Source organism: Nicotiana attenuata, unplaced genomic scaffold (genome assembly GCF_001879085.1).
Source record: "Nicotiana attenuata strain UT unplaced genomic scaffold, NIATTr2, whole genome shotgun sequence".
In the NCBI taxonomy this organism is placed as follows: Eukaryota; Viridiplantae; Streptophyta; class Magnoliopsida; order Solanales; family Solanaceae; genus Nicotiana; species Nicotiana attenuata.
Window position 1 is genome coordinate 22,656 of NW_017671345.1, and position 72,089 is coordinate 94,744.

Below are 72,089 nucleotides of genomic sequence, written 5' to 3' on the forward strand. Positions count from 1 at the left end.
GCCCATACAGGTAATCGCGCCCTCGTCCGTTGCATCATCCGAGCCGGTTACTACTGGCCCACTATGAAAAAAGAGGCAGCAGAGTACGTTCGCAGGTGCGAACAGTGCCAAAAGTATGCCCCCATGATACATCAACCGGGGGAGCCTCTCCACTCAGTAACCTCACCTTGGCCCTTCATCAAGTGGGGAATGGACATAATCGGCCCCCTACCAGCGGGACGAGGAAAGGTACGATTTTTGTTAGTTTTAACTGACTATTTCTCCAAGTGGGTGGAAGCAGGTGCGTACGCCCAGATACGCGAACAGGAAGTCATCACCTTCATATGGAAAAACGTCATATGCCATTTCGGCATCCCCAAGGAAATCAGCTGCGACAATGGCACCCAATTCATTGGCAAAAAGATAACCGAGTTCTTCTAGAAATGGCACATCAAGCGAATACTCTCCACGCCATATCACCCTGCCGCCAACGGCCAAGCAGAGTCTTCCAACAAAATGATACTGAACATACTGAAAAAGAAACTCGAAAAAGCCAAAGGGCTGTGGCCCGAACTACTACCGGAAGTGCTGTGGGCACATCAGACCACCCCCAAATCCAGCACGGGGGAAACACCATACTCACTGATCTACGGCACCGACGCGGTTATACCCGTCGAAATCGGAGAACCGAGCCTAAGGTATTCACATACCAGCGGAGCAGATAACGACATGAATAGACTTCAAGACCTCGACGAGGCCGAAGAACGAAGGGACGTGGCCCGCATAAGAATGGCGGCCCAAAAACAACAGGTCGAAAGGTATTACAACAAAAAAGCCAAAATAAGACCACTCAAAGTGGGCGATTACGTCCTCAAATCCAAAACGTTGGCATCAAAAGACCCGAGCGAAGGAAAACTGGGCGCCAATTGGGACGGACCATATAAAATCACAGCAGCAGCAAGCAAAGGAGCATTCCAGTTGGAAACAATGGAAGGCAAAACACTCCAAAACAACTGGAACGTGGCCCACCTCAAGTACTTCCATTTCTAAAAGGCATCTCCCGAGTCGTACTCTTTTTCCCTTACCCGAGTTTTGTCCCAATTGGGTTTTCTCGGGGAGGTTTTTAACGAGGCGGCAGAGGGGACACCCGGGGTATCTGAGGACAAGTTTATCATATTACCCACTCGACATGATCTCCAGGCCGATATAATAAAGGGACTAGCCTAGTTGAATCTCCATTGTGTAAACGGCTAAGGCCACCATCTCCATTATGTAAACGGCTAAGGCTTCCATCTACATTGCATAAACGGCTAAGGCCATCATCTCCATTATGTAAACGGCTAAGGCCACCATCTCCATTGTGTAAACGGCTAAGGCCACCATCTCCATTGTGTAAACGGCTAAGGCCACCACCTCCATTGTGTAAACGGCTAGGGTCATCGCCATTAAACGTCGACCCTGATCGACGACGACAGATAGCACTTCAACGACAGTTGAAGTTACATCCTATTTGGCTAAGGCCATCGCCATTAAACGTCGACCCTGATCGACGACGACAGATAGCACTTCAACGACAGTTGAAGTTACATCCTATTTGGCTAAGGCCATCGCCGTTAAACGTCGACCCTGCTCGACGATGACGGATAGCACTTCAACGACAGTTGAAGTTACATCCTATTTGGCTAAGGCCATCGCCATTAAACGTCGACCCTGCTCGACGACGACGGATAGCACTTCAACGACAGTTCAAGTTACATCCTATTTGGCTAAGGCCATCGCCATTAAACGTCTACCTTGCTTGACGACAACGGATAGCACTTCAACGACAGTTGAAGTTACATCCTATTGGCTAAGGCCATCGCCATTAAACGTCGACCCTGCTCGACGACGACGGATAGCACTTCAACGACAGATGAAGTTACATCCTATCGGCTAAGGCCACCACCAATAAACGCCGACCCCGCTTAACGACGACGGATGACACTTCGACGACAGTCAAAGTAACACCCCCTTGGCGAAAGCCATCGCCATTAAGCGTCAGTCAAGCTCGATTACGACGAACAACATTCAAACAACGGTTAAGATTTCGTCTTGTTTATTCACTAAGATCGGGTTTCGACTTATCTACGACGGCGGTTAACCCCAGGGGACCACCCCCGGGATCGCATGTACCACTTCGGCGTTACCCAGAGAGGCGACGAATCTTCTACAAACAGACAGATACCAGCTTTGCGAAGGTGAAGTTCCGAAAAACAAAGAATCACACAAAAAGAATTAACAGCAACAGTATGATTCATACATTGTGACAAAAAGTATATACATTCGGTCCCGCAAAGGGCCCCCATTACATTCTACAAAAAAGCAAAACATATACAAATTCTAAGGAGCCTCGCCATCATGCCCATCGCCCCCCGTTTGTTCGCCATCTCGGCCGTCACCACCGAGGCGGTAAGCTTCATTGAACCAGGAGTCGGAATCCAGCCGATTAATGTCCTCTGAAGCATAGCCCTCCCGGTCAGGGGAGTCGGAACTATATCCGCAGACTGCCTGAGCGGCACGAGCCTCACGCCACTGCTCCTGAACCTCCTCCTCAGTGGCACGACCCGCTACGAGAAGTTTCTTGTATACGTCCAGTCGGGCCTCCGCATAAACCCGCATCTCATGTGCATCGCGACGCGCATCCTCGTCAGACAAGAGCGGGGAAATAGAAGGTCGATCCACGTCTCCAGGCCTTGGTAGGACAGTACGCCTAAGAGCGTCGACCTCTGCCACCTTGTCTTCGAGTTCGACAGTCAAGGCCGCCACCCTACGGTGCAAATCGGCAACCTCTGCCGCCACCCCACGACTAAGCTCCAACTCCCCTTCCCTCGATTTGAGGAGTGATTCCAGCTCACTATTACGAGCCACAGCCTTTACCAACTCCTCATCAGTCTTCTCCAACTCGGCCACCCTGCGCTTCAATTGCACCTCCTTCTGTTCAAGACCTTCCCGGAACACTCGAAATTTGGGGTCCTGTTGGAAAAGGTCCACCGCCGCCTGATGCTTGGAGCGACACCTCTTATACTTCTTCACCATTTTATTAAAAATGGTCGCTTTCTTCTGCTCGCGATGCCTCCTCTCCGCCTCCAAAACAAGGGTCTAAGGAGAAAACATGAGTTAGTACCCATCAAAGTCAACCTCACGACACGCGGAAGAACAGAAGTTTACATGTAAAGTCATGCCGGCGACCCTTCGAGATAGCTCCGCATCACTGACAGCCCTTAGCATTTCACACTCGGGGGTGGCACATAACAAAGCCATCTCCAATGCCGCCTGCTCGCTGTGTTGCAATAAGTTATAAGCCCCCAAAATCACGATTCGGCGATCGGACCCGTCCGCCGTCATCTCCACATGCGTGAGGCCTTCCGCCAGCCCGTCCATATCTTCTTGGGCGATCTCAGGGTCCGATCCCTCAGCATCCCCGCCAACGGCAGATGTCGAGCCAACCTCAACAGCACGAACTGAGCTGGCATCGGCAGCCGCGCTCGCCTGATGAGCCGGCCTCCTCGAACGAATAACGTCAGCCATGAAGACGGGTCTAGGCGTTTGACGAGGCACGTTACTCCTCTCATCCTCGGTCGCTACCGCCTTGCCCATTTCAAGCCTCCGCCTTTTTCTCTCCTCGGGCTCCCTGCCCTCGGAAGGCTCATCCGCAGGCTGCGGAGATGGTGTCGAAGGTGTCGCCTCATTCGTAGTCGCCTCTACAGGCATAACCCCTTGTAAAGGAACTACGGGAACACCCTCCCTGACAGATGCGCAAAGTATCTCCCGAGCAGCCGGGCCAATATCCGATCGAGCGGGGATAGATACCGTCGCCTTCTTCTTGAGAACGCTTCGACCTGTCGACACAAATAGTTCAGTTGATGAAGTTTGTGGAATCAACCGACTAAAGCCAAAGAATTACCTGAAGGTCCTACGGGGCCGTAGCGTTGAAGGAATGCGGACCATGTGCGGGTTTCTTCCGCGTAAGGCAGCAAACCGGCTACCCATTGCATGATACCAGTGATGAACCGGGGTGCGTGAGCCATTGCTGCAAAATAAAAGGAAAAAGTCATAACGATGGTGCGACCAGAACCGCTAAGGTCACGTATGATGAAGAATTCGATGAATGGAAATGCTTACGTTTCGAATTCTACCTCTCTGGGAACCCGACAGGGTTAGACACCAGGTGCTCCATTTTAATAAAGAAGTACCTACGCTAATAACCGCGGTTGGGTCGGTCATCGGTCTTGATGACCAGCCCCTTCGAACCACGGCTCTTCAAATGCAGCATGGTACCCCTTAGATAACTGGCGCTGAACAACTGCAAAAGGTGGTGGACGGAGATCTCACACCTAGCCAGCTCTGCGTATGTAGACATTATCCTGCATACTTTTAAGGTGTACGGAGTGAGTTGGGATGGACACATGTTGTAAAAGCGGCAAAGCTCCTCCGCCAAAGGAAAGATGGGAAGACCATAACCAATTAAAAAAGGATATTCATAGAACGAGCAATATCCCGGTCTGTGGACGTTCGCATAATTCGTCCCCGCCGGGACCATCTCCACATGAGCAGGTATGCCGAACGATGTGCGAAGGTCATCTAAATCATCCTACGTTAACTCAGAGTTCTCCGAGGGCTGCGCGGGGGAATCCTTTTGAAAGTCTCTCCTAACAAGAAGTTGCTTCGGTAACACGTTGTCCACGGTAAGGGGGGGTGAGTTCCTCTTCTCCATCTCCCTCATCACCGCCAGATGGAGGCAGTACATCGGACGGCGTATTATCAAGAGCCTTCGGATTATTATCCCTTCGGGGCTTTGCCATAATTTCCGTTCAGGAAACGGTGTATGACACAACGGAAAGTGTGATTTCTGAGAAACGGTGGGGTTTTGAAGAAAGGAAGTGCCTTCTTAGAAGGTCAGAAAATGCTTGCAAATGATCGAAAGTCGGATCAAGTTAAACCCTTCCCCTATTTATAGGGTTGGGTGGCGTTGAAATCGAAGAGGCGGAATTCAAACGGGCGCGGGAAACCGAGCATCAGAACACCTTTTGTGCTTCCTCGGGAAGACGCGCAATGATGACGCCTGCGTGTGATGACGTCATTTTGAGAAAGAAATTGCGCGTCAGCATTTCAATAAACTCAAATGTTCACTCGTTCCCTCTTATTCATGCAGCCGTCTTCAAGCACGGTCAAATTCTCCCAAAATAAGGTTCGCGGTTCCATCCATCGAGGACGTACCTCGATGCGTCGCCGACGAACGGAGGGACTAGCTGTATAGGGTCAAATTCTGCCCATTACGTCTCCACGTTGGTAGGAACGACCAACGAATATACGCTAACCAAAGTGAGGGCACGACCTAAGAATGTCGGCGTGAAGTGTATCATCGGTTCCGTCGTCTATCTCTCAAAGGGACGCGACAAATCTCTATATTATTTTATTATTTTAAGGAGGGTCTCCTATTATATAAAGGAGGATCCCAATGTTGTAAAAGGGGGATTATGATTATTGAACAAGCTCTCTCTCTCTATCTGTCTCTCTCTCTATCTCTCTCTCTCTTGAATATCCAATCTATTGGAAGCTATAACAAAGATAATACACATATCTAGGTCTTATTATCTTCGATTACGATTGATCCTTAATTCATTTTGATTGTTCTCACTTATAAGGTATCTAGTATCTTTTGAGTCAAACAATACTGTGAGTGTAATTTAATTTATAAATAACTTAATTGTATAATTTTTTTACCATAAAACTTTAGCCGTGTACGAAAATTAATAACTGCAATTGCGAAACAAATGTAAAGAAAAATTTCTTTTTTAATAAAATTTGTGAGTACAACTCTGTGTATCCCCTGATTCTTGTTTCTTATTTGTTTCCTTGATGTTGTAAGAAATTTGAATCCTCACCAGCATAAATCATTGCTTCATTTCGTGCCTCTTCTTTCTCTTCACCAAAAAGTTAAATATCCATCCGCTTTTGGAAATGAATAAGGTCCATTTTAGGTGCTTTGTTTTTAGAAAAAAATATAAATGCATTATTTTTGGCGGGACTTTGGCAGAGGCGTGGCAGCAGTGGGGTCCGCTTTTTCGCTTGACTTGTCCGACGCCGGCAGCCGGCGGGATGTGCTGTGGGTCCGGGCTCATTTTTATGCGCCCATGTGGACACAAATTTTCTATCCGAAGCTATCAGCTTCGCTTCCGAGCCTAATTTTGAATATTATGGACCGTTGCGATAGACTGTGGAATAGTAAATTGACCCCGTAACTCCTTTTTCCTTCACTTTACTTCTCAAAGAAAAGTAGATTAGACACTTCAACCAATGACGAATTGACTATTGAGACCCACTAGGAAAAAAAGGTTTTTAGGAAGTCCCTCTTATTAAATCGCAGTTTCAATCCTCATACTCATATGATACTTTTTCATTTTTAATCCATTCTTAAGAAATAGATTTTTTTTTTTTAAATTCTTCGCTTTAGATTTTTTATTTTATCCTTAAGATAATATTCTTTATAGCAATAGGAATATGAACAATTATTTGAATAGTACTTTTGGTAGTTGCCAAAAATCTTATTTTTCTTCTTAAATTTTTCGCTTAATCAAATATCAGTATATAAAATAAAACAGATGGATTTTTTTTTTATATATATATATATATATATATATATACACAATCGTTTGTAAGCGAAATAAATATTACGGGCAATAATATTGCTGAACAATTATGCAATTATGTTACAATAATTCATATTGTATAAAAAACATAAATGTACTTTTTATGTATCAAGTAATCTTATATAAGTTCTGGTAGTAGTACTCTACAAGCGTGCATGTTTTTCCTGTAGGACTTTAAATTTTTATATTTTACGTAAAAGACAACTAATTTAGAATGAAGAAATACTTTCAAGAATTTAAAATTGTAACAAAGGTGTAGACTATGGACGAATGACTAAAAGCTATTTCTATCATAAACCAAACCTAGTAATAATAAGGACCTAGAGAGATATTACTATATATATATATATATATATATATATATATATATATACACTTAGCTAGAAGAGAACAAGAAAATTACTTTTAGCAAAAAAAAAAAAAAAACCAAGAAAATTACCGAATGCTGTTGACACCTCAGTAGAAGAAACTAAAGTTAATGCACGTTAAAGTAAATGTACAATGAAATATAAGTGTTTAGTTCATGTTTGCCTTGATTAGTTAAATAATATAAACAGTTTGATAAATTGTGAAGGAAAATTAATTTCTTGAAGAGAAAAAGGTCTTTGTATTGGTCAAAATCTGATCGCTGCAGTCGGTCTGATCAAGATTCCGTCCAAGCAACGAGATAGTGAAGGACGACATGGTTTGCTCCAAAACCCCGCTCATAATGCCCGCCGTGACGAAGAACAACACTCAGAGAACGACGAAACCGGACGTCGTACGAATTTGTATTGGCCCATAGTGAGAATTCCATAACTATATATAGGGGAGGAGTCTCTCAAGAGAAGTGGGGCTTTTTCTCTCTCTTATTTCTCCTCTGTAACTTTCTCAGAAAGAAAAATCTTCCCATGCAAGACAAAAGCAGTGATCTTCATCTATCAAATGAACGAAGAAATGGCAAACATCAATGAGATCAATCACCCCTATTCCATTTTATGCATTATTTTCCGATTCGTTTATAGATCTGGAGGTTATTAGTCTTGACTAAGATTTACCCCTTCATTTTTCTTTGATTGATTTGTTCAATAAGGTTACAATATCTTTTGAATCAAACAATTTGGCGCCGTCTATGGGGATTTCTTAGTGAAAACCTCCTAGTCTCCTCCAGATAGAAAATCGGAAACACGATCACCCGCCAAGAAGAACAGTAAGCGAATCTCACGCACCAGCCTAGATCATGGTGCTATATGCAAACAAAAGTCGCAACAAACATCATTCCCCGCATGCCGGGCAACCCATGAACCAGTCAAAACAAGCCTGGACCGCACTAAGTCAAGGCACAAAAAGGAAGAGGAGGAGAACCGAATACGGTTACCAAACTCGGAAAACACCATCATCGTCAACTATCAGAGCGTCAAGCAGAGCAAGCAACGCCACCGCTCCACCTTCGTTCGCCAACTCATCAAATCGGGATAAGGAGGATATCATCCTAACCCCCCTTCTGCTGACTGCCCAAACAAGAACGTAAGCGCAGCACGAGCGAGCAAGCAGGGAAACATCCCAACTAAAGAATAGGTAATTATTACAGAACCACCAAAGTATCGTCCACCAGACAAACCTGACGCCTCGGAAGTAATACCCTTCGAACGAAAGATGTCCCAAGAAAGCCTTCCTGAGTATTTAAACATCAGGCCAACCGGGAGGAACCCCCTTGAGGTCAAAGCATAATTCATCGTCCCACCCGCCAATGACATCTCAAAACCGGGGAACGAAAAGGTTAGACGGGAAAACTCCAATATGTGTATAAAACGAGTGCGAGCTAAATAGCAGCGTTTCCTTCCTTCCGGTATCACGCTCGCCGACGCAAGTGAAATTAAACCAACCCGGACTCGTCCCTAAAGTCCCTACGGGCTGAGTGAGTCACCAATCCACACGGCACCCCGAGATGACTAACGGCAAGGCCAAGCATGAAGCTGTGGTTGCGAGGCTGAAATTAGCCCTTTTAACGTGGCACTCGATGACTCGCCTCCATTGCGACTTTCAACTCGTAACGAATCTAGTCACTGGGACTTTCTAAGTAAAAGTAAAAAACAGGGACTACAGAAGTACCAGCATGAAATCCACAAACTGCAACCGGAATTCGACGAATGCCACCTCGATCGGATACCTAGGGCGCAGAATATCGCAGCGGATAGTCTCGCCAAGCTAGCGGCAGCCACCAAAATATCAAGGAAAGCGCGATCACCCTCCTCCATTCCTCGATGGACCAGGTCGAGGTACATTCTGTAAACCTAAACTTGGGACTGGCGCAACCGTACCGTATCACATTTGCAGAAGAAGCACACGAGGGACACTGTGGTGCCCATACGGGAAACCGTGTTCTTATCAGATGCCTCGCCCGCGCAGGATATTACCGGCCTACCATGAAAGAAGAAATCGCAGATTACGTCAAGAAATATGAACAATGTGAAAAATACGCCCCTATGATACACCAAACAGGAGCTCTCACATTCCGTCACTTCGTCATGGCCATTCTTAAAGCGAAGGATAGATATTGTCGGACCCCTCCCACCAGGGCGAGGTAAGGTACAACCCCTTTTGGTTTTTAACTGACTATCCTTTTAAGTGGGTGGAAGCAGGTGCATACACTCAAATACGTGAGCAACAAGTTATCGCGTTCATACGGAAAAACATAATTTGTCGCTTCGACATTCCCGAGGAGGTTAGTTGTGACAACGGACCTCAGTTCGTCGGAAAGACAACAACCGAGTTAAAAAAAGTTGCCCATCTCAAATACTCCCACTTCTGAAAAGAGGCGCCTCCAAAGTCGTACTTTTTTTCCCTCGTCCGGGTTTTGTCCCAAGAGAATTTTCTCGGTGAAGTTTTTAATGAGGCGGCAAGGGAGACGCCTCGAAGTCCGAAGTGTTGTTCATCACTCCGCCCATCGACACGATCTCCAGGCCGAGTAATGAAGGGACCAGGCATAGATAGCCAAATCTCCACTGTACGTATAAAGTCAGCACATGTTTCCTACAAGGATGTAATCAAAATCTCCGATGTATGAATGAAACTAGTATCCACGATACTCCAACAAATCTCCAATGTATGATTGAAACTAGTATCCACGATACTCCAACAAATCTCCAATGTATGAATGAAACTAACATCCACGATACTCCAACAAACAGAATAGAGCGCCACCCTCACGACGGGATACTACTTCAACGCCAGTTCGAAAGTAACATCCCAATGGCTAAGGCCATCGACAAAAAGAAAAAGTTCAACCTCGACCGAACGACGACGGGTTAACATTTCGACAAAAGATCAAAATGACACCCTTAAGGCCAAGGGCTTCCGCCAAAAAGAAGAGTTCGACCTCGATCGAACAACGACGGGTTAAAATTTCGATGAAAGATCGAAATGACACCCTTAAGGCCAAGAGCCTCCGCCAAAAATAAGAGTTCGACCTCGATCGAACAACGACGGTTTAACGTTTCGACGAAAGATTAAAATGACACCCTTAAGGCCAAGGGCCTCCGCCAAAAAGAAGAGTTCGACCTCGATCGAACAACGACGGGTTAATGTTTCGACGAAATATCGAAATGACACCCTTAAGGCCAAGGGCCTCCGCCAAAAATAAGAGTTCGACCTCGATCGAACAACAACGGGTTAACATTTCGACGAAAGATCGAAATGACAATTTTAAGGCCAAGGGTCTCCACCAAAAAAGAAGAGTTCGACCTCGATCGAACAACAACGGGTTAACATTTCGACGAAAGATCGAAATGACACCCTTAAGGCCAAGGGCCTCCGCCAAAAAAGAAGAGTTCGATCTCGATCGAACAACGAAGGGTTAACATTTCGACGAAAGATCGAAATAACACCCTTAAGGCGATCAAAAAACGAAGGGTTAACATTTCGACGAAAGATCGAAATGACACCCTTAAGGCCAAGGGCCTCCGCCAAAAAGAAGAGTTCGACCTCGATCGAACAACGACGGGTTAACATTTCGACGAAAGATCGAAATGGCACCCTTAAGGCCAAGGGCCTTCACCAAAAAGAAGAGTTCGACCTCGATCGAACAACGATGGGTTAACATTTTAACAAAAGATCGAAATGACACCCTTAAGGCCAGGGGCCTCCGCCAAAAAAGAAGAGTTCGACCTCGATCGAACACCGATGGGTTAACATTTTGACGAAAGATCGAAATGACACCCTTAAGGCCAAGGGCCCCCGCCAAAAAAGAAAAGTTCGACCTCGATCGAACAATGATGGGTTAATATTTCGATAGAAGATCGAAATGACACCCTTAAGGCCAAGGGCCTCCGCCAAAAAGAAGAGTTCGACCTAGATCGAACAACGACGGGTTAACATTTTGATAAGAATCTAAAATAATACCCCTAAGACCAAAAGCCATCGCCGAAGATAACCGGGACTCGCAGCGGGATGATACCTTGATATAAGCTCGAAAATAAAATCTCTACGGCTAAGGCCGCTATTAGAAAGAGAATCCGATACCATTCGGCCGTTGATAGTAACACCTCGATACAAGGTGAAAAATATCGTCCCGTCAACTAAAGCTGTCATCATGGATTCAAACCGAGCGACATTGAAATCCCCTAAGAAACGGGAGGTCGGCATGCAAAAATCTACTTTGCATCAAAATTACGAAAGGCAAAACGGGAAAAGGAGTACAGAAGGCGTGTAACAATAAAAAAAAATCCTCTCCATACAAAGCTACTACGCATACAACCACAAATTACCTACAACTAAAATCAACGGAGTCCAAAAAAAAAACAACAAACAACAATAAAAAAAGGAGGAAGAGAAACAAAGATAGCAATTCTTTCACTCGGCACCTTCTCCAGGGGATCCTCCCTCATCACCCGCACCCTCATCAGCTTTCGGCGTTGCAGAATCGTATCCACAGTTTACACGAGCCTCTCGCGCCTTCGCCCGTGCTCCTTTATATGAGGCCTCAGTAACTTTGCCCGCCTCCCACAAACTCTTGTAGATGTCCTGTTGGGCTTCGGCATGAACCCAAAGCTCATGCAAATGACGAGGAGCAGCGGTGGAGGAAGATTCGACTTGAGCCAACAGTTGATCCTTTTCGGCCTCAAGAGCAGCGACTCAGTCCGCTAGGGTCGATGCCTCTTGGTCAATCTCGCTAATGCGCTCCTCAAGCCTTGCCTCCCTCAACGTAGTCGTCGCCCTCTCCGATTCCTGCTCAGATTGGAGGACGCGGATGGTGTTCTCTAAAGCCGCAGCCCTCGCCAAAGCCGATGACCAAGCACTCTCAATACTTTCCAAACCGGCAACTTTTCTTTCCAACTCTTTCAACTTTCCCATCCACTCCACGCTCATCGCCTCGACCCTGATGAGGTTCTGATCCATCTCTGATTGCATAGACCTCAACTTCTCCTGAAGATGTTCGCACTCTGCAGCAACCCCATTAGCCAGCTCAAGCTCTTCATCCTTGGCACGGAGTTGCTCCTCCAGTACACTACTCCTGCGGATAGCCTTCATCAGTTGCTGGTCCCTCTTCTCCAACTCCTCGCCATGGGATTGAGCATCAAGGTTCGTCCTTAGCCGCTCGTGCATCTCACGGCACTTATCGCGATAGCGTCGATATTTTCCCAGCATCGTCAGAAAAATCTTGGCCCGAGTATCAGCTCTGCGAGCACTCTCAATCTCCACCATGTACGTCTAAAAAAAAGAGAGAGAGAGGGGTTAAGGCCAGGCCAGCAAGAAAAACGAAAGGGACATAAAAGGAAAGTGAAACGTACCCTCAAGACCATAGTGGCCACTTCGTGCATCAAATCAATATCGGGAACGTTCCGGAGAGCCTAACTCTCGGCAGCGGAGCACAAGAGGTCAAACTGCGGCACCAGGTCCTCCGTATTTCCCAAAAGATTGATGTCCGACAGAATCTCTAGAATACGGGATGCCCCTCCCTCCTGAACCACCGAACGGGTAAAACCCTCTTTAAATACCCTAACATCATCAGGATCAAGATCAGACTCAAATTCATAGTCGTCGACCACGACACCCTTTCCCCTTCCTGCAGCGGAAGAAGAAGCACGACCAGGTACCGAGGACGAAGGCCCGTCCGAAGTAGTAGCAACTGCCTCAGAAATCTGACCCCCCGCCACGGCCGGTGGCATATTAATCACAACGGTAGGAACTTTCGTCGATGGGTCGGACACAATAGTTGGCACCGTCTCTGTAGGCGGAACGACATCGACTCTCGCCTCAGATCCCGTCAAGGGATGGTCTTCTTCTAAGTATATCACAGCTGAAGGAGTTGTTTCAAACTCCACTCGCCGCCTTTTCGATGATTCCTCCCTTTCCCCGACACGGGAAGATTCCCTCACTAGGGAGGTGACAAGGGCTGACCTCTCCGGTCGAGGGTTGACATCCGCGTGTGCGGCCGTAGCCATAGATTCGACTGAAGCGACCCTCGATGAAGGGCAGGCAGTAGACGCCGAAGCAGGACGAGCGGACGAATTAGGTTGACGAAAAGGTAATGGAGGAGCCCTTGCTCTCTGCACTCTTCCTGGCATCGACAAACATCACATAAGAAACCGAGTAAAAAGAGAAGGAGGAATAGCGAACAAAGACAATATTACTCACCAGTGAGGGGCTTGTGTCCATATTTCTCATAGAAAGACGACCATGAACGGACACCCGCCGTATGAGGAAGGATGACGCTCACCCACTGTTGATACCCAATTTTTCCCTGTATATTCTATATATGCAAAATACTTTCAAAATAACATACATATGCATATATAAGTATGCCCAAATGTTTTAGTATTTTTCCTAATTTTTAAAGGATTTTTTTAATCAATTTTCCTATTTTGACAGTACAAAAACTAATAATTGTTCCTCAAATTATTATTTTGGTGAATAACTTATTTTATTCTCACATTTATACCAAAATATAGCTAAGGTAATTTTTACGCATTTTTACAAATTTATTTGGTAATTTTAAAGCTAAATTGCATACAATTGCAATTTTAGCCTATTTTGAGATTTAATAGCATTTTATAATTATGAAATTGGTTCCAGTATTTTTATTTTAATATTTATATATTATTAATTAATTTAGTACCTTTAATTTGTTTCCAGAAATTATCTTACTATTTTTATAAAATAAAAAGGGAAAAACTGGCTATTTAAATACTAGCCCTGTTTCATTTCAATTATAGCCCAAATCAACCCCCAATTAAAACCCAATTTCAATCTTAAACGAGCTAACCCAATTTCGATTTAACCCGCCCCTGACCCAACTAAAACCTGCCCGACCCAGATCCCCTCTTATCTTGGCCGTTGATCTCTGAGATCAACGGCCCCTATTCATTCTTGCCTTTTTTAATCCAAACGACTACCCTAACCCCCTCATTCCTCATCTATCATCCGCCTCTAAACACCCCACTCTCTCAAACTCTCTCGAATGTTCTCAAAACCCTAATCGTCTCCTACCGTCTCCAACCTCGAAACCACCGGAATCCATGGCTTCTCAGGCCATGGGAGGCTTAAACTCACCTCCCTTTGCTCTTATACGCTTGGTACTCGAAGGTTCGAGGTATGACCTCGAATGTGTTCGTTCAGATCTCCACCGATCCAAGGTTCTACGGCCATCTCCGGCTTTGCTCCGGCGTATCCTGGTCTTTTGAGCCTGATTCTGATCTTCTCCGACTCAGATCGAACCTTTTCAAAGCCTTTCTCATTTTAGGGTTCTTCTGAAACCCTAACTATTCGAGGTTTTCTCCGATTTTTCTTAGATCTGTTGTGTATCCATGCTCTATTTGAGTTTTCAAACGGTTTCCCCACCTTTCTTTCAAAAATTACTTTCAAAATCGATTCTTTTCGATTTAGGGTTTTCTGAAATGCTTAAAATGTTTCTTCGACTTTTCTTTTCCCTTTCTTTGTGTGTATTTGTCTCTACTGTGCTCATATGTTTCCTTTCTACCACACGTGTTCTTCTGTGCTTTCTAATATTTCATTTTCCTACTGTGTCTCTATACCTTGCTCTCACATGTTTATCTCACTGTGTTTCCTATATCATGTTCTCGCATGCTTTCTACTCTGTTCTTGTGCTTTTTCTTTTACCATGTTCTTGTATGGTCTTTTACTGAGTTTTATACTCCGTTCTTGAATGTTCTTTACTGTGTTCTATATGCTCCACGCTTGTGTTTCTTCTACCATGTTTTCCATATTATGTTCCCATGTGCTTTCTACTATGTTCTGGTACTTCTTCTACTATGTCCTGCTATACTATACCTTTCTACTGTGTTCTTTGATATTTTCCTTCTACTGATCCTTGTTTAGGTTTTTTCTGAGAAAAAACTTTCTTAAGCATGTTTCTTCTACTCTTTCTACTGTGTTTGCATGTGTTATCATGAGTTTCTGAAAGAAACCTCTGAGCTTGTTTCGACTACTTGCTTCCTCATCTCTGTATTTGATTCAAGGTGGAAACCCTAGAATTTGGGGGTTCTGCCGAGGTTTAGTCATGTGATTGAACTAGGGTTCCATTTTAGAACCCTTGACTCTTTCAGACTAACTTTTGAGTTTTTGAACTAAGTCTAAACTTCTTTGCTTACATACAACTCTGAACTTTTAAATTTCTTCTACACTAGACTCTTCTACTGATTGGCATGACAGTTCTTTCTTGTTTAAATGTGTCTGTATGCTTTATATGTGTGATAAATCTTTCTTCAAAGAGGTTTTCAAACTAGTGATTGGCTCAGAATTCCTTTTTAATAGGTCTAATTGATTGTTTACTGATTTTCCTTAATTCCTTAAGTGAAAACCTTTTCCATCTTTCTGACTTGGTTCATTCATACCAAATCTCAGACCTTGTGATTTCTTGGCTGTTAATTGATTTTCTTTCCTTAAATGGTACAACCGTGTATTTCAGAGACCTTGTCCTTAAATAACCTTTATGTATTTACCCTCAATTGCATGCTTTACACAAGTGTTTGATTAATTTCTTTCCCTAATTGTTTCATACCCGTTTGAATTTGAATCCCTTAATTAAAGGGAGTCTTATGTGATTGATTTACAATCAGTCTTCAATTATTTTCTTACCTTATTTCCTCATGACTTCCACACTATAAATACATGACCCCTCTTTTCACAAAGCACACACGATTAACACATTTCAGACCTCACAATTTCACAATCTCTCTTGAACTCACACTCATAGCATTCTGTCTTCCTGTTTGCACTTTGGCTTTTACAAGACTACTGCTCTTCTTACTTGTTTCCTTGAAACTGGTATGTCCTAATTTTAGTTTCAGCATCACCCCAATGTGTTTACTTATAGTCTTTATATCCATGTCTACTTTACTGTCTATGTAGAGTTCAATATTTAATTTAGCATGCCTATGTTCTGTTGCCTGTTTCTACTGTGAATCTTTGCTCCCTATCCCATTACCCCTATGTGTTTGTGAGTAGTGACTTAGGGCATGGCAACAGCAGTTGTTGTCCGAACTGGGTTCTGAATCAATAAGGTCTTAACCTCTAAAATAGGCTGGAGGGTATGCCAGCACATCTCATTTCCAGGTATGCCCATCAGCCTGCTCTTCTTGTGTTCTTGCAAATTCCCCACTTCCCTATGCCGCTATGTGCACTGATTTTAAGCTATTCCCTTTTCCTCTCCCCTTTCAGATTTCCCCTTCTGCACTTACACTCTCTCCTAGTTTCTAAGTTCTGCCCCTCTCTTGTGAGCCTTGCTTTGGGACCTTGAGTTCCCTCTGAACTTGGACACCTGAGGGCTGGCCCTTCCACACTGCACTATGTCTTAATCCTGTAATGTATTTGGGTGTGAGCACTGCCCGGAGTCCACATAAGGCTCTTAGGGAACTCTGACAAACCCCAAATGAGAGAAAGGCTTTTGAAATCGGATCTTTGGAGTTAGTTCATCTCATGTTTCAGACAAGGAGCCTGAATTAGGCTCCCCTTGGTTGTACTTTCAATTTCTGATGTAATTTTGCTTTTCTTATTCCACTCTGGGCTGTAATAACTTTGTAATAAACTTTCGGGGATGTTTAGTGAAAAGGGAGGGGTGACTATGCATGAAAAGGGTAGATAACTTGCCTATAGGAATCTCTTATATAGTATTTTTTCATATAGTTACCATGCCTATAAGATTTCTGCACTTTCATATAGTTACCATGCCTATAAGATTTCTGCACTTTCATATAGTTATCATGCCTATAAGACTTATGCATTTTCATGTAGTTATCATGTCTATAAGATTTCTGCATCTCATTTAGCTATCATGTCTATAAGAAACTCTGCATTCTCATTTAGATACCATGACTATAGGGATTCTGCACTTTCATGTAGATATTATGTCTATAGCTTCTGCACACGCACGTAGAGAATATGCCTATAGGTCTTTTCTGGTTCTTGCATACCCGCTTTTCACTAGGCAAACGTGTTTATAGGCCTTAAGTAAAACAATGCAACACCTAGATATCATGTTATAGGATTTCTGCACTCTTTTATGTCTATAACAATGTTCTAAGTTGGCAAACACATAGAAAGCATGCCTATAGGGGTTCTAATTCAAATCCGAATAGCCTCACTCGCTTATGAGTCTAAAATTAGCAGTAATAATGCATTACCAACAGCAGAACTCGTGTTTTCTAAAATTCTTTTTTAACTGGAAACTTCCCTTTAAGTTAGCATGTAATCAGTTCATTTTCTTATTTCTGAAATTTGTAGACATCGTGCCTATAGGCTTCGTCTATCACTCAGGCAAGCCTTAGGGTAAAACTTATAAACTGCAACAGTTTTTATTAACTACAACCAGCGGGCAGGTCTAATTCGGACTTCTTATCTGAAAATATGTGATAAATCAGCATGCTTTAACTTTTAAGTTTTATTTAGACCTTAAACAGTATGTGTAAGACATGCTAAACTATGTGTTTTCCTTGGTTTAAGGAGGTTTGTCTGAGCCTTATTATTTGTTTATATGCTCTCCCCCAAACTTGCTATATGTGTTTTGATTGTCGCCTAGTATTTTAACCTTTTGAAACCACAATAAGCCAATGTACCCTCCCTTTAGGATTAGTAATCCCAAATACCTCCGGGATTGATAGATTTGGGGCGGGTAATAGCATGCAATAAGTAAACGAGACTATTCCGCGCTTTAGTACCTTAACGGGGTGGGAAAGGGTAGATATGGATATGATGATCACGCGATAATACCACGTGTATAAGTGGTTACCGGGTGTTGTGTGGAGTGATCCATATTATTTATAAACCTAGGACCTCCTCTCTTTTACTTGTTTATTTTCAAATTTCTCAAACTATTTTTTTTTCTTCTCAAAATTCAGCTTTTCTTTCGTTTCTTTTCACTCCATCTATTTGCAACCTTTATGTGAAAATTCCCTCTTATTTGAAGCCTTATTTGTCTATATGTTATTTGTACCCTAAAGTCACAACAATAGCTTGGCCGGGAACCACACTAGTGAATTCTGAGGGGTGCCTAACACCTTCCCCTTGGAATAATTTCAAGCCCTTACCCAATCTCTGGTTATCCAAACAAAACCCTTCTTAGTGTCCTAATGCACTTTAATCATTAGATGGCGACTCTTCACTTCTCTTAAACCCAATTCCCAAAAGGGAACGAGTTGTCCTCCCAAATGTCATAAACCCGATTCGCGAGAAAAAGGGGGCATCGACACCCACTCGCGGATGCCATCAACAGGTGCAGGAGGTAGCTTTGCGGCTGTAAAAACAGAGTTTATTAGTACCCAAATAAAAAGCGTCAAGCACTATTCTGATAAAAGGCATAGAAACTTACGGGCGAAGTTCCATTTCTCAGGGAACCTCGAAGGATCCGTCACAAGGTGTTCGGTCTGCACATAAAAGTAATTCTCGTAGAAGCGACGGTTGGCCCTATCGTCCATCTTCACCACCAGACTCTTCGACCCTCGGTGACGCATGTGAATCATCGTGCCACGAATGAGCTGAGGAGCGAAAATATTGAGCATATGCCCCAAAGTGATCTCGCGACCAGCAAGCTCCGCAAACTTAAGTAGCATAAGGAACAATTTGTATAGGTATGGCGAAAGCTGCATTGGGCATACCTCGTAAAAGCGGCAGAAATCTACCACCAAGGGAGGGAGAGGAAGCATGTATCCGACAATAAAGGGATAGGCGTAGAACGCGCAATACCCTGGGTGGTCAAAATGGACTATGTCGTCCCCCACCGCCAGCAGTATTTCAACATGTCGAGGGATCCCCCACCTAGCCTTCAATTCTGCGATTCCCTCTGCAGTTATGGCAGACGGAGCAGGTTCCGGCTCCTCCCTGGCGGGGCTGTGAAAATCGCTCCACGCTTTTTTGGGGCGAGGTAAGATTTTAGCCACCGATGGAACCTCCTCATCCTCCACCACTTCTGCTCCTCCAGTGGCCAGAACATCATTTTTCGGCGCCGGAGTTGTGGCAGAAAGATCAGCACGAGAAGAATCGCTAGCCATTTGAATCAATTCGACGAAGCAAGATGATAAAGAAAAGGAAAGACGAAAATTCCTGGCCAACTAAAGGAAATCAAAAACCCGAAGTATCGGGAGGAAAGAGGATTCACAGAGTTTTCTTAAGCAAAGGCTAAGAATGTGTCAAATCGAATGGTGCAGTCTTATTTATAAGAGAAATAAATTTTCCGAGCATGAATTCCAAGAGTCGTCAATTGAAGTTGATAGAGCATAAAACAGTTCAACCCCCTAAGAACGTGTGTTGTAATGACAGGTACCCGTAAACTACGCGTCAAGACGAACGATGTTCAAGTTCCGGAACGACTGAAATAATTCGAGGATACCGAAAAGATGTCGTCACATTGCTAGAATCTAAAGACCATACCCAAGGGGTAGGTGATCAGATTTCTCTTCGATATGTAGCAATCATAAATCCGCCTACCAGGCCCGACAAGAGGCGACCCCGGTAGACGGAGGGACTAACTGTATTGGTCAAAATATGATGGCTGCAGTCGGCCTGACCAAGATCCCGTCCAAGCAACAAGATAGTGAAGGACGACATGGTTTGCTCCAAAACCCCGCTCATAATGCCTGCCATGACGAAGAACGACACTCAGAAAATGACGAAAGCGGACGTCATACGAATTTGTATTGGCTCATAGTGAGAATTCCATAACTATATATAGGGGAGGAGTCTCTCAAGAGAAGGGGGGCTTTTTCTCTCTCTTATTTCTCCTCTGTAACTTTCTCAGAAAGAGAAATCTTCCCATGTAAGACAAAAGCAGTGATCTTCATCGATCAAATGAATGAAGAAATGGCAAACATCAATGAGATCAATCACCCCTATTCCATTTTATGCATTATTTTTTAATTCGTTTATAGATCTGGAGGTTATTAGTTTTGACTAAGATTTACCCCTTCATTTTTCTTTGATTGATTTGTTCAATAAGGTTCCAATATCTTTTGAATCAAACAGTCTTATTATGTTTCCCATGAAAGGGTCCAAATTCAATTCTCTAGTGTATTTGCTACTTGTGCAAATGGAGGAAATGGTATGATATATATGACCATTACAGCTCAAATAAAGAAAATGGTCATACAAAAATCTCTTGTAGTACATTAAAGAGACCATATATAAACCGATCGATCTTCTAGTATAAATGACGGTATAACTTCATCCTGCAATATTCATGACTAGGGGTGGCAAAATAGTTAAAAGAAAACAGTTAACCATCCATATTATTCACTAAAAAAATGGGTTGGATAATGAACTTTTCAAAAACGGGTCAAATATGGATAATAACCATATTATACACTTAGAAATGGATAACCAATGGATAACTAATGGGTTTAACTTTAATTTTACATTTGTAAAACCTCAAATTGGTGGTTCCTCGAGTTTGGGAGACTAAGAATTCTTCCAAAAGTGATCATATTCATGAACCCATGGATAATATGCATAGTTACCCATATTATGCATATTATCCGCGGGTTAATAAGTTTTTTATCCGTATTAAATATGGATCGGATCGGATAATTTATCCGTTTTCGACCCGTCCCATATGCCACGTGCCCGTTTGCCACCCCTATTCATGTCAAAGGACACAATTTCAATTGTTAGGTAGGAGTTGTGGACATGTCATAACCGCAAATGCATTTGATATTCGATTCCTTTTTATATTTCCCACTTTAAATTTCAAAGCGCACATCTCTTCTTTACTTCTAGCCTATCTAAGTAAAAGTAAGATTCTTAGCAGCTTGTACGCTCTATCTCAAATATGATAGGAACAAGTACTGTTTTCAGCTGCTCGTTTCGTACCTAAAAAAGATTGAGTAGGTTATAAAGCAGTGACGACCAAAACATATTTGTGGTTCAATATTGTTGTGCAAATTCCTGCATTAGTACATAAAACACCGGTCCCTGGTCACCTGAAGATGAAGCATGATATGAAAACAATACTAGAAATCATGTTGTATGTGAGATGCAGCATGTGCCTCAAATGCCATGTCTATGAAAATGCCTCTTTAATTCCTGTCATGTCTGAGAAGTGAGGGGTATGAAGATAAGAGTGATGCAACTTTTCTTGGACCAGAAGGTTCCCTACGTACACTTCATGCTGATCAACTTTTTCTTTCTTCTAACAGATCACCTTACTGCCACTTTCTATATTTATATATATGGTCTTCCCTCTGATCTGTACAGATGTGCAAAGGACCCCTTCTTCAGTGACATGCATGCTCCCTTCTCCCTAGCTTTCTAAGTTTCTGTTCCCCACTGCTTTAAGATAATATTTCTGAATCGACCATAGCTAGGACAGTTCTTTATATGATAAAAGTGAAACCGTCTTCTGTTTACAGTAACAATCATTTTTGTTACAAACCAATACGACAAAAATTTATATGTAAGTGTACAATGTAGTACATAACTTTATTTTATGTGCTAATGTTCTTACAAGTACTATAGAACTTTCATGTCTGCTGTAGATAGCTAAAATCCACCCGTTAAATATATGGATAGTGTAACTTGCCTGATACAAACTAAGAGTCCACCAAACAGTATAGAGAACCTGAACTAGGTTCTTTATCTGTTTCTACAGTAAAGAGGCAAAAAGTAATTAATACAAGATATTTACGTGGAAGAGATTAAAAATCACGACGGCCTACCAGAGTAGGATTTTCAACTTTACTAAACCGAGGAACTTCAAAGTAACCTATTGCAACCTAAAAATTAACCACTTAATCCTAATTCACCCCTTACAATAACTCTATAATAAGCTCTTTCCAATAACTCTATTACAAAGCAAATAAACTTTGACTAACTCTAATCAAGAAACCAAACCAACGAAAGTTGAAATATGTCCTACCATAGCAATTATCGAAAGTAGAGTAGGATTACAAATAAAGAACAAAAAGACAGTCTCAACAAACCTAAGGACTTAAGAGTACATCTTCAGTATTGAGATCTGGTCCTTCAGTTTGTAACAACTTTGCTTTTGCGAGAACCTTGAGAGCAGTGGCAGCTAGCACTTGAGAGAATGTGATTTTCAGATTGTCAAGTGTTAGGTCAAACCTTGTAACATGTTGTTTATATATGAGAGAACATGTAAGAAGAGATAGAGATATTTCATCTTTTAGTTTGGCCTCTAGCAAGCAACGGCTGTGCCGCTGCACTGCTGCCAGTCGGTACAGTAAGATAGCTTTTAGAGCTGTAGAGTTGACTGTACGACGGCCAAAGAACTGATCACATTAGGTCCCTATCTGATTCTTCGAGAACGTTTGACAAAAATTATAATGTCTTATCAACGTCAAGGAAATTAATCACAATTGATTCCTGTCTGGTTCCTCGAGAATATTTGGTAAATTATTAAAATATGAAATAACATAACTTATCAACATGCGCAAGTCACATTTGACTACTACAACTATACTTTAACATTTAGTTGTCAACGTGGAACTTTATTTGTATATCCAACGAAAGTTTAAATGCTGGCCACCAACAATTTAAATGCTGGACAACTATTCTTAGCAAATTTCAATCTTTATTATACTAAAAGAAAGGATAAGAACTAAGCTATGCCATTATATTGTGGAAATTCAAGCAAAAGGGAACCTACTTCCCTTTTCTTCTCTTGTCAGTCAAGAATATGACTAATTGAGGAGAGGGGGGAGGGGAAGAGAATTATTCTAAATAGGGTTTGGTTGATGATATAGACATTGTGGTGAAACTTTGGCTGTTGATCATCAGTAACAACTGTTTCGATACTTGAAAGTGACTAGATTCCTAAATACTGATTAAGTCAAACTATATGACATTTGCCTTGTTTGGCTAAATCATTTGTATTTCTCCTTTTGAATATACATTGCACCTTTAAAGAGAAGCAAGAATATATATTGTTAGATTTTGGAGATAGATCATGATGGAACTGTGTTGATGAGACAATAATGCAATGATCTAATAAAAGATTTCAATGTTATCCATTCCCATGGCAGGATTAAATGGATCTTTAGTATTAAAATCACAGATAATAAGATATGTCTAAAGAAAAATGGCTAAAAGCAATGGAGTCTTGTACTAATTATACGAGCACGTTATGTCTTTAAACATAAGTAAAGGCATCCACTTTTCATGCTATTTTTAAATCTGTAGCCAACTCTCTTTAATTATCTTCAACTATTATTTTGGATAAAGCAACATATATTTAATTAAAGAATTGCCTATTGATTTATTCATTTTTATTTTTTCAATCTTTAGTTCATTTTATTGCACTTGATGTCTTGAGCACTCCCTCCATAAAAACAGTGGACGAAAACTTGCTAAAAACAATAATAACCAGAAAAAAAAAAAAAGAAAACGACGAGGGCATAACTTGTGAAAAGAAAACCAATGTGAATAAAAGTCTTCGACTTATATTCATATTTAAGAACTAAATAAAAATTTCTGGTGGAGGTTAAGGGGCGATAGACATACTAAACACCTAAGCGCCAAGAATAAAATTCAACAAAACGAAAAAAGAACTCGAGGCGATAAAATTGATGCTTGAGTTAAAAGTAAAGTATCTTTATGCATTAATCATACAATTAAATTAGGAGATTATCGTTAACACAAAGACATGATACTATTAAGTTAGTGACAGTTAGATATACTTATCAATGACGTACGTGTTACTGCAAAACTGACAATAAAGATTTACCACGACTATCATTATGTGTGTGAGTTGATTTTACTTCCTGAGTTTGTTAAAATTTAAAATATAAATGAAAATATTATACGTTCATTTTCAATTAGTATTATTGAAATAAATAATTTTCTAATTAAACTTATATAACTACAACATTCAAAAAAAAATTGGGGCAAGAAAGGAGAACGTGAGAAATAATTAAATGAAATTAAGGCGGTTTCATATATTAAATATAGTTTTTATGATGATATTTTTATCTTAAATAATTTAATATTTCTAAAGAATTAAATTGGCAAGCAGCGAATTTAAGACGTAAAAATTGCTTCAGCTTAGCGTTTGGTTGAGAAAAAAAAAAAAAAAAGACTTCTAAATCATTTTAAAGCAAAATTAAGTAGAAAAAAAAAGGAAGAAATACAGCAACCATTAGAAACCCGAACCGTTCGGCTCGGGATGAGGTTCGGCAGGTAGTTTCTTACACCTAAACTGAGTGTGTGTGCGTGTGAGAGGAGCAAAAAGCGAAGGTGGCCATGGTAATGGCGCGCGGAGGGGAAAGGAGAGAGTGTACGTACAGAAAAAAATAAAAAGGAATAAAATTAACTTAGCACAAAAAATTAAATTTCATTGACCCCAAAAAAAGAAAAGAGAAAAAAAAAGAAAGAAAGAAAAGATCAAACCCAGTTTCATCATCATTGTTTTCCTCCTATAACTTCCCTTCCATTTTGTTGTCGTTCTTGTTTCTTCCCCAATTAAGATCCTCTCACCAAAACCCCCTGCCACCCTTCTCTCTGTATATACATAAAATACGTGCATATAATGCAGAGATAAGTACATATTTTTTTTATTGAACATAATTTTTGATCATCCAACGGAGATTCCCCATTTTTGTTGATTTTTTAATTGTTTTGGTACAATGGCAATGGAGGAGGGGATTCTAGCAATATCTGTGGCATCAGTGGTGGAGGATGTTTTGCAACAACACGGGAAGCGACTGAGCGACATTGATTTGGCTTCTCGTAAAGCTGAGGAAGCTTGTAATTTTCCTCCCTTAATTCATTTCTTTGATCATTTATGTGTTCATGTTCATTTATTTGTTTATTAATCTTCCTTTTTTCACATTGTTGATCTTTTTAATAAATTTGTCATGTTTCTCTGAATCAATTAATGCATTATATTGAAATTAAGTGCCTCGTCTGTTGGAAGTAGTTGTTATTAATGCATATTATTTGAGATGAACGTAATTTCGCTATTACATCTTTGTCTATTTATTAATGTGTATTTCCAAGATTCTCGGTCTTGAATTTCCCATCAATCATGAAACAGGAAAAAGAGGGGAAAAAAATTTCGTTTTTGTTCCCATTGTCCCACCTGAATATGTTCCACCTGAATATGTTCGTTTTAGTTTTAAATATATCTTGATTTTGTGAATAAGAATGTTTAATTGGTTAATGTAACAAATGCAGCATTGAGAAGATATGAAGCAGCAGGGTGGCTCAGAAAGACAGTTGGAGTGGTTGCGGCAAAAGATTTGCCGGCAGAGCCTTCAGAAGAAGATTTCAGACTTGGATTGCGCAGTGGAATTGTGCTTTGCAATGTTCTTAATAAAATTCAGCCTGGTGCCGTGCAAAAAGTGGGGTTTATGAAGCTCCTTTGGTTCAACCTTTTATCTATAATCAGTTTCAGGCTTTCAGCTAGTCATTGACCTAGTTTTACTTTGGTTTATTAGGTAGTTGAAGCACCTCCTGATACTGCTAATGTCCCTGATGGGGCAGCTCTTTCTGCGTACCAATATTTTGAAAATGTCCGCAACTTCCTTGTTGCCGTAGAAGAAATGGGGCTTCCCTCTTTTGAAGCATCTGATTTGGAGAAAGTAAGTAGATGATTTGGGGATAATTTGATGTTTGTTTGATCTTGTGTTAGTTACGCTCTAAGCTAGTTGATCGAACACTTAAAAGACACCTCTTGAACCAGAGTTTTAAAATGTTTTATCATTTCCTGAATTAGGGAGGGAAATCTTCCAGAATTGTCAATTGTGTGCTAGCACTGAAATCATATGCAGAGTGGAAACAAGGAGGTGGAAGTGGATCATGGAAATACAGTGGGAACTCAAAACCATCATCGGCAGGAAAGCAATTTTACCGAAGAAACTCTGAGCCGTTCATGAATTCAATCTCAAGGACTTCATCTATCAGCGACAAGTCTCTTGATAGCACTGAGCCTGATGCTCGTGAAATGGTTTGTAATCTTATTTTGTAATGTTTGGCATCTCAAAATATGTTGTACGAGGTAAAAATCTTACTCTTTCATTTCCAGGTGAACACCGGTTCCTTGCATATGCTTGTTCGCGAGCTTCTCTCTGACAAGAAGCAAGAAGATGTTCCATTTGTAAGTGATCTTAGTTTGATTTCCATAATCCTGGAAAAGGGATTCCACAAAAGGGTTTGATATGTTTCATGTAAACAGCTCTTTGTCTCATTACTGCTACTTCATTCAGTTGCTAGGGATTATGAATGATAATCATTTTTTTTTCCCGATAAGGTGAATGATAATCATCTTTCTAGATGTGATTCCCAATAGACAGCTCTGATGACAATTAATTTGCCATATAGAGAAATACGCTAATCTTCACAACAGGGTCCAGGTAGTTAGCTTACTTCTCTAGCTTCCCTCAGAGGGTAAAGGCTTAGTAAGGACAGTAAATCTAGTCTATAAGATTTGATGTTTGCATGGATAGTTAGAAAGAGGCATCACCCAAGAAATATAGAGTACAACAGATGCCATCATTCCGTTGTTGTAGCAAACTACAATACTAGGTTATCTTATTCCTACAATCAGATTCTCCCAAAGTTCTAGAAAATGTCTCTGGAGAGGAACATAGACTTGGAACTTTGGGATCTAACTGGCTTCTTCCTCTAGTATCCTATTGGTTATAGAGTTCTTTGAAAAAAAAAGTTGATGGTCCGCTTACCTGAAATAAACAAGTTTCTCATTTTGGTCAGATTGTGGAGAATATGTTGAGCAAAGTTATGGAAGAATTTGAGCATCGGCTTGCCAGCCAAAGTGAACAGGTTGGAGCTCCTTCATTACTGGTGTTTTTGTTTTACTACATATTATATGAGGCTTCTTCAACTTTTTGTTTTCTTAGCTGCATCTGAAATATGACAGAACAGATTGCTCTTTTTAGCAGTTGAAATATGCTGAAAGTATCACACTGTCCTATTTTGCTTACAGTTGGGTCTTACATATTTTCGGTGATATGACAGTTGAAGACCTCCCATAAAGAGACAGCTGTTTCAACTACTGATGGATCTCCCTTGGAGATTACACCTGAGGAGACGCAGGTGGCAATACCTGAGGAGACGCAGGTGGCAATGGTCAAGGATGAAGATAAAGCAGCCTCTGAAGGGATATGCGGCCAAATAAACATACATGACGGTGTATCAACAACACAGGTTGTAAAGCAGCTGATGCTGGTTGAACAACAGCATAGAGAAGTACAGGTATAGGAATTTTTCTGCAGATCAGAGAATGAAGTATGTTTGGTTTCAACTGATTGATTGACATACCCTGTTCATAATCTGTAGCAATTGAAATCTACTCTCCATGCTGCTAAAGAAGACATGCAGTTTCTTCAACTCAAATATCAGGAGGAAGTCAGCAATCTAGGTACAATTGAATAGAACTGTTTCATGCTAATTGAGATTGTGACTGGGATTTAGCAACTAAATTCTCTTTTGAATAGGTAAACATCTGCATGGTTTAGCTCACGCTGCTTCGAGTTACCAAAAGGTTCTGGAGGAAAATCGAAAGCTTTACAATCAAGTGCAAGACCTTAAAGGTAAATACTGTTTTATAGAATAAATTCTAATTTCATTGCAATCTTCTATAGATACTAACCACTGTTCTGCGTGTACATTTACATATTTGGACAGGGAACATCAGAGTGTATTGCCGGGTGCGGCCATTCTTGCCTGGCCAACAAAACGGTCTAAGCACCGTGGATCACATAGATGGCGAGAATATTACAATAACTACTTCTTCAAAGTATGGAAAAGAGGGAAAGAAATTATTCACTTTTAACAAGGTCTTTGGTCCTTCTGCAACCCAAGGTCGCTAAGTTCCCTATGCTTTTCCTTTTTCATGAACATCGCAGCTTTAGATTTCAGTCTAACAGCCTCTATTTATCACAATGCAGCGGAAGTGTTTGCAGATACACAGCCTTTGATCCGGTCTGTTCTTGATGGCTTCAATGTTTGTATCTTTGCTTACGGACAAACAGGATCAGGGAAAACACATACGATGGTTAGGCAGTTAAACTTAATTTTCGAACTGTTTAATCATAGAAGTGGATATCACTTGGTTAAGAGAAAAGGCAAAAACATTATGTTAATAGTTCCTAAATTTTTTTTACCTACAGACTGGCCCATCAGATCTCACGAAGGAGACCCTTGGTGTGAATTACAGGGCATTGAGTGATCTATTCCTTATCTCAGAACAGAGAAGAGATGTTATTTCTTATGATATTTCAGTTCAGATGGTTGAGATTTATAATGAGCAAGTCAGAGATCTCCTTACCCCAGATGGTGTTAACAAAAAATATCCTTTTCGCAACCATTCATTCCTTTGCCTTTTCGTATTACTATTAGCTCTCTATCTTTTTGGTCTCTTAAATGTTTGAACTTAACTTCTAAATACAGTAGAAATTCGTAATAGTTCCCAGAAGGGTTTCAATGTACCTGATGCAAATCTTGTTCCGGTAACATCAACTTCTGATGTAATGAATCTGATGAACCTTGGGCACAAGAATCGTGCAGTGAGTGCTACTGCCATGAACGACAGAAGTAGTCGCTCTCACAGGTGCTCCTTATATGTCCTTTTTCTATTTTCCTGTCTTAAGGTGGAAGTTACTGCTGATTTAAGTTCCTTTGCTCTCTATATAAATATTTATGTTTGCATATTTGCAGTTGCCTTACAGTTCATGTTCAAGGAAGAAACATGACATCTGGTGCAATTCTTCGTGGTTCCATGCACCTCGTTGACCTAGCAGGAAGTGAAAGAGTGGACAAGTCAGAGGCAGTTGGTGATAGGTTGAAAGAGGCTACACATATCAACAAGTCTCTTTCTGCTTTAGGAGATGTCATATCTTCACTTGCTCAAAAGAACTCACACGTTCCCTACAGGAATAGTAAGCTTACGCAGTTGCTTCAAGATTCTCTTGGTAAGATCTTTGTGCTGTAGCCGTAGAACTCCTCCACCCCCCCCCCCCCACCTCACTTTTCTGGTTTTCAAGTTTTGGCTTTCATATCTATCAGGAGGGCAAGCAAAAACATTGATGTTTGTTCATATAAGTCCTGAGCTTCATGCTGTTGGAGAAACACTCAGCACTCTGAAATTCGCTGAACGGGTTTCTACGATTGAGCTTGGTACTGCACGGGTCAACAAGGAGAGTTCTGACGTGAAGGAACTAAAAGAACAGGTTTCAAAATTGCCATATTTTTGGTTTATCTGTGAACTTATAGGCATGAACTGCTTTTCCCTTCTACAACGTAGATAACAAAATGACAATTCTTTTCTTCAAAAGATGTAGTCCAGAAGAATTGCATTTGGATTTTAAGTTTTAGTTTTTCCCCTTCAACAGATTGCCGGTCTTAAGGCAGCCTTAGCAAGGAAGGAAGAAGAGCAAGGGCGCCGCCCAACTTCCAGATCAAGTACTCCAGAAAGAGTCAGAACAGGATCTTGCGGATCTTCTCTTTCTTCTAGTTGCCAGAGTATGGTAGACCTTTCAAGCCATCATAGCCAGCTGATGGAAGATGTTGGTAGTAACATAGAGGTAATATATTTTTTCGTACATGCCTCATCTAGCTTTTACCCTCATATGTAATATTATTAATTAATCAAGTCATTCATATTTTATGCTTCACTGGTTGCACATTGTAATTTTTATCATACAGAATAGAAACACACCAATGCCAGTTGCACAAGAGTTTTGTTTTGCTAGTCACTAACCATTCTAAACCCTCGAAATTATCTAATACGATTTTAGATGTAAAATGGTTTTCAAAGAAGTAAAAATGTTCATTATATGCTTCTGCATACATTCTAAGTATTCTCCTATGAGTGGATTGAGTCATTAGCCGGTTATCTATCCAGGAAACAAAAATCGTTACCCGGCTAACCCATCTTCTGATTCCCTCTTGAACATGTTCCTCTTCATGTTGGAATGTGTTTCTCTGACTTCTTGATAGTTCAAGTCTCTCCAGCTTAGTAAACCAATCAGTCTAAAGACATTCTTCCCCCTGCTATCCTTCGTATTCTGATTACAGAAGGAACAAATGTATCTTTGCTATGCAGTTTACTTGCATCGGGAGCTCAAAGTTGTCGATGTTTTCAAATCTTTTCTCAGGTTAAGAAGAAGTCTGCGTCAAAGATGAGAAGGCGAAGCTTAGATCCCAAAGACTTTCAGATGAATTCTCCTCCCTGGCCACCAGTCAATAGCCCTGCATCAAGGGAAGACGACAAAGAATCAGTCTCTGGTGATTGGGTTGACAAAATTATGGTGAACAAGCAAGATGGTCTGAGTAGAAGTAGTTCCTTAAGAGGATGGGAAGACGAAACCAGGCATTCATCTGACCTATTATATAGGAAATGCTCCTCTGACAGTTCAAAGGTGTATCCTGAACAACCTACAAACAAAGTTGCAGCAAATAAAAAGGATGGCCAAGACTACGAGGCAAGTAGGATTCAGTCTGAAGCAGGTTCCATGGATGATTTGGATGACGTGGAAACTGCAACAAGTGACTCTTCTGAGCTTGAATTCCCTTGGCAACCAAATCTTCAGAAAGTTAGTCAGACTCCCAATGGACTGGGATCAAAACTCAAAAAACCTAGTCCTAAGCAAGTGAAGAAGCCAGAAATAAGGTATCAACTCATGAGAGCATTTTACTTGTTAATTTTGGACTGCCTGCATTAAGGAGCTGCTTATATCTCCATGCATTGGCATAATAAGAAGTTTACTTCAACTTTTGAAGTTTGCGTGTGCCTCGTCTAAAAGCTTAAATTGATGAAGAGGGATACTTTTTTATCTATCTATTAGGTCTGCAACATCAATAATTGTCTGTGAACGCATGCTTTCTTAACCTTTAGCAAATGAGCTTTTCTATATGCCAACTCAAGTAAACAAACTAAAACTAAATCAACAAATATGTCAAATGAAACAACATGCACACTAACCTGTTTCTATGCAAATCAATGCAGGAGCTTGATTCCCCCACCACCAACTAGGAGACTTTCTAATGGGATGGTTTCACCATCTACAAAGACAGGAAGAGCAGCTGCTTTAGAAGGAAAGCGAAAAACAGCGAGTGGCAAGTGATAAATGTCCTTGCTTAGCTGAGCTTGATGCTTAAGCAACCAAAGATGTGCATTTGTGTATCCTTTTTCTTTTTTTTCTTTCTTGTCAATCTTTTCACTCTGCATTCTTTAGAGTGAAAGAGAGCGAGCGTGTGGCAATAGCTTCAGTTGCCAGCTTTTCCTCCAGTGGTGATCTTGAAATTGTTTTTGGTGTCCCGCTGATGAGTTTCCAGTTGTTCATATGGTTGTTGGCTTGTCCTTCATTTTTTTCCCATTCTTTTGGGATGCAGAATGTAAAAAAATGCAGAAAATGAGAAAAAGAAATAATAGAATTATAGATACCAATTACTTCTTTTAATGTGTCAATGGACTTGGAGTCGAGTAATTCAAGGGCAAAGATCACTTTTAGCCCGTGTCCGAAACTATTTACATTCGGTAGCCGCAAAAATGTATTAAACTTGTATATTACACACACACACACACATATATATATATATATATATATATATATATATATATATATGCTATTATTTTTAGAGCGATCTTTTCTATTTGTTGGCAGAGGAAGCAATCCTTTGTGGAGGAGCTACAAATTTGTTGTTTCGTTGCATTTAAAACCAAGTGAAATGGAAACATGGTTGAACAAGCATTAAACGAGTGTCACGTTATCGGTTTTTTGTTTTGGTTGCATTTGCCAACTTTATAAATTAAATATAATTGTCATAATGCATGTGAAAATTGTCATAGTGGACCCTTAAAGTTGTCAAGATTTTTATTTTGGCACCTCAACTAAGCTTTGTTCCTATTAAACATTTAATGCAAGTTCAAAGTGTGCCTAAAATAAAAAATATATCGGCAACTTTAACAATCACCCTTTTCACATTATTACACTCAATAGTCTTAAACTCTTAATGATTCTTGATTATGAAGCTTTCGTTCTACCATAAGCTACATAGTTTCTAATTTTTTATATTATTATGTCAATAAGCTATTAATTAATTCTTTATATGTGATATGACATTCTACTTCAAAAGAAAACAAAGTAAAATATATCGTTTTAAAGAAAAAATAAAAATAAAAAGGGAAGCGCTTGATCATAAAAGGGAAGCAGTATAGTCATGAAAGACAAAATTACAGAATAATGTACTCCGTAAGCTGACCTTGCAGTATTTTAGCCTAGTTACAAGTTTGCAAATGTATAGCCAAATATCAATAAGCTTAGATCAGATTGTTTTTTTCCGTTTTTTTGATTCTCTATATCTTCATGCGTGAAACGTCCGCGAGTTTTCATTCTCCTTTTTCCTCAAGTTGGTACATATATATCACAGCTACAAAAACCGCAAAAACATACGCGAGAAACCTAAAATCCCATCTCCTTTGATGCTAATCTTGTTAAATTTCAAATATGCTTTTGTAACGACCCGACCGGTCGTTTTGAGCTTTTGCACTTTGCTCGCCAGTTCTCGAGCATGACTTGCCCCGTGTAGTGTATTATGACTTATGTAAATCGTTGTCTTTGGTTTTCAGGATGACCAGAATGAATTTGGAAGAACAGTTCTCAGCTTGAAGCTTGAAATTTGAAAGGTTTGACCAAGATTTGACTTGTTAATATATGATCTCGGATTGAAATTTTTATGATTTGGTTAGCTCCGTTAGGTGATTTGGGACTTAGGAGCGTGATCGGAATGTGTTTTGGAGGTCCGGTGTAGAATTAGGCTTGAATTGGCGAAAGTTAGTTTTTGGCGTTTTCCGGTTGATAGGTGAGATTTTGATATAGGGGTCGGAATGGAATTCCGGAAGTTGCAGGAGCTTCGTTATGTTATTCGGGATGTGTGTGCAAAATTTCAGGTCTTCGGACGTTGTTTGGTTGGGTTTTTGATCAAAAGCGGAATTTGGAAGATTTTAGAAACTTAGGCTTGAATCCGATGTGTTTTGGTTGATTTGATGTTGTTTGAAGCGTTTTGAAGATTGGTACAAGCTTGAATAAGGTTTTAAGATATGTTGATGCCTTTAGTTGAGGCCCCGGGGGCCTCGGGTGAGTTTCGGATGGTCAATCGGACCATTTCATGCCTTGGTGATGTTGTAGAATTGCAGGTTCAGCTGTTGCAGAGAATCCTTCTTCGCGATTGCGTAGGGGTTCCTGCGATCGCGTAGAGCTTTTTGAGGGGCAGTCCATTTTGTTCTATGCGTTCGCAAAGGAGGAGTTGCGATTGCATAGTGTGAGGAGCTGGGTCATCGCGGACGCAGAGAGGTGGTCGCGTTCGCATATAGTTAAGTGGACCTAGGGTCTTGGCTGGATTTTTATTCATTGCGAACGCGGTGGGAAGTCCGCGTTCGTGTAGAGTTAGTCGCTTGGGCATCGCGTTCGCAGGGCTTTTGATGCGTTCGCATAGAGTAATTTTTGGGAGTTGAGTATTGTGCTTCGCGATCGCGATGAAGGATTTTAATAGCTGGGCAGAATGTCTTAAAGACCTGTTCCGCGACTTTGAACCCTTTTATACCATTTTTTGAACGGGAAAAAGAACTTTGAGGCGATTTTGAAGAGAGAAAATCATTGTTCTTGGTTGAGGTAAGGATTTTGGACCCTAAAACTCGATTATTTGTGATTAAGGAACAAAATATCAGTGTATAATTCATGAAAATCAGTAGAAAAATGTGGAGTTAGGGCTTGAGATTATGAGACCTTCCAGGGATGATTTGAGGGGTCAAACGAACTCCGATTTTCGAGTTCTTTATATGTACGGACTCGTGAGATGATGAAGAACATTTTGGTATAAAGTTTGTCCAGTTCCGGGATGCGGGCCCGGGGGACGGGTTTTGACTGATTTCGGATTTTGTGCTTAAAATCGATATTTTTCAATTGGAATTCATTCGTTTAGCATAATTTGATGATAAAAATCTGAACTTGGTAGATTTGGAGTACTCGGAAGTTGATTCGAGAGGCAAGCGTGTTGCAGAGTAGCTTTTCGGGCTAGTTCGAGGTGAGTAATAATTTTAAATGTTGTCCTGAGGGTATGAAACCCCGGAATTTCACAGCGTACGGCTATGTTGAGGTGACTTACACGCTAGATGACGAGCGTGGGGTAGAGCACCGTTGGGGATTGTGACTTAGTCCAGCCCGAATGATTATTTTACTGCGTATTTGATAGTTAATTGTTTGATATTATTATATTTTGGGCTAAATGCCATATGTGGGCTTCGTGCCAGCTGTTTGAACCCTTAGGGGATTTTTATATAATATTTTCCTCTCTGATTGATTTCATACTGGTGCTCTGTCATACTATATTTTACTATTTTAAAGACTCAGCTATATTATTTTGTTTTAAACACATTAAATGATATTTTCAAAGGTATTTGAGCTGAGCTTCATATTTTACTATGGCCCGAGGGGCTTATGAGATTCTGACTGAGTAAGGCCGAGGGCCTGTGTTGTGAGAATACATTTGGGTCGGGCTGCACGCCGCAACAGTGATACATTGATTATGATAATGAGGCCGAGGGCCTGAGATTTGTACGCCACAAGGTGGATTGATATATGATAATGAGGCCGAGGGCCTGAGATTTGTACGCCACGAGGTGGCTTGATATTGATATGAGGCCGAGAGCCTGTTTATGATGCCACGAGATGGCTTGATTATGCGCTTGGGCCGTAAGGGGCCCCTCCCGGAGTCTGTACACCCCTAGTGAGCGCGGGTACCCATTGTGATATGAGATATAACCCGAGGGGCTGGTATTGTTCTGTGACATTGCCCGAGGGGCTGATTCTGTTGTTACTGTGCCCGAGGGGCAGTTATTATGTGTTTACTTATTAGTTGTTTTCTTGTATATTGTTTAGCTGTTTAAGAGAGGTTTATGAGATTTCACTGCTTAATTATACTTACTGATTTTGCTGTGCCTCTTTAGCTTAATGTTGTGACTTACGTGGTTTTATATTACTCAGTCTTCATTTATTTTTATTACTCACTGAGTTGGAAGTACTCACTTTACTCCCTGCACCTTGTGTGCAGATTCAGGTATTTCTGAACCCGGTAGCGGGTATTGGTTGCTCAGAGGCAGAGTCATCGGAGTTTAGCAAGGTAGCTGCCCGATGTTCGCAGCACTGCTTTTCTCCCTCTCGATTTCATTAGATTGTATCTAGTACATTTTAGACTCTTGTTGTATTCGGACTTTAGTAGATGCTCATGACTAGTGACACCCCGATGTCGTGCTGTGTTGGGTTTGTTTTTCCGCAAATTATACTGTTAACTGCTTATTTTTGAGATTTTATCATGTTTACGACTTAATACTTGTTATGTTACTGCTTAAGATTGGAATGGGAATGTGTCGGCTGGCTTTGTCTTCACGAGAGGCGCCATCACGACCGGGTCCGAGTTTAGGGTCGTGACAGATTTTGTGAGAAATTTGGTGTGGATATTGTTTGAACTTATTAGAAATAGTCTAAATAGGTTGTATACAAAGTTTGAAGTCATTTGATGGAGATTTGGACTAGTTTTATGCAAGAATTGCAAGTGAAAATCATACAAAAAGTTCGTCAGAGATGCTTATACACTTTATACAATGGTATACACTTTTATACAAAAAGGAACATTATATTTAGTTGTATAAAAATGGAAAGGGCTGATCAAAACTGAATCGTAACCGTTAACCGAACCGAAGAAACGATTTACTGGCTTACTGGTATTGGGTTATCGGGGTAATGGTTGGTGAACAGATTGAGATTTTATAATTAACAACTTAATCGTTTGGGGGCGGATTACTCAATTTCCTTATCAGATAAACTGTTAACCCGTTAAGAATTTTAATATTTATACTTTTACCCATATGTATATAAAGTAATTTTTTAAGCCCTAAGGTACTCTTGGGAACTTCAAGGTACTCTTTCTTGAATTCCCAACTATTGTTTTCCCTTTATTTTGCAGTCAAAATATATTATGTTTACAGTATATTAAAAAGTATGTACTCAAAATGATATATGTTAAGAAGTTATGTGCATCTCTTCTTTCTTCTTCCGTTGTTGGTATACAATTCCTTGATTGTACAGTAATCCTGAAGAGTAAGGGATAAAAAGTACTTCCTTTTAGTGCTTTTTAATATAGAAGTAGTAGTTAAATCTAACAACTTACAATAAAATATTCTTAGCTATGCAACCAAAAGAACTAGGGTTCAAAATTTTTATATTTGATATAGCTGATAAACCGCCCGATAATCGTTAATCCAATACCAATCCGCCCGTTGTCTTATTGGATGGCTAGTGGAGTACTACATTTATAATTCGATAATTGATAAGCTTAACCGTTAAGCCTAAACATCCGCTCATTCCGCCCGATAAGCACCCCTAAAAGTGTATAAAGATGTATAAGCACAATAGTAGTAGTAGTAGTGGTGGTGGTGGTTGTGGTGGTGGTGGTGGTGGTAGTGGTGGTGGTGTTTGTGGTGGTGGTGGTGGAGGAGGAGGAGGAGAAATGTGAGAAATCCACCAAATACCCGTTGATAATGTATCCACCCTGTATACAATAATGAATATGAGGTGTTTATACACTAGTATATACTGCTTATATAATATTATACCAATGAATCCTATCAATGGAGCTTTACGAGTTCTTCTTCTTCCTTGGACATCTTCTGAAATTGAACTCAAATCTAGCTTAAATCTACTCCAAATTTCTTCATGTTTGAGTTTTGAACTCCCCTTGATGATCTCAATCAATTGGGACAACACCCAATCCAAACAACCACTACTAGAAAATCGTGGATTTCTGACCGAAATTTCCGGAAAAAAAATTGTTGGAAATTTCCGACCAAATCGGTCGGAATTTTTTCTTAAAGATCAATTATATTTTTTAAAAATAATTTCGACCATATTTCCGACCGGTCATAATTTTTGGCGCAAAAGCCCGAAAAGTTATTCCCGACCGAATCCGTCAGTATTGAATTTTTAAATTTTGACTGTTTGACTCGTTTGACTTTAGTGGCGGCCAAACCGATCGGCAGTTTTTTCAACAAAAAAAAAAGAAGAAAAATTTAATTATATTTCCAACCAAATCGGTCGAAAATCTATTTTTAAACCCTACCCGACCCCCGTTCCCAAAAAACAAAAGCTTGTTTTTCTTTTTTCCTCCTTCTTCTCTCATCCTCCTCCTCCTCTCTCCCTCTCGTCCTTCTTCACCATCCTCCTCCTTCTGGCCGGTCCTAATTGCAACTATAGGTCCTAATATTTTGTTTTTATTACAGCTGAGTGGTATGATGTTGTTTTCCTGTGTCTGATATCCATCTGTCTACTCTGATCTAGGAACTTGCAGGTTGCAGGTCGTGGATATTATGTTAGCGTCCTGAGATGATTCAAAATCGATTATGGCAGTTTTGTTAATATCAAGGCATACCTTTTTAAGACCAATCTTTCCATCTACTCAATCACTTCTTATCTCTCCCTTTCCCAAGACCAAATTTTCCATCTAATCACCCCCCAATAATGCCACTTTCTTGAACCCATCCGACATCTCTCCCTTCTCCAACTTTGGTCTATCAGTATACTAATTGACGAATTTATTAAGTCTGCATCTAAGCTTAAACTGGTACGTGAAGAGCAATTTCTCAAGTCTGCATCTAAGCTAAGCTTAAATTGGCATGTGAAAAAGAAATTCTTCCCTTGCATTTTCCCTGCTCTCCATCTTGTTTCAGCAAATATGAGCAATTCTCAAGGGAACAAAATCCATACTCCTTTAAGGTCAAATCTTTTATATCTTCTATCGAAGGAAGCAAATTATTTTGAGCAGATTTTTCCCTTTTCATCCCAACGCAAAGTTAAATCTTTTTTTTTTTTCATTTTCTGTCCATATTACCAAAAAAGAAAGTATTCAAAAAGCCTCTCTCCCTTCACACTCTAAGCTAAACTAATATCATTAGTTTTACACCATTGCAACTAGTTTGAGATATATCTTGCCACGTTTTCAGTCATATGCTTTAAAACTTTTTCATAGTCAGATGAAAACTAGTAAGAAAAGAAGATCTGAGCCATTAGGGAAGAATTTTCAATATGCTATGACTGATCCAGTAGAGCCATCTCAAATCATTGAGCAGTCCAAAGGTAGAGGAAAATTTTATTCGCTCTTTGCTAGGACAATTGAAGCAGTAAGGTCTCAACTAGAGCTGTCAAAATGGGCCAGTCCAGCCTAGCCCAAGCCTCGTGGAATTTTAAAATTTGATGGGTTAGGACGGGTCGGCCCGCCATATGAATGTACCTTAAAATGGCTAGCCCAACCCATCCCTAAGAGGGCCGCGGGCTAGGGCGGGCAGCCCTTCAATTTTTTTAGAGTAAAAAATTTCTTTAAATCCTTAAATATTTTTTCGTGACATAGTCGATTAATCATGTAAAAAACTTTTGTTTGTGTATAGCGTGCAAAAAGCTTGATATTTGGGAGGAATCTCGTAATTGAAATGCAACTTCTCTATATCTCTAACTATTCTTTTTTAAAGTTACATGAATATTTTCTTAATACTTTTCTTTTATTTCCTCAGATTCAGGGATTGCTTCAATAAGTTTATATGCTGAGGTTTTTTTTAATTCAGGATTAACATCATTTGCTGATTTCATCATTATAATCCATAAAACTTTTAAAATTCTCGTAATTTGCTAGTGGTAATTTTTTTCGTGTGTGTATTTAAAATTGATCTTTTTGTATACCGAAGAATATTTTAAATATTAATAATATATTACAGTAATCCAAACTAATCATCGGCCACTTAAAGTAATATTTTCTTTTAAAAAAGATTATTATTGGCCACCTAAAACTTTTCATGTTCATTATTAATTAAGCAAAATAAAAACTAATTTTGTCATATTACATGCATGTCAAAAATATAAGTTCTAGCTGATATGGAAGGTAAATGAGCAATCTAGGGTTGGGGAATGGGGATTATAGTTAATAGTTTTTTAGTTTTTATTTTTAAATATTAAAAATTGGATAGTTAATTAATTTTTAGCCCACGGGCCGGCCCAAGCCCAACCTCGGTCAAGCCTAAAGGGCCAGCTGGCTGACTTGAGTCGGGCTTATAACCCTCAGTTTTAAATGGGCTCCAAAAATCTTAGCCCAACCCTGCCCAAGAAGCGGGCTGGGTTGGGCTGACCTCACGGGCTAAGCCCATTTTGACGACTCTATCAGTCTTAATTGCAACTATAGGTCCTAATATTTTTTTTACTGCTCAGTGGTATGATGTTGCTATCCCGTGTCTGATGTCCATCTATCTACTCCAATCGAGGAACTTGCAGGTTGCAGGTCGTGGATATTACGTTAATGTCCTGAGATGATTCAAAATCGAATACGACACTTTTTGTAATATCAAGACATACTTTTTTAAGACCAATCTTTCCATCTACTCAATCACTCTCTTATCTTTCCCTTTACCAAGACCAAATTTTCCATCTAATCACCCTCCCCCCTACAATGCCACTTTCTTGAACCCATCTGACATCTCTCCCTTTTCCAACTTTGGTCTATCAGTGTACTAACTAACGAATTTATTAAGTCAGCATCTAAGCTTAAACTGGTACGTGAAAGAGCAATTTCTTAAGTCTCCATCTATGCTTAAATTGGCCTGTGAAAAAGAAATTTCTCCCTTGCATTTTCCTCTCTTCTCCATCTTGTTTCAGCAAACATGAGCAATTCTCAAGGGAACAAAATCCATACTCCCTTAAGGTTAAATCTTTTATATCTTCTATCCAAGGAAGCAAATTATTTTGAGCAGATTTTTCCCTTTTCATCCCAGCACAAAGTTAAATCTTTTTTTTATTTTCTGTCCATATTACCAAAAAAGAAAGTATTCAAAAAGCCTCTCTCCCTTCACAATCTAAACTAATCATTAGTTTTACACTGTTGCAACTAGTTTGAGATATATCTTGCCACGTTTTCTGTCATATACTTTAAAACTTTTTGATAGTCAGATGAAAACTAGTAAGAAAAGAAGATCTGAGCCATCAGGGAAGAATTCCCAAGATGCTATGACTGATCCAGTAGAGCCATCTCAAATCATTGAGCAGTCCAAAGGTAGAGGAAAATTTTATTCGCTCTCTGCTAGGACAATTGAAGCAGTAAGGTCATCAACTAGAGCTGTCAAAAAGGGCCAGCTCAGCCTAGCACAAGCCTCGTGGGATTTTAAAATTTGATGGGTTAGGCCGGGTCGGCCCCCCATATGAATGTGCCTTAAAATGGATAGCCCAACCCATCCCTAAGAGGGTCGCGGGCTAGGGCGGGCAGCCCTTTAATTTTTTTTTTAGCAAAAAAAATTTATTTAAATCCTTAAATATTTTTTCGTGACATAGTCGATTAATCATGTAAACAACTTTTGCGTATAGCGTACAAAAAGCTTGATATTTGGGAGGAATCTCGTAATTGAAATGCAAATTCTCTATATCTCTAACTATTCTTTTTTAAAGTTACATGAATATTTTCTTAATACTTTTCTTTCATTTTCCTCAGATTCAGGGATTGCTTCAATAAGTTTATATGCTGAGGTTTTTTTTAATTCAGGATTAACATCATTTGCTGATTTCATCATTATAGTCCATGAAACTTTTAAAATTCCTGTAATTTGCTAGTGGTATTTTTTTCGTGTGTGTATTTAAAATTGATCTTTTTGTATACTGAAGAATATTTTAAATATTAATAATAATTACAGTAATCCAAACTAATCATCGGCCACTTAAAGTAATATTTTTTTTAAAAAAAGATTATTATTGGCCACCTAAAATATTTCGTTTTCATTATTAATTAAGCAAAATAAAAACTAATTTTGTCATATTACATGCATGTCAAAATATAAGTTCTAGCTGATATGGAAGGTAAATGAGCAATCTAGGGTTGGGGCATGGGGATTATAGTTAATAGTTTTTTTAGTTTTTATTTTTTAAATATTAAATATTGGATAGTTAATTAATTTTTGGCCCACGGATCGGCCCAAGCCCAGCCTCGGTCAAGCCTAAAGGGCCAGCGGGCTGACTTGAGTCGGGCTTATAGGCCTCAGTTTTAAATGGGCTCATTTTGACGGCTCTATCAGTCCCAATTGCAACTATAGGTCCTAATATTTTGTTTTTATTACTGCTCAGTGGTATGATGTTTTTCTCCTGTGTCTGATGTCCATCTGTCTACTCTGATCGAGGAACTTGCAGGTTGCATGTAACGACCCGACCAGTCGTTTTGAGCTTTTGTAATTCGCTCGCCAATTCTAGGGCATGTCTAGCCTCGTATTATGCATTATGACTTATGTAAATCGTTGGATTTGGTTTCAGGATAATCGGAATGAATTTGGAAGAACAGTTCTCAGTTTGAAGCTTGAAATTTGAAAGGTTTGACCAAGTTTTGACTTGTTTGTAAATGATCTCGGATTGGAATTTTTATAATTGGTTAGCTCTGTTAGGTGATTTAGAACTTAGGAGCGTGATCGGAATGTGTTTTGGAGGTCCGGAGTAGATTTAGGCTTGAATTGGCGAAATTGAGTTTTTGGCGTTTTCCGGTTGATAGGCGAGATTTTAATATAGGGGTCGGAATGAAATTCCGGAAGTCGCAGTGGCTTCCTTATGTTATTTGGGATATGTGTGCAAAATTTCAGGTCAGTCGGACGTGGTTTGGTATACTTTTTGATCAAAAGCGGAATGCGGAAGATTTTAGAACCTTAGGCTTGAATTCGATGTGTTTTGGTGGTTTTGATGTTGTTTGAGGTGTTTTGAAGATTGGTACAAGTTCGAATAAGGTTATGGGATATGTTTGTGCTTTTGGTTGAGGTCTCGGGGGCCTCGGGATGATTTTGGATAGTTATTGGGAAGTCGGACTTGGAGTTTTGCAGCAGAAAATTTGTTGCCTCTGTTGTTTCTGAACCTGCGGATTTGTGACCACAGGTGCGATGCCGCTGGTGTGTAAAGGAGACCGCAAAAGCGGTGCTGGCCACAGAAGCGGAGACTTTGACCGTATCTGCGGGACCGCAGGTGCGGTACCTGGGTCGTAGATGCGGAATCTGAAGGAGTAAGTGAAATCCGCAGAAGCGGGTGTTTTTCCGCAGAAGCGGAACCGCAGGTGCGCTTATGGATCGCAGGTGCGGAAGTGCTGTGCAGAATGTATAAAAATGCCCATTCGCGATTTTCCGTCATTTGTTCACCATTTTTGTGCGATTTTGGAGCTCCAAGCTGTGATTTCAAGAGGGGATGAAGTGTTTCGTAGAGGTAAGCTACTTGGGGCTTATACCTTGTGTTTATGGTGATTATTCCATTGTTTAATCATGAAAATTAGTGGAAAAATTAGAGGAAGAGTTGGGAAACTAGGACTTGAAATTGGAGAGTGGATTTTGAGAATTTGAGTGACCATATGAGGTCGGATTTTGGTAAATTTGATATGTACGAACTCGTGAGAGGATGAGGATTCCATTGATGTTAATTTTGTCGGATTCCGAGATGTGGGCCCGGGGGCCGAGTTTGAGCAATTTCGGATTTTATGATGCTTTTCGATTATTTTCGAGTGGGTTTCTTCCCTTTAGCATAAGTTAATGATTACGTTCTGAATTTGATAGATTCGGAGCATCCGGAGATCGATTCGAAGGGCAAGGGCATTGCAAGCTAGAGTTTGGGCTGGATTGAGGTGAGTAATGATTTTAAATATTGTCCTGAGGGTATGAAACCCCGGATTTGCACATCGTGGTGCTATGTTGAGGTGAGACACACGCTAGATGACGAGCGTCGTCGTGCACCATTGGGGATTGTGACTTAGTCCATCCCGAATGACTATTTTACTGCGTATTTGACAGTTAATTGTTTGATATTATTATATTTTGGGCTAAATGCCATATGTGGGCTTCGTGCCAACTGTTTGAACCCTTAGGGGATTTTAAATGATATTTTCCTCACTGTTTGATTTCAAACTTGTGCTTAGTCATACTGTATTTTTACTATTTTCAAAACTCAGCTATGTTATTCTATTTTAAACACATTAAATGATATTTTTAAAGATATTTTGAGCTGAGCTGCATGTTTTACTGATGCCCGAGGGGCTTATGAGATTCTGACTGAGTAAGGCCAAGGGCCTGTATTGTGAGGATACTGTTGGGTCGGCTGCACGCTGCAGTAGTGATATACTGATTATGATAATGAGGCCGAGGGCCTGAGATTGTACGCCACGGGTGGCTTGTGATTGATATGAGGCCGAGAGCCTGTTAATGATGCCACGAGATGGCTTGATATTGCGCTTGGGCCGTAAGGGGCCCCTCCAGGAGTCAGTACACCCCCAGTGAGTGCGGGTACCCAGTGTGATAATTCTGTTTATTATGTGAGGCCGAGGGCCGGATTGGTTCTGCCACGAGATGGCTTGTTATTGCGCTTGGGCCGTAAGGGGATCCTCCCGGAGTCAGTACACCCCCAGTAAGCGCGGGTACCCATTGTGATACGAGATATAGCCCGAGGGGCTGGTATTGTTCCATGTGTTTGCCCGAGGGGCTGTTTCTGCTGGTATGGTGCCCGAGGGGCTGATTCTGTTGATATTGTGCCCGATGGGCAGTTCTTCATGTGTTTATCTTTTCTAGTTGCCTGTCATTTACTTGCTTAACTGTTAAAAAGGCATTTTGAAGAGGCTTAAATTGAACTAAAGTGACTTTACATATTTTCACCGTTTCAATGCTTTTACTGCTTCCTTATAGCCTGTTGATGTGCCTTTACGTGATTTATTATTACTCAGTCTGCATTTATTATTATTACTCACTGAGTTAGAGTACTCACTTTACTCCTTGCACCTTGTGTGCAGGTTCAAGTATTTCTGAACCCGGTAGCTAGTATTGGTTGCTCAAAGGCATAGTCATCGGAGTTTAGCAAGGTAGTTGCCCGAAGTCCGCAACACTTCTTTTCTCCCTCTTTCCTTCCTTAGACTGTGTTTAGTATATTTTAGATTCTTAGTTGCGTTCAGACCTTAGTAGATGCTCGTGACTTGTGACTCCCCGATGTCGGGATGTGTTGGTTATTTTTTTGCAAATTGTGCTATCTTACTTATATTTTGGGATTATTAGCATGTTAATGACTTAAATTGTATTATTATAATTGTTTAATATGAATTGGGAGTTGTGTCGGCTGGCTTTGTCTTCACGAGAGGCGACATCACGACCGGGTCCGGGTTTAGGGTCGTGACAAGTTGGTATCAGAGCCTAGGTTACATAGGTCTCACGAGTCATGAGCAGGTTTAGTAGAGTCTCGCGGATCGGTACGGAGACGTCTTTATTTATCCTCGAGAGGCTGCAGAACCTTTAAGAAAAACTTCACATTCTTGAACTCTTATCATGCGTCCTTGATTCAGCTTGAAATATAACTCTTTGAATTCCTTCCACGCATTCGTATGCGCGAACGAGCGCTCAGTATCAGATGTGCATCGATGGCTTGTGATTCCCTGATTGAGGGGCGAGATGTGATCTCTGTGTGTTGATGTTGGGCCAGTCTGGAGGACTCGAGGCCGGGTTTTTGCCTATGGCTTGAGCACCGAGGTGCTGAATGTGTGAGCAAGTGTTTTTGAACTTATATGTTTGGTAGTGTCCCTGATAGTAGAAGTGATGGCCGGATGGCTATGCGATAATTATGTTATGACTGCGAGATGTAATCATATGATTTGGAAGCGACGAGAAGGGTCCGCTGGAGGATAGAAAAACTATTAGGTGCTTGATTTCCATCCCGATTTGAGGTATAGCCCCGAGTTATGGGTGTATGAGGAATCTTTACATGTTTCCTAGTTGGGAGTGAAGTAAATTTCATGTTGCGGTATGAGTTCAGACTCAGGAAGATCAAGCGACCGCTTAATGTTTATGACGGTGGAAGGTATACAGAAATGTTAGTTTGAGGCAAAACAGGTGGGTTATCTCCTGCGCAGTGTTCTGAAGTTGTGTGATCCTTATGTTGTCTGTTAGAAGATCTCATTTACAAGTGAAAGATATGTGTTGCAATTTAAATTTGGGTCGCTTAAGAGAGTGGGTTTAACTGTTGCAAGAGTGAATGCGAGATTTGCAGAAGATTTGAAGTCCTAGATGGTCTGTGTCGTACGAGCTTATGAAGGGTTGAGTTTAATCTCACTATGGTATTATGGCAGTAATAGAGTATATGCGTTATGAGTTATTGTATGTGTTTTGATCTATGGCTTCGAGCCAATGTGCTATGTTGGTTCCAGTTTGAGGCGTACGGGTGAATCAGTTATGGCTCACGGAAATTGAGACCGAGGATGGCTCGAGTAAAGAAAATTTCAATAAAGGTTATGTTATGCTTTATGTGTGTATGAGAATCGTGGAATGACTTGAGTTGTTATTGGTAAAGGATGTACGGTGCGTAGAACGGGAAGATGTTTGGTTATATTAAGGTGAAGTTACACCCTGCGGTGTCGGAGTGCTAATGAGGCACAGGTTGTTCGGGTCATTTAATCAGTCTAGTTGCGATTTGAGTAGAGTGGATGACTCTCGAGAATGGTTCTAATGGGTTCAAGATTTTACATGTAATAATTGGAGATTTTCAAGTTATATATTTGGCTAGAAACCGAGGTTCGCATTGGAGGGAGTCAAGACTCGTGGTATTTCTATATCATTATGGGATTCAATATATATCAGTATCGGGAAGGTAAAAGTAATCGCTTTGGATTCGCAGGAAGTCCTTCCAAGGTAGGTATTTTGAATGTGGTGCTTTTGGGAATATTTAAGAGAGTATCCAGCGGCTTATGAGCCTTGGGCGGTGTGGTTTTATGCTTGGGTCTCGTATGGTGAGTCTGGGTTGAGGAATTGTGGTGTTATAGCAAGAAGGAGTATCAAGTTGAATGTAAATCAGAGGACTCGGATAGATGGGATAGCTTGGTGGTAGGCCGGATCAGCATGGTAATGGATATGATCGGCTCTTGGGTGCTTATGAAGTGGTGGGTTTCCACAGGTGTTTCGTGGCAATGCTCTTAGGTTTTGATGGCTTGTGTAGCTTGGTTGAGTTAGAAGGAGTCAGTCCTGATGGTTCGGTTTTGTGCAAAGGGGATTCGTAGAGTTCTTGATAATTTCTACCACGGTTAGAGATGTATATTTTCTACTGGCATGAGAAGCATGGGATGTATAGTGATTTTCCCCTAGATGGGATCAAATGGAAAAGTTCTTGGCTGGTTGAGTACATAGTTGCTTGTAGCTCGGAGTGGATTATGAAGTTTTCATATTTATCATAGGATGGTATAGTATATGCGGTATGTTGTGTAGGATTGAGATTTGCATGTGTAAGGTCACAGTTCAGTTCTGAAAGGAAGGTCATAAAACTCTTAGGCAACGGGCAGCTTCAGATAATTAGAGAAATGATCTTCAGATGATTAAGGAAATGGTATTGCTAATTGGGTGATTTGACGAGGGTATATGTTTCAGAAAAGGCAATGTGATTAAGTTGATGGTACTTCAGTAGTATTGCGGCACTTTCTTGTTAGATCGACTCCTGATATTCGCGTTTGCTTGGCGGCACAGAAGAATTTTAGAGTATCTCTCGTGGAATGATTGGGTATTAGAGGTGTGGTATGTATTCAGACAGCGGAATTGGGATCGGATATGGTGATTCGTGTGCTACATGGATTTGGAGATGGGAAGTTCTCATAAACAGGTCAGGTCGTGGTTGTGGACCGCGTATATCGGTCTTGTGTGGTAACTATTGGGGGTTTGGTGACCCGAGTGGATCTTTGTTGCTTGGTATGTTAGATTTTGGGTGTGATATTGGGTATAGAGTGGTTGTCTCTGTGTTGTGTTATGCTGGGCTATTTTGCTAAGACGACGACGTTGGCTATGCCGGGAATGCCACGGATTGAGTGGCGAGGTTCGACGAATTATGTCACAGCAAGATGATTTCATTTTGAAGACCCAGCGGATGGTGAAGGGTTGTCTTTCTTATTTGGCCTTCGTGATGGGTGTTAGGGTTGTTGATTTCGGTATTGATTTGGTGCCGGGCACCGTATTGTATGGCACTGGCGGAGTTAAAGGAATTTAAGCAACAACTTCAGGGATTCCTTGATAAGGGGTTCATTGGCAGGCCAATGGGGATGTGTGTTCTAACTTGAGTCGGCTTGGTTGACTTCGAGTTGTATTGTTAAGATATGTGTTAATTCGGTTGTTATTGAGCTGTTAGTGTTCTAAGGTGATATATGAGTTACCTTTCCGTGTCGCGAAGCGTTGGGATTTGTTGGTTATAGGCACATGTGGTGCAATTTTATTGGGGTCTCTCAGTGGAATTTGAGCGGGAAGAGTATTGGGTATTGCTCGGTGGATGGCGAATCCGTTGTGTCCTTTTGGGTTTGTGTAATGTTATGTCAATTGCTTCGCCGTGGTTATGATGATTTTCTTTGGTTCTAGACATCAAATTGCGCGTGGTTATTGATTTTGAGCATAATGACTTGAGGTGTTCCATGTGGACCATTGTTTTGATAGGGTCGTGCATTTCAGCAAAGTTATGTGGAGGTATGATCCTTCGGGCTAGATTCGTGTGTTCTGTTTCTACGAGGTGTGACGGATTCTCAGCATTTGGTGTGGTGGTACTGGTAATCTTGCGGTACAACTCTCTCATTTGAGTCATTTTCATGATTTGAGTACGTTCAGATTGCTGCTTATGGGTGCGCGGATTGCACGAGTTGTGTCTTATATTGTATTGATGTGTCATGTCACCAGAGTAGTGGTGTTGGATTAGATGAGATCGTCGGGATCTGAAATGAGTAAAAATTGATTCGATTTCAGCATGTTGGAAGGATAATATCGAGGTTTGGCTCAGAAATTTGCTATGGTCTTTGCAAACGGAGAAGTGGCTTCATGAATGGTTGATCTGAGAAATGGTTATGGCTTATTGCGTGTTTCATTTATCATTGGCAGTATATGAAAGTGACGGAATGAGACTTTAGTGGATAAGAGGTTTTCTATCGATATTCGGTTGTTGTGTACAGCTGCTGTGATTAGAAGTTATCGCTACCAGTGTTTGAGTTATGTGGTATATCATGTAATTGCACCTGAGGTTACAGATATGGTTTGTTACAGCTTGTTCGGACTTATTCACAGTATAGATGTGAGATTCTAATCTTGTAGATAATTTTAGAAGTGGAAATGTGGTTCTAAGGTTGATGGGCTAGGTTGATTGTGAAATTTCAGTTACATTGTGTTATCGGACCTATATGAGATAGGGTGACGTGGGATCACCCTCGGGTATATGCGTGGTAAGGTTATTCGGCGATTGGTTGGCTTTTGGAACAACTCTGGGCACGTTCGAGGACGAACGTATGTTTAAGTGGGGGAGGATGTAACGACCCGACCAGTCGTTTTGAGCTTTTGTACTTTGCTCGCTAGTTCTCGGGCATGTCTAGCCCCGTATTATGCATTATAACTTATGTAAATTGTTGGTTTTGGTTTCAGGGTAATCGGAATGAATTTGGAAGAACAGTTCTCAGTTTGAAGCTTGAAATTTGAAAGGTTTGACCAAGTTTTGACTTGTTTGTAAATGATCTCGGATTGGAATTTTTATGATTTAGTTAGCTCGGTTAGGTGATTTAGGACTTAGGAGCGTGATCGGAATGTGCTTTGGAGGTCCGGAGTAGATTTAGGCTTGAGTTGGCAAAATTGAGTTTTTGGCATTTTCCGGTTGATAGGCGAGATTTTGATATGGGGGTCGGAATGGAACTCCGGAAGTTGCAGTAGCTTCGTTATGTTATTTGGGATGTGTGTGCAAAATTTCAGGTCATTCGGACGTGGTTTGGTATACTTTTTGATCAAAAGAGGAATGCGGAAGATTTTAGAACCTTAGGCTTGAATTCGATGTGTTTTGGTGGTTTTGATATTGTTTGAGGTGTTTTGAAGATTGGTACAAGTTTGAATAAGGTTATGGGATAAGTTTGTGCTTTTGGTTGAGGTCTCGGGGGCTCCGGATGGTTTCGGATAGTTATCGGGAAGTCGGACTTGGAGTTTTGCAGCAGAAAATTTGCTGCCTCTGTTGTTTCCGCACCTGCGGATTTGTGACCGCAGGTGCGATGCCGCTGGTGCGTAAAGGAGACCGCAAAAGCGGTGCTGGCCGCAGAAGCGGAGACTTTGACCGCATCTACGGGACCGCCGGTGCGGTACCTGGGTCGCAGATGCGGAATCTGAAGGAGTAAGTGAAATCCGCAGAAGCGGGTGTTTTTCCGCAGAAGCGGAACCGCAGGTGCGCTTATGGATCGCAGGTGCGGAAGTGCTGTGCAGAATGTATAAAAATGCCCTTTCGCGATTTTCCGTCATTTGTTCACCATTTTTGTGCGATTTTGGAGCTCCACGCTGTGATTTCAAGAGGGGATCAAGTGTTTCCGTAGAGGTAAGCTACTTGGGCCTTATACCTTGTGTTTATGGTGATTATTCCATTTTTTAATCATGAAAATTAGTGGGAAAATTAGAGGAAGAGTTGGGAAACTAGGGCTTGAAATTGGAGAGTGGATTTTGAGAATTTGAGTGACCATATGAGGTTGGATTTTGGTAATTTTATATGTATGAACTCGTGAGAGGATGAGGCTTCCATTGATGTTAATTTTGTCGGATTCCGAGACGTGGGACCGGGGGCCGGGTTTGAGCAATTTCGGATTTTGTGATGCTTTTCGATTATTTTCGAGTGGGTTTCGTCCCTTTAGCATAAATTAATGATTACATTCTGATTTTGGTAGATTCGGAGCATCCGGAGATCGATTCGAAGGGCAAGGGCATTGCAAGCTAGAGTTTGGGCCGGATTGAGGTGAGTAATAATTTTAAATGTTGTCCTGAGGGTATGAAACCCCGGATTTGCACATCGCGGTGCTATGTTGAGGTGAGACACACGCTAGATGACGAGCGTGGGGTCGTGCATCGTTGGGGATTGTGACTTAGTCCATCCCGAATGACTATTTTACTGCGTATTTGACAGTTAATTGTTTGATATTGTTATATTTTGGGCTAAATGCCATATGTGGGCTTCGTGCCAACTGTTTGAACCCTTAGGGGATTTTAAATGATATTTTCCTGACTGTGTGATTTCAAACTTGTGCTCAGTCATACTGTATTTTCACTATTTTCAAAACTCAGCTATGTAAACACATTAAATAATATTTTTAAAGATATTTTGAGCTGAACTGCATGTTTTGCTGATGCCCGAGGGGCTTATGAGATTCTGACTGAGTAAGGCTGAGGGCCTGTATTGTGAGGATACTGTTGGGTCGGGCTGCACGCCGCAACAGTAATATACTGATTATGATAATGAGGCCGAGGGCCTGAGATTGTACGCCACGAGGTGGCTTGTGATTGATATGAGGCCGAGAGCCTGTTTATGATGCCACGAGATGGCTTGATATTGCGCTTGGGCCGTAAGGGGCCCCTCCAGGAGTCTGTACACCCCCAGTGAGCGCGGGTACCCAGTGTGATGATGCTGTTTATTATGTGAGGCCGAGGGCCGGATTAGTTATGCCACGAGATGGCTTGTTATTGCGCTTGGGCCGTAAGGGGCCCCTCCCAGAGTCTGTACACCCCCAGTGAGCGCGGGTACCCATTGTGATATGAGATATAGCCCGAGGGGCTGGTATTGTTCCATGTGTTTGCCCGAGGGGCTACTTCTGTTGGTATGGTGCCCGAGGGGCTGATTCTGTTGATATTGTGCCCGAGGGACGATTCTTCATGTGTTTATCTTTTCTATTTGCCTGTCATTTACTTGCTTAACTCTTAAAAAGGCATTTTGAAGAGGCTTAAATTGAACTAAAGTGACTTTACATATTTTCACCGTTTCAATGCTTTTACTGCTTCCTTATAGCCTGTTGATGTGCCTTTACGTGATTTCTTATTACTCAGTCTGCATTTATTATTATTACTCACTGAGTTGGAGTACTCACTTTACTCCCTGCACCTTTTGTGCAGGTTCAGGTATTTCTGGACCCGGTAGCGGGTATTGGTTGCTCAGAGGCAGAGTCATCGGAGTTTAGCAAGGTAGCTGCCCGACGTCCACAGCACTGCTTTTCTCCCTCTTTCCTTCCTTAGACTGTGTTTAGTATATTTTAGATTCTTAGTTGTGTTCAGACCTTAGTAGATGCTCGTGACTTGTGACACCCCGATGTCGGGCCGTGTTGGTTATTTTTCCGCAAATTGTGCTATCTCAATTATATTTTGGGATTATTAGCATGTTAATGACTTAAATTGTATTATTATAATTGTTTAATATGAATTGGGAGTTGTGTCAGCTGGCCTTGTCTTCACGAGAGGCGCCATCACCATCGCATCCGGGTTTAGGGTCGTGACATTGCAGGTTGTGGATATTACGTTAACGTCCTGAGATGATTCAAAATCGAATACGGCAGTTTTGCTAATATCAAGACATACTTTTCTAAGACCAATCTTTCCATCTACTCAATCACTCTCTTATCTTTCCCTTTCCCAAGACCAAATTTTCCATCTAATCACCCTCCCCCCTACAATGCCACTTTCTTGAACCCATCCGACATCTCTCCCTTTTTCAACTTTGTTCTATCAGTGTACTAATTAACGAATTTACTAGGTCTTCATCTAGGCTTAAACTGGTACGTGAAAGAGCAATTTCTTAAGTCTGCATCTAAGCTTAAATTGGCATGTGAAAAAGAAATTCCTCTCTTGCATTTTCCCCTCTTCTCCATCTTGTTTCAGCAAACATGAGCAATTCTTAAGGGAACAAAATCCATACTCCCTTAAAGTTAAATCTTTTATATCTTCGATCCAAGAAAGCAAATTATTTTGAGCAGATTTTTCCCTTTTCATCCCAACACAAAGTTAAATTTTTTTTTTCATTTTCTATCCAAATTACCAAAAAAGAAAGTATTCGAAAAGCCTCTCTCCCTTCACACTCTAAACAAATCATTAGTTTTACACCATTGCAACTGGTTTAAGATATATCTTGCCACGTTTTCTTTCATATGCTTTAAAACTTTTTCATAGTCAGATGACAACTATTAAGAAAAGAAGATCTAATCCATCAAGGAAGAATTCCCAAGATGCTATGACTGATGTCACGACCCGAAATTCCCACTGTCGGGACCGTGATCGCGCCTAACATTTCACTTGCTAGGCAAGCCAACGTTAGAATAAATTTACTTCTTTTAACAGTTTAGATGATAACATTAATAACCAACTGAAATAACAAATATGTTCCAAGTATAAATGCGGAAGCTAAACCAGCCAAACGTCTATTACAATTCCCTGAACCTGGTGTCACAAGTGCACGAGCTTCTAGAGTAATACATATAAGGGTCTTAAACAAGTACAAAGCTATTTGAATGAAAAATATACAGCTAAAAAGAAAGAGGATGGGGACTCCAGGAGCTGCGGGCGCTGAACAGCCGTACCTCAAGTCTCTGCCAATGTCCGATCCAAGCACGCTAATAACCGGCGCTGGGACCGACTCAAAATCTGCACAGTGTGCAGAGCGTAGTATCAGTACAACCGACCCCATGTACTGGTAAGTGCCGAGCCTAACCTCGACGAAGTAGTGGCGAGGCTAAGGCGGGTCACCTACACTATAACCTATACGCAATATATAAAATAATGACAGCATAATGGAAATACTGAACAAAATTAAACAGGTAACTGGAAATGATAACCACAGCCTCAAGAATAAACCAGTACCGTACAGAAACACCAATCTTTAACAGTTCAAACAAGTACCGGAATGCCAACACAGCTCGAGTAATAGAAACATATAGATTGTTGTGGCGCGCAACCCGATCCCTCCAGACAACACAAAATCCTCCCTTATTTCACCATAACAATATCAACAACAGTAAATAATATAAATATGTTGCGGCGAGCAACCCGATCCCACTATATATCAATGTTAGTATCATAATTCACCCTTATATCACCATATCAATCTACCCTTATTCCACCTGTTGCGGTGTGCAACCCGATCCCACCGTACAGTATGAATTCACCCTTATTACACCTGCTACGGCATGCAACCCGATCCCACCATATCAGTACCAAATACTCAAAACATAGCCAAATCAATAGTTCAACCAAAAAGCCTTTACGATCAATGAATACCAAACTGAACCACAAGGGAACTCGTACAATAAAGATATCTACACGAGTAATACTACACAGCGAGACCAATCCAGCAATTTACAATCAGAAGGTACAAGTAATTCAACTTAAACAAATAACGGGGAATCATGAAACTAAGAAAGATCTAACATCATTAACAAGGGAAGACATTGATTAACAAGTAGTAGTTAAGCATGGAAAGCGTTTAGAGCATATAACAGTTAAAGCAGGAAAGGAAATAATTAAGGAAAAACGGTAAATCAGGGAAAAACAGATAATTCGACGGCGTATAAGCACTCGTCACCTTGCATATACGCCGCTCACATGGAATTCACATAACACGTAATTTGAGGGTTCCTAATTCCCTCAAGTCAAGGTTAGACACAACACTTACCTCACTCCACGGACAATTCAAGCTCAACTGGGGCCTTTCCCCTATAATTCGCCTCCAAACCACTCGCGTCTAGCCACAATTAACTCAATAACATCAAATATTGTTAAAGGAATCAACTACAATGCATAAATTTAGATTTCCCAAACTTTCCCCCCAAAAGTCAAAAATCGACCCCGGGCCCGCTTGGTCAAAATCCGAGGTTCGGATCAAAATCCATTTACCCATTCACCCCCGAGCCCGATTAAGTAATTTGCTTCGAAATCTGACCTCAATTCGAGGTCTAAATTTTAATTTTACAAAAATTCCTAATTCTATCCAAACCCCAAATTTACACCATGAAAACCCTAGATTTTAGGTTGAAAATTCATGAAATGCGATGCGTAATTGAAAGAAAGTAGGTTAGGATCACTTACCAACAAATTGGATAAGAAAATATCTTTTTAAAAATCACCTCTAGGTCTTCTAGTTTTGAAATTTTGAAAGAATGGTCGGATAGATTAGACGGATTAAACACCTATAGGAAGGTTATCTAACACACAACAGCAGACATATTTGAGCAAAGAAAAACCCCTATAGGCAGGATTTCTACCCATTTCAATACAAATTCTAAGATAAACCCCCTTTTCCCAATTTTACTAATACCCCCAATGGTTATTACAATATTATTACAGGCCCAATGAATAAATTACAAAGTAAAAATAGCTACAGTGAGCCCACAGCAGGCTTAAAGGATACCCAGACATGACCAAATTGAGCATATAGAGCAGATAATCGAACAAGTCACATGATTTGAAAAACAAGCTTAGTAAAGACTCAGAAGCAGGTTCAACACTTAGCACATAGGCAGTCACATATTGACAGAGTTAGGAAAATAACAAGTTTGTAGGATTGACAAAGATCATCATGCATAGATATATAATACCAAATAAGTGAAAACCTAAAGGTCTAAATTATGCTAAGTATATGTCCCAGTGTCATAAGATAGTCATGTTAACTTCAAGGGCAGCGGATGGTGTGAGAAATGATTTAGGGTTAGGAGGTTTGTGTATAATTAAAAGGGAGGGTGTAATGTGGGTCGTTGATCTCAGAGATCAACGGCCATGATTTAAAAGGGGTTTTGGGTCGGGTGGTTTAAATGGGTCACGACCGGGTATTAGATAGGGTCATTTGGTCTTGGGCTAGGGGTAATTGGGCTAATTTGGGTCCGAATTTTGTTTTAAGAATGGGCTATTATTTAAATACCCAAAATTCAGCAAAAATAATTTATAAAAATACTTAATAAATAATAAAAAATGTTATTTTGTGCAATAAAATAATTAACAATAATAATTTAGCATTATAAAAATATAAAAGACTATTTTGACACAAATAGTATAGATAAAAAGCAATTATATGTGAATATAGGCTATTACTGCAAAATTAGGTAAATAGCTTAAAAAATGCAAACATAATTATAAGAAATAAAGTAAAAACATTATGAAACATATATGAGGAATAATTAATAATTATTCAAGTAATTTAAATGCAAAAAAATCAATTTAAAGTTCTAAAAATTATGAAAAATTATAGAAAATGCCTGTTTAGGTTTATAAACTAAATGATGATGCAAAATATACTATTTTGAAAGTATATATATACAATTTAAAGATATGAGGAAAAAATTAGGTATTAACAGCTGCCCCTCTTTACTCGGGAATGATGAAAGAATTATCGGGTAAAGAAATGATGACCGATTTTGACCGAATGGGATGATTTTAAAAATAGAGGTTGAACTCCGGTTTCTGAGTTGCCTACATATCCCTGATTTTATAGGAATTAGGCCATGTGTAGTTCTGGAACGAAAGGTGAACGAAACCAATGAAGTTATTATAGGAATGGTCGTGTGTTTCGAAAAGGGTTCTTTTAGGAAGGATAGTATCGGATGGATTTATGCGGAATTATGAATGTGAATCTGAAACGTAACGGATGTGTTATAGAGTAAGTATCTGAATAGCCATAGATAAAAGTGAGTAATTGATGGGAGTCGGTTACACTTGAAACAATTGTAGGATGTGAACGTTGTAAACGAAAACCGGAGCGAAGATTGCTCCCCTTTGAAGAACGGTTACTTCCTGGATTACCTGCAAAACTTAACACACGATGTATGCAAATATATATGGGTTATTGCGACAATTTAAACATGATGCAAATTCCCTTTGAACTATGAAGGTTGTCTTTGGACGGTGAGGATGATGTCCTTAGACCATGACATCCCGGGCCATGAATCATGAGACAAGGGATTCGCAGGCCATGAAATAATGTTCTCGGGCCATGAGAATGGTGCCTCTGAACCATGAAGCCTTTGAATAATGATGTTCCATATTGAGAGATCCTCAGGCCATGACATGGTGTCTTCAGGCTATGAGGATGACGCCTTCGGACTATGACGCCTTTGAATAAAATGGCGATGTTGCAGCCCATAAAATGCAAAGACATGACGTTGGGTCATATAAGAAGCGAAACAAGACAGAGCTTAGTCTTGCATAAGATTCGGACAGAGCTTAGCCCCGGGATGGCAAAATAATGCTAGATTTCAAGTAGCATAGCGTTCGGTATTAGACAAGGAAAGGCAGAGCTTAGCCTTATGCAATTGAGGAGGCTAGGCTTAGCCTCATGCAAAAAAGGGAGACAATGCTTAGTCTCATGCAATTTAGGAGATAATGCTTAGTCTGGATGCAAGGAAAGACAATGCTTAGCCTTATTCAATTAGGGAGGCAATGCTTAGACTCATGCAAAAGAGGAGACAGGGCTTAGTCTCGATGCAAGGAAAGGCATTGCTTAGCCTTATGAAATTAGGGAGGCAATGCTTAGCCTCATGCAAGAAGAGGAGACAGTGCTTAGTCTCATGCAATTAAAGGAGACAGAGCTTAGTCTCATGCAACGGAAGGCAGTGCTTAGCCTTATGCAATTAGGGAGGCAATGCTTAGCCTCATGCAAAAGAGGAGACAGGGCATAGTCTCATGCATGGAAACCAGTGCTTAGCCTTACGCAATTAGGGAGGCAATGCTTATCCTCATGCAAAAGAGGAGACAGGGCTTGGTCTTATGCAGGGGAAGGCATTGCTTAGCCTTATGCAAATACGGAGGCAAGGCTTAGCCTTATGCAATTGGGGAGGCAGGGCCTAGCCATATGCAAAATGGAGACAATGCTTCATGCAGGGGAAGGCAGTGCTTAGCCTTATGTAATTAGGGAGGCAATGCTTAGCCTCATGCAAAAGAGGAGACATGGATTAGTCTCATGCAATGGAAGGTAATGCTTAGCCTTATGCAATTGAGGAGGCAATGCTTAGCCTCATGTAAAGAGAAGACAATGAGTGATAGCAGAGTATTTCTTATCTGGAGACACGTTTGTGTTTGGTAGCTTTGTCATTATGAAGATAGTGATTTTGATTTGTGTACGTATTTGCGAATATTCCTTGTTCCTGCATTCATAGAAAAATTATGAGTTTTGCAGGGAAGGTTGGTTTGTGCCTTCGCCTACTTGCTTTGCTTTGGAGCTCCTGTTTGAGTTACCATAGATAACATCTGGCTGCCATAGAAATAAAGTTTTCGAAAAACATGCATGCATTTGATAAATATAGTTATTTAAAAATATAGTAGTATGCAATATCAAGTAAATTAGATGAACCAATGACTGTGACGCTTTTAGAGACAATGCAGCATCCTTGCACTAGAATTTTGAGGGTCCGCCTCAAAATTCTGCCACAGTTTAATAAGCGATTCTTTGACCGTTCTGCATATGACGAAGTTGGCTGGACTTGCTCCGGAATTTTGAGGGTCCTCCTCAAAATTCTGCCCCAGTTTCTGACCATGGGAAAAATGAAGATTTTATTAAGATGTGACCGAACCCATAGGGCTGCCTATGTATCCCCTGTTAAACGGGAATCAGGTCAAGCATAGTTTAGTTACATCAAATGAAGAAATGTAAACAATCCTAAACATAGTATCTTTTGACTGCGTCTGAATTAATAGGCTTTGGCCAAATTTCTCCGTCCATTTCTACAAGTATGAGTGCTCCTCCTATTAGTATCCTGTGAACCATGTAGGGCCCTTGCCAATTAGGTGAAAATTTTCCTTTGGCTTCATCTTGATGCAGGAAGATTCGCTTCAGCACTAGCTGCCCCGGTGCGAATTGTTTGGGTCTGACCCTTTTGTTGAAAGCTCTGGACATTCTGTTTTGATAAAGCTAATTATGTCATACCGCATTCATTCTTTTCCCGTCAATAAGAGCTAATTGTTCATAACGACTTTGTATCCATTCTACATCACTAAGTTCTGCTTCTTGTATAATTCTCAGAGAAGAAATTTCGACTTCGGCGGGAATGACAACTTCAGTACCGTAAACCAACATGTAGGGAGTTGCTCCGGTTGATGTGCGGACTGTGGTACAATATCCCAATAAGGCAAATGGTAATTTCTCTTACCATTGTTTGTGGTTGTCTACCATCTTCCTTAGAATTTTCTTGATGTTCTTGTTGGCGGCTTCCACGACTCCATTCATTTGAGGTCTGTATGCTGTGGAATTCTTATGCTTGATTTTGAAGGTTTCACACATAGCTTTCATTAAGTCACTGTTTAGGTTGGCAGCATTGTCAGTGGTGATGGATTCTGGTACCTTGAATCGGCAAATAATACGATCCTTGACAAAATCTACGACGTCTTTCTTGGTTACAGCCTTGTAAGATGCAGCCTCAACCCATTTTGTGAAGTAGTCTATGGCCACTAATATGAACCTGTGCCCGTTTGAAGCAGCGGGCTCGATCGGACCAATGACATCCATTCCCCAAACGGCAAAAGGCCAAGGTGCACTTGTTGTATTGAGTTCATTTGGTGGTACCCGTATATATCTCCATGTATTTGACACTGGTGACACTTTTGAACATACCTAATGCAGTCCGTTTCCATAGTCATCCAAAAATATCCTGCTCTCAATATCTTCTTGGCTAAAACGAAACCGTTCATGTGCGGTCCGCAAGTTCCGGCATGTATCTCTTCGAGCAGTTTGGAAGCTTCCTTGGCGTCAACGCACCATAATAATCCTAGGTCTAGAATCCTTCTATACATAATTCCTCCGCTTTGGAAGAAATGGTTGGATTATATTCGAAGTGTGCGTTTCTGAGTATGATTTGTATGCTTCGGGTATTCTTCTTTTGCCAATTATTCCTTGATTTCATGGAACCACGGATTCCCATCCGTTTATTCTTCAACATAAGCGCAATAAGCTGGCTGATTGTGAATTCTCACTGGAATAGCATCGATGAAATTCTTGTCCGAGTGTTGTATCATGGAGGACAAGGTGGCCAGTGCGTCTGCGAACTCATTCTGTATTCTCAAAACATGTTTGGACTCTATCTTTGTGAACCTCTTCATCAAATCTTGCACGTGATATAGATATGGTAATATTTTGGTATTCTTTGTAGCCCACTCTCCTAGAACCTGATGTACCGAAAGGTCTGAGTCACCAATTACCAGCAACTCCTGGATATTCATGTCAATGGCTAAATTAAGCCCCAAGATGCAAGCTTTGTATTCTGCCATATTTTTGGTGCACGAAAATCTGAGCTTCGCGGATACCGGATAATGTTGACCTGTCTCTCCAGAACAGCTCCAATACCCACTCCTTTGAAATTTGCAGCCCCATCAAAGAACATTCTCCAACCATCATAGGTTTCGGTGATATCTTCTCCTACAAATGATACATCTTCATCGGGAAAATTCGTTTGCAGTGGTTTGTATTCTCCTCCTACAGGATTTTCTGCAAGATGATCTGCTAAAGCCTGTCCCTTGACTACCTTCTGAGTCACATAGACAATATCAAATTCACTCGACAATATCTTCCATTTTTCTAGTTTCCCTGTAGGCATTGGTTTCTGGAAAATGTACTTCAGGGGATGCATCCTTGATATGAGATATGTAGTGTAGGCACAGAAGTAGTGCCTCAATTTCTGAGTTATCCATGTTAGGGCGCAGCAGGTGCGTTCCATCAAAGAATATCGTGCTTCATAAGGTGTGAACTTCTTACTCAGATAATATATGGCCCGTTCCTTTCTTCCGTCTCGTCGTGTTGTCCCAAGACACAATCGAAAGGTCCATCTAGTACGGACATATAGAGTAGCAGAGGTCTACCAGGTTCCGGCGGGACTAGGATTGGTGGTGTGGACAGGTATTCCTGGATTTGTTGAAAGCTTTTTACATTCTTCAGTCCAACTTGTCGCAGCATCTTTCTTCGGCATTTTGAAAATTGGCTCACAGATCACGGTCGATCGTGCTATGAAGCGGCTGATATAATTGAGACGCCCCAGGAAACTCATCACATCTTTCTTGCTTTTCGGAGGTGGCAAATCTTGAATACCTTTGACCTTTGAAGGGTCTAGTTCGATCCCTCGATGACTGACGATGAAACCTAGCAATTTTCCAACAGGGACTCCAAAGGCACACTTTGCAGGATTCAGTTTCAGATTGTACCTTCGAAGCCGATTAAAGAATCTCCTTAAGTCTGCTATATGATTTGTGCTTCTTCTGGATTTGATGATGACATCATCTACGTACACCTATATTTCTTTGTGAATCATGTCATGGAAAATAGTCGTCATAGCTCTCATATAAGTGGCTCTAGCATTCTTCAGGCCGAACGACATCATTTTATAACAATACATCCCCTACGGAGTGATAAAGGCTGTTTTCTCGGCATCTTCTTCGTCCATTCAGATCTGATGGTATCCCATGAAGCAATCTACAAAGGATTGGAGTTCATGCTTGGCACAGTTGTTGATCAGTATGTGTATATTGGGTAACGGGAAATCATCTTTGGGACTAGCTCTATTTAAATCCCGATAGTCAACACATACTCTGACCTTCCCATCCTTCTTTGGAACTGGCACGATGTTGGCCAACCAGGTAGTATATTCGACCACTCTGAGAACCTTAGCTTTGATCTGCTTGGTGACTTCCTCTATGATTTTCAGACTCATATATGGCTTGAACTTTCTGAGTTTCTGCTTTACAGGCGGACACATCGGATTGGTAGTTAGTTTATGAGCCACTATAGATGTGCTCAAATCGGTCATATCATCATAAGACCATGCAAAGATATCTTCATATTCTTTCAAGAAACGGGTGTACTCTTATTTCTCTAATGGTGACAGGTGAATGCTTATGCGAGTTTCTTTGACTGTTTCAGAATCTCCCAAATTGACTATCCCGGTTTCGTCCAAATTGGACTTAGGTTTGTTCTCAAAATTTTCCACTTCTCTGATAATTTCCTCAAGTATTATATCTTGTTCTTCTATTTCCTTTGAATCACTATCCTTATGTTGCATTGTCTCATTACATCTCACAGTCGTCGGTTCATCTGGATAAGTAATAATAATGATGTAGAGAGAAAATGTAAAGGATAATAATAAATACTAAAATAGCAATGCATTAAACAAATCTTGGAAACATTAAAACAAGTACGGCTCAATGACTCGAGTAATTATTTTGAAACAAAATACGTCTAAAACAAAATACTGAAAATGTCTTAAATGCTGGAAATTGCTTTTAAAAATAGATCATGCTAATTGCCAGGCTACCCAAGAACTTGACGGGCCCGGGATGGTGCAGCATTCTAGTTCTTGAGAACAGCTAATTTTCCCACGATCTGAATTGTAAAGTCTTCCTCTTCCTCCTCCTCAACTATTGCATTGCAGTCCATGTCTTCATCGTCCAGAAATAGATCCCTTAGGTCAGCTAAAGCCTCATCTTCTTCAGATCCCCATATCATGTCAGCCTGTAGAAATGACTGGTGCAGATGTGGTATTGGCTGTTCAAGTGGGTAATAAGGACCACGCCATGGTGGCGACCAATTCTGATACTCGTGCCAGGTGTATTCATATCCAAGCCCAAAAGTTGTGCCGTGACGCTTTAGTTATATCGGTTTGGTGATCCCTTGGAGATTCTTGCCGAGACCCTTGCCAGGTTCATATCTTGTCCATGACAATATGCTTTCAATCTTATTACTCCACCATTTGTCTTTCTCAATTTCATGGACGCGCTCGAAGCGATGGTACGTTTCTCCACCCAACTTCCTTCTTTTCTCGACAACCGGAATAGTTTGATTGGTGTAAATAAGATTACTTCCGTCCCCGTGGATAATTACTTCCTGATGGTTCCATTAAAACTTCACAGCCTGATGTAAAGTAGAGGCCACGGCCCCAGAAACATGTATCCAAGGTCGTCTCAACAGCAGGTTGTATGTGGCGAATATGTCCAATACTTGAAATTCAACGTCAAACCAAGTCGGGCCCATTTGCAAACATAGGTTGATCTCCCCAATTGTGGCCCTTTGGGACCATCGAATGCTTTCACTTTCATAGTCCCTGCTCGTATCTCATGGAAACCTTTACCCAATCTCTTCAAAGTAGTCAGTGGACAAATGTTGAGACTCGAACCCCCATCTATCAGGACCCTGGCGATGAATTTGTTCTCAAACTGTACCGTGATATGCAGTGCTCTGTTGTGACTCAGTCCTTCGGGCGGCAGTTCGTCTTCGTGAAAAAGTGATCTTGTGGCTTTCCAATATTTGCCCTACCATATTAGCCATTTCTCCACTAGTGCTATTATTGGGTACATAAGCTTCGTTCAACACTTTCATCAATGCATTCCTATGCGTCTCAGAATTCTGCAGTAGTGATAGAATGGATATTTGAGCTGGGGTTTTGTTCAGATGATCAACCATATAATACTCTCTTGCTTGCACCTTTCTCCAATGATCATCCGGGCCAGTTTCAATGATAGGCTGCTTGGGAGCGGCTTCTTTACTTGTTCCTCCCAAATGCTCGGGTGTGTAAACCCTACCTTTCCTTCTCGCCTCTGCAGCATAGTCCCAGGGTATAGCTTTAGAGTGATAAGAGGGGTTTAGGTGCTACTGTCAAGGTGAAGGGTGTGGTTACTTCCACCTCAAATGGGGTTGTTGCGGCTGAGGGCGTTGTTGCTTTAAACTCAAACGGAGTTGGCGTGTCCATTTCAACCTCAATCGGTGACTGAATCTGCACTATAATAGGTGTGAGAGTGACAGGAGGTATTTTAAGTTCATCCCTTTCACGAATGAGTCTAATTGATCCTTGCGGATCCCGTTCTTCATCAGTTTCGATCACATTTACCCCCTCGCCCCTATGATCCGGGAGAGAATTTTTGTGGACATTAGGTGCAACCTCTTTTGCTTGTATAACCTTGGTGTCAATCAGCGTCTGGATCTTATCCTTCAAAGTGTGACACTTATATATAGTATGACCCTTCATGCCCGAGTGGTAGGCACATGCCTTGTTTGGGTTAACCCACTGGGAAGAGTTTTCCATAGCAACATTGGGAATGGGAGTGACATAACCGGCAGCCTTCAATCTCTCATACAATTGGTCCATGGGTTCAGCAATAGGAGTGTATTGTCTGGGTGGTCTACGGTCAAAATTTGGTCTGGGTTTTTGGTAGTTTTGGCGGGTTGGTGGTGGTGAGTGGTGATATGCAGGTTGAGTGTTATAAGTATGGTAGGTGGCAGCAGGTCGTTGGTATCTGGGAGGTGAAGGCTGATATGTGGGTGGTGGGTTTGGTATGTGAGGGGAGACATCAGACCTTGGGCTACCATTACTGCACCGACTTCTTTCTTCTTAAAGATACCTCCCGACTGCAAGGCTTTGTTTGTAGCTTGGAGTGCCTCAAAATTTGTCACCATTCCACTTTTAATTCCTTCCTCTATTCTTTCTCCCAGTTTGATGATATCAGAGAACTTATGGTTTTCAATGACCATCAACCTTTTATAGTATTGTGGATCTTGAGCTCTGACGAAGAACTTATTCATCTGTTCTTCTTCCAGTTACTTTCGCAGCTTATGATCTCCATCGAGTAGCATACTCGCAGAAAGTTTTTGTAGGCTTCTTCTTAAGATTTTGAATATAAATGACGTCTGGCGCATTTTCTGTATTGAACCTGAACCGATCCATAAAATCTGATGCCATGCTTACCCCGTTAACCCATTTCTTTGGGTTTTGGCTAATGTACCAGGACATGGCGTCTCCAGTGAGGCTCCTCATGAACAGCTTCATGCGAATTCTTTCATCTTTACCAACCCCTACGAGCTTGTCGCAATATGTTCTCAAGTGTACCTTTGGATCACCTGTCCCGTCGAACATTTCAAACTTAGGAGGTTTGTAACCCTCCGGTAGTTCTACGTCCAGCTGAATACACAAATCTTCGTAGTTCAGACCTTCAATGTCTTTAACGCCTTCAACACCTTGGACTCGACTAGTAAGTTTCTTGAGCTCTTCTACCATGTTCTTGATGAGCAGGTCCTTCTCGGCAGATTTTCGTATGTATAAGGTTTGTTATGGAGTGTGGGGTAAGGTTCCAGCGTAAATAGGATTGCTTTGATGGACTCCGGGAATTTAGGCGTAGTGGTGGTCATTGGTTGAGTTTTGGGGATCAGGGGTAGGTTGTGGTACATATTGAGGAGTGTGGTAGGTGGTGGTTTGTGGATACTGAGACGGGTGGTGATGATGTTGTGGAGGGGTAGGTACTGGTGGAGGATTAGGATTAGGATTCTGAGGAGGTGTGGCATAATCATGAGGTGCGGGAGGATTTTGTTGGTTTTGTGTGTTCTGGGGAAGTGCAAGATTATGGACGTTTTAGTAGTTGACGTCGGGGACATTCAGGGTAAGGGAAAGGTTTGCCAAGTTCCGGACCTGCTCAAGTTCCCCTTGTAGCTCCAGTATCTTTTGTTCCAACCGTAAAACCTAGTCATTTTGTGCCGGAGTACTCTGACCATCCGAAGTCTCGACATTCTCTACATGCGTAGCATTGTCTTTCCCGATACCACTAGCATCATCCATTCTGGCTTTTCCCTTGCTTTTAGGATCACTTGGAGGAGGAGGAGGAGGAGGAGGACCTCTAGATCTGGTGTGATATGCTGATGTTGCCAGTATGCACGAACCAACCTTAGGGGATGGGAATAAACAAATAAAGAAAAGAAGAAAACAAAAAGGCAAACAAGTCAGTAAGGAGTATTAAAAGGATGTTTGCGGTATTTAAACACATATTGCGGAATTATAAATTCGCGTCCTAATTTGGGGACCTCATTATGCCCGAGGTAGGCCTAAGCAACATATAGATTTGGAGAAAACCGATGCCAATAACTGCGTCATTTCATTAATCTGATAAATAAACCAAATCTCTATTAAAAACGACAATAATGATAAAGAGTCACTAATGGCATTTGCCTTGTTTCAACCAAAGTCTAAACGAGTCTAGAAAGCAAGTAAAACATAATTCATAATCTATTTGGTCCCAGAGGGACGTTCTCCATGCTTGGCCTTCTTTGCTCCATCGATCAGGTTCCCCAGGTCGCGAATGTCCAACAGCAGATAGGCCCTTGCTAAGAGCCCTCATTCATTGACATCCATGTTTTGGCAAACTACAACCCTATTTCTCATCTTCCCTTCAAGCTCCATCAACCCCTGCTCCAAATATTCCAACCTTTCTGTTGACTTAGTAGCGATTTCTCCCCACTCGATGATTGCTTCCATATCCACTTTATGTTGTTCCAAATGCCTGGCTTCAGACTCGAAAACCCTCTTGCGCAACATTATGTATTTGACTTGTGCTTTAGCAGCGTCGTCTATAGCCCTATTTTTCAAATTAATCCTTGGCGTGACATCCCCCGCTATATCATCTACCAACCATGATGGATAGAAATGTACATGGTCGGCATGATACCGATCTGGCTCGACGGTATCTTTCTCCACAATGATCTTTTGATGCCACATGTGTTGTGCCTCGAACTTAAATGGAATGGCGTTCCCCTAGAAGCCTGCTTTGTATTGAACCATTTTGGAAACTCGTGGTATAACCTATTTTCTCCCAGCTTGCCGCATAACTCTGATAGGAGCATAAGGATAGATCCCCCTCAATCCGATTAGCACTAGATGAGGAGTATCTCTCGACCTGATGATGAATTCACTGCTAGGGAACCACTTGAACATCCAATGTACCTAGTCATCAGTCAGATTGATGAAGAAGTGTGCCCAACTCACAGCGTGGTGCCCTTGGTTGAGGTCCCGGGGGCCTCGGGATGATTTCGGATGGTTGACGATAAATTTAGAAGATGTTGCAGCTGCAGTATTTTTTTTGCTGCTTCTGGTATTTTTGCATTTGCGGTAGAGGGACCACAGATGCGGTGCCGTAGAAGCGGCTAAGTGGCCGCAGAAGCAGAATTTGGAAATTACTCAGGAACCGCAGATGCAGTGAGTTGATCGCAGAAGCGCAATCGCTCCTGCGGTTAGAGTTCCGCAGATGCGGAATCTGGCATTTAAATGAAAGTTGCAGATGCGACGTAGTTTCCGCAGAAGCGGGACCGCAAATGCGGGAATCGCTGGGCAGAACCTATAATTAGTTGCCTTTGCGAAATTGAGCCATTCTTTCACCATTTTTATCCGGGTTTTGATGCTTTTGAGAGAGATTTTTGAGGAAAACAAAGGGGAATTGCTTGGAGGTAACGTCCTTGACTTCATAACTCGTTTTTATGTGATTAAAGACCTAATTAGTGATGAGAAATTTTGGGATAATGGGTAATTAGGGCTTGAGTCTAAGAGGGTTTTAAATGAGGATTTGAGGGGTCATTTGGACTCCTATTTCAGTGTTCTTGTTATGTTTAGACTCGTGAGAGTACGAGGTTTCTGAAAATATAAATTTTATCCGATTCAGAGACGTGGGCCTGAGGGGCGTTTTGGTTATTTTACCCAATTTCGCGTATTAGCTTAGAATTTAATTATAGAATCAGTTACTTGAAGTGTCATTTACATTATGAAACTTAATTGAATAGATTTGGGCCATTTGGAGTCGGATACTCGTGGCAAAGGCGTGGTTTCGGGTTGACTTGCACTTGTTCGAGGTAAGTGGCTTGTCTAACCTTGTGGGGGGGACCTTTCCCCTTAGGATTGATATTGTGGTAATTGAAATGCCTCATACGTGAGGTGACGAGTGCGTACTTGTGCTAATCGTTGGAAATCCAGTTTTTCATTAAAAATAGCCTTGAATTGTGTTCTTCCTTTCCTTGCTTACACTGTTTGGAAACTACGGGACTGCACCCTGGAGATCCACTGGATATGATATTTATATTTGGGGACTAAGGACGGTATCCTGGGAGATCCCCGGTTGTTATCTTAGAGCTGATCTGTATCCTCTTACTGTGTTTTACTTGCCTCTGTGATAGTTGTTGTTGTCCTTTATATCTTGTGTTAATTATTTACACTGTTTATTTCACACTGTTAAACCTTATATCTTATTGAACCTCAGTAGGGACCTGACCTTCCTCGTCACTACCCAACCGAGGTTAGGCTTGGCACTTACTGAGTACCGATGTGGTGTACTCATGCCCTTCCTGAGCATGTTTTTCATGTGCAGATCCAGGTACCTCTACTCAGGCTTACCATTCTTGAGGCGAGGCGATTCTACGGGACTTCGAGGTATATCTGCCGCGTCCGCAAACCGAGGAGTCCCTTTCTATTCCTGCATCTAGTATTTAGCCTTTCTGTACTTTATGTTCTTGATTAGACATTCCGGAGATTAGAGCTATGTAGTATTTTCTCAGCTTGTGGATCCGTGAGTTTCCGGGTTTTGGGATAGTGTATCAGATTTTGAAAAGTTGTGTGTATATGCCGAGCAGCATTTAAAAACTATTTCTTTCAGTTATTCGGCTTTTGATTATTTATTCCGCAAGATTAGTTTGTTCCGCATTTGTTAGGCTTACCTAGTCGTAGAGACTAGGTGCCATCACGATAGTTCACGGAGGGCGAACTGGGGTCGCGACAAGTTGGTATTAGGGCTCTAGGTTCATAGGAGTCATGGATCACAAGCCGATTTATTAGAGTCTCGCTGATCGGTACGGAGACGTCTGTACTTATCTACGAGAGGCTATGTAACTGTTAGGAAAAATTTCACTTCATTTGAGTTCCTTGTCGTGCGAGATTTTTGATATCCCAGTTCCAACTTCTGTCTTTCTATTCTCTCACAGATGGTGAGGACACGTGCTACTCGAGATGACCAGGCACCCGTGCCCCCTACTGGAGCCGTCAGAGGCCGGGGTAGAGGTCGAGGACGCGCTCGTGGTGCAGCCTGAGCACCCGCACGCGCTGCCGTTGAGGTACCACCAGCAGTACTAGCCGGAGTCCAGACACCTGATACGTCTGCCACTACTACTCCAGCACTCCAGGAGACTTTGGCACAGTTTATGAGCATGTACACCACTTTGGCTCAGGCAGGGTTGCTTCCTCGTGCTGCAGCCATATCCCAGGCCGGGGGAGGAGCGCATACTCCCGCCACCCGCACTCCTGAGCAGCGAGTGCATGTTGGTCGGGTCCCAGAGGTTATTCCTGCGCCGCGTGGAGTGCCAGTTCAGCCCGAGGACAGGGCAGCGGCTTCAGAGGATGAGCAGTGGAGACTTGAGAGGTTCAAGAAATATGATCCTCCTGTATTCAGTGGGTTAGCATCAGAGGATGCCTTGGGATTTCTAGAGGAGTGCTACCGTATTCTCCGTACTATGGGCATATCAGGATCGAGCGGGATTTCCTTCACTGCTTTCCAGCTTCGAGGAGCCGCCTATCAGTGGTGGCGTGCTTATGAGTTAGACAGTCCGGATGAGGCAGCTTCCCTGACTTGGGCTCAGTTTTCAGATATGTTCACGAGGGAGTATGTCCCCCAGAGTCTTAGGGACGCTTGGCGCACGGAGTTTGAGCATTTGCGCCAGGGTACTATGATTACCTCGGAGTATGCTGTCCGTTACATCGACTTGGCTAGACATGCACCAGCTTTGGTTTCTACGGTTCGCAAGAAGGTTTGCCGGTTCATTGAGGGGCTTATTCCCAGCATCAGATCTAGCATGGCTCGTGAGTTAGTGATGGATATATCTTATCAGCAGGTGGTGAGCATTGCTAGGAGGATTGAGGGTATGCATGCTAGTGACAGAGAGGAGAGGTAGGCCAAGAGGTCTCGAGAGTCGGGCCATTATTCTGGTGCCCATGCCCCAGCTGCAGGTCGTCATGGTAGGGGTCATATGGGCCGCCCCGTTCATTCAGCTCTTCCAGCAGCCAGTGGTATTCTGATAAATAGAGATTTTGACGCATTTTATACTCCTTCTTGCTTATGCTTTGATCAAATATTCATACAATATAGTCCTAAAAGGCTCACAAGTTCTGCTTGATTGCAGGTTTGATCAACAAAGTGACAAAATGTCAAAGATCGGTTCAAAAGGAGTGAAACTTGCACAAGTACCAAAAACAAGGCAATCTCATGCAGAACAGGCCCACTGCGGCCGCACACCACTTTGTGTGGTCCGCACTGGTAGATTCAGAGAGCTGATCTCCAGGCTTCAAGGCAGTGCAGCCGCACACCATTTTGTGCGGTCCGCACTGAAGGCACCGCGGCCACAGTCCATTCTATGCGGTCCGCGGTGTGAAGATTCAGAGAGATCACTTTTCAGAGTTCTGATCCATCCTGGTCCGCGGTCAACTTTGTGCAGACCGCGCTAGAAGCCTACGCGGCCGCGGTCCTTTCTGTGCGGTCCGCAGAGCCCAAGTTCAGAGAGATCAATTTTGAAGGCCAAAGCCCAGTGCGGACCGCGGTCCATTTTGTGCGGTCCGCACTAACCCCGCAGGGGCATTTTTGTTCAGATTATTCAGCCTAGTATAAATGGATTCTTTTTCCATTTTTAGGGGATCAGATATTGTAATACGTAAGCTGCACTCGTGAGGCGATTTTTCTTAGCCATTTTGGGCATTTTTACTTACTTTCAATCATTGAATCTTTGTATTTAGCTTAGCAATTAATTAATATGAGTTCATCTTCATCTATTTCTTGTTTTTCTTCTTTGAATATGAGTAGCTAGACCCCATAGCTAGGGTTGTGGCTCAACCCTAGTGTGGGTAATTGATGGATCTTGTATTTTAGGGCTAATTTGACTATGGGTGTTTGTTATTTGGGCCAATTTCATGGTTAATTTCTGAATTAGTGGTTGTAAACACTAGTTTGTGTTGAGTTGGCTTAAGCTCTTCTTGAGAAAGAGAGCCTAAGTCTCCGAAATTGGTCCAACAATGAATTGGGGCGTATTCACGAGATTGATAGCCCCAATTAAAGGGTTAAACCTCGAGAGAGTAATACCCGAATTGTACCCTAAGTTGCTTCTGCAAAATTGCATACCCAATTGGTCTTGAGAAAGCCAATTAGGGCAAAATCACTTGAACCACCGAGAGGTGTAGAGTGGGTAAATTTGTGCAACGGTTATAACATACTCCCCAAATATGTCAAGTGTGCCTTAGATTCAAGTACCCGTCAATTGACCACCTAGGTGGTAGTCACTACCCTAGTGCCCTTTTAAACCATTAGATACAACTTGCAATATTAACTCTTAGCTTAATTTACAATTTGTAGTTTATTTAAAGTAGAATTATAAAGAAAATCCCAAAAATGGATAGAAGTGTAATTAAGAACACATACGCAATCCTAATCTAGATAGATAAGCGATTCCAACTTCTAGCTCTCTGTGGATATCGATCCCGACCCAAAATTAGGTAAAAGCTATTGCGACCCTCTCTTGCTACTTATTACTAGTGCGGAGTTGGCAGCAATCATATTCCAGCTCCACCTAGGCCTCAGGAGCCTTATTATGCACCTCCAGTCTCTAGTGCGCCTCCTGCACGGGGTGCTTCCAGTGGTCAATCCAGCAGACCTGGCCCGAGCCAGTCATAGCTGCCACGTCCTCCCAGAGCTTGTTTTGAGTGTGGTGAAACATGCCATGTGGTGAGGTATTGCCCCAGACTCAGGAGGGGTGTACCTCCGCAGGCTCTTCAGCCACAGCAGGCCCCGCAGAGCTCTCAGGCTATGGTCCCAACGCCGGTTGCTACTCCACCGGCCCAGCCAGCCGGAGGTGGAGGTCGGGGAGGTAGAGGTCGCCCTTGAGGGGGAGGCCAGGCCAGATATTATGCTCTTCCAGCCCGTACTGAGGTTGTCGCCTCCGATTCTGTCATCACAGGTACTATCTTGGTCTGTCACAGAGATACATCTGTTCTATTCGATCCAGGCTCCACTTATTCTTATGTGTCTTCTTATTTTGCCCCACATTTGGGTGTACCTCGGGATTCTTTGAGTTCCCCAGTTTATGTTTCTACTCCTGTGGGAGATTCTCTTGTTGTGGACCGCGTTTATCGGTCATGTTTGGTTATTCTTGGTGGTTTTGAGACCAGAGCCGACTTATTATTGCTCAGCATGGTTGATTTTGATATTATCTTGGGCATGGACCGGTTGTCTTCCCATTATGCTATTCTTGATTGTCACGCCAAAACCGTGACACTGGCCATGCCAGGTGTACCACATATTGAGTGGAGGGGTGCTTTAGGTCACACTCCAGTAGAGTTATTTCATTCCTTAAGGCTCGGCGTATGGTTGAGAAAGGTTGTGATGCGTACTTAGCATATGTGAGAGATGCCAGTATGGACACTTCTTTTGTTGATTCAGTCCCAGTAGTACGGGATTTCCCTGATGTGTTTCCAGCTGATCCTCCGGGCATGCCACCCGATAGAGACATTGATTTTGGCATTGATCTGTTGCCGGGCACTTAGCCCATTTCTATCCCTCCGTACCGTATGGCTCCTCCTGAGTTGAAGGAGTTGAAGGAGCAATTACAGGAATTACTTGATAAGGGATTCATTAGGCCCAGTGTATTGCCTTGGGTGCTCCTATATTATTTGTAAAGAAGAAGGATGGTTCTATGCGTATGTGTATTGATTACCGCCAGTTGAATAAGGTGACAGTGATGAACCGCTATCATTTGCCTCGTATTAATGACCTGTTTGACCAGTTACAGGGTGCTTGTGTGTTTTCTAAGATTGACTTGCGTTCCGACTATCATGAGTTAAAGATTCGGGAGCCAGATATCCCGAAGAATGCCTTTAGGACTCGGTAATGGTCATTACGAGTTCCTTGTTATGTCATTTGGGCTGACTAATGCCCCAGCAGCCTTCGGGCATCTGATGCACAGTGTCTTTCGGCCATATCTTGATTCATTCGTGATTGTTTTTATTGATGAAATTCTGGTATATTCCCGGAGTCGGGAAGATCATGAGCAGCACCTGAGGACAGTGCTCCAGACCTTGAGAGAGAATAAGTTGTATGCTAAGTTCTCAAAATGTGAGTTTAGGTTGGGTTCCGTGGCATTCTTGGGTCATGTGGTCTCGAGAGAGGGTATTCAGGTGGATCCGAAGAAAGTGGAGGCCATGCAGAGTTGGCCCAGACTATCCTCAGCTATAGAGATCCGTAGTTTTCTTGGCTTGGCAGGTTATTACCGTCGATTTGTTCAGGGATTTTCATCTATTGCAGCACCTATGACCAGACTGACCTAGAAGGATGCTCCGTTCCAGTGGACGGAAGAG

At 41.5% G+C, this 72,089-nt stretch overlaps 2 protein-coding genes across 2 annotated transcripts; one reads left to right on the forward strand and one right to left on the reverse strand.

Moving 5' to 3' along the window:
- Positions 1 to 11,498: 11,498 nt before the first annotated feature.
- LOC109207693 (moesin/ezrin/radixin homolog 1-like) lies at positions 11,499 to 12,350 on the reverse strand. The gene is made up of 2 exons (XM_019370664.1): positions 11,802 to 12,350; positions 11,499 to 11,756 (listed from the first exon to the last, which is right to left on the reverse strand). The coding sequence occupies exons 1-2, from the start codon at positions 12,348 to 12,350 to the stop codon at positions 11,499 to 11,501; spliced, it is 807 nt and encodes a 268-aa protein (XP_019226209.1).
- Positions 12,351 to 24,331: 11,981 nt separating this feature from the next.
- Positions 24,332 to 31,578, forward strand: LOC109207696 (kinesin-like protein KIN-14I). Its single transcript, XM_019370666.1, has 18 exons — positions 24,332 to 24,854; positions 25,284 to 25,450; positions 25,547 to 25,690; positions 25,825 to 26,055; positions 26,134 to 26,205; positions 26,820 to 26,888; positions 27,084 to 27,320; positions 27,405 to 27,486; positions 27,563 to 27,658; positions 27,753 to 27,929; positions 28,016 to 28,122; positions 28,238 to 28,416; positions 28,516 to 28,677; positions 28,785 to 29,038; positions 29,133 to 29,296; positions 29,459 to 29,650; positions 30,224 to 30,738; positions 31,075 to 31,578. The coding sequence occupies exons 1-18, from the start codon at positions 24,734 to 24,736 to the stop codon at positions 31,190 to 31,192; spliced, it is 3,087 nt and encodes a 1,028-aa protein (XP_019226211.1). The 5' UTR covers positions 24,332 to 24,733; the 3' UTR covers positions 31,193 to 31,578.
- The last annotated feature ends 40,511 nt before the right edge of the window (positions 31,579 to 72,089 follow it).

What these genes read in the sequence shown, in the direction of transcription:
- LOC109207693 (XM_019370664.1), bottom strand. Translation starts at nt 12,350, where the DNA reads ATGGTGGAGATTGAGAGTGCTCGCAGAGCTGATACTCGGGCCAAGATT. An exon ending in TTAGCGAGATTGACCAAGAG is followed by an intron (nt 11,757 to 11,801) that starts GCATCGACCCTA and finishes GAGGCCGAAAAG; the next exon opens with GATCAACTGTTGGCTCAAGT.
- LOC109207696 (XM_019370666.1), top strand. Translation starts at nt 24,734, where the DNA reads ATGGCAATGGAGGAGGGGATTCTAGCAATATCTGTGGCATCAGTGGTG. An exon ending in AGCCTGGTGCCGTGCAAAAA is followed by an intron (nt 25,451 to 25,546) that starts GTGGGGTTTATG and finishes TTGGTTTATTAG; the next exon opens with GTAGTTGAAGCACCTCCTGA. An exon ending in CAGGGAAAACACATACGATG is followed by an intron (nt 28,123 to 28,237) that starts GTTAGGCAGTTA and finishes TTTTACCTACAG; the next exon opens with ACTGGCCCATCAGATCTCAC.